At 39.2% G+C, this 72,089-nt stretch overlaps 1 protein-coding gene across 2 annotated transcripts; it reads right to left on the reverse strand.

Moving 5' to 3' along the window:
• Nucleotides 1-4,603: 4,603 nt before the first annotated feature.
• On the reverse strand, nucleotides 4,604-25,102 carry LOC148998748 (uncharacterized; the record flags this gene model as incomplete). Of its 2 annotated transcripts, none has more annotated exon segments than XM_089141744.1 (15): nucleotides 4,604-4,645; nucleotides 4,731-4,825; nucleotides 4,980-5,092; nucleotides 16,142-16,310; nucleotides 16,624-16,678; nucleotides 16,757-16,921; nucleotides 17,495-17,563; nucleotides 21,372-21,437; nucleotides 21,546-21,716; nucleotides 21,907-21,941; nucleotides 22,071-22,123; nucleotides 22,238-22,282; nucleotides 22,402-22,526; nucleotides 24,219-24,473; nucleotides 24,659-25,102. In XM_089141744.1, coding segments are annotated over 15 exon segments (1,617 nt in total), but the record flags the coding sequence as incomplete, so codon positions are not given.
• Nucleotides 25,103-72,089: the final 46,987 nt, after the last annotated feature.

Raw genomic sequence — 72,089 nt, forward strand, 5'->3', positions numbered from 1 at the left:
GATATCCAGATGACCATGAGCTTTCCATTGTTTGGTAAGAGAAGTTTTAAGAATGTCCAAAGGGGGGTGGGGGACCAAGAAATTGACCAAGAACTGCAGAGGTCCATCGCTAGATACCTCCAGCAGTGGAGATAGAAGGGCAATGAGCTAAAGGTATGGGTTCATTTGAGATGGATGGAATGAAAGTGAGGTCGAGGTTTGAATTGGTAGGATGATGGTGGTGAGAGAAGAGAGAGTTCCAAGGTTTGTCTGAGGTAGAGGAGGTGGGAGGGTTAGGGGGAGAGGGTGGCTGAGGGGGGTTAACAGCAGAAGAGTCATCAGAGAGTGCAGGGGAGGCCATAGGAGATTACTGGAAAGGGTTAACGGAGAGAGGGGAGGGTCATCGAGAGAGGGGAGGGTCATCTCATCTGCTATAATACAAGGGGGTGATGTTAGGCTTTGATTTCCTATAGGGTGTGGACTAATTCAATTGTATCATGGGAGAACAATTGTATCTCTTAAGTCGCACATAATTATGACTTGAAACTTTATAGAGTTATGACTTATGGATGAATCTCTCCAACAAATCTGGGATTGACATAATCTCACTTGATAGGGTAACAAAATGCTGCAAGTTGGATTGGAATGGCAATCTCAATAATCTAAACCCTGATTTTGGAGAAATCATAACTGGGGCTTTTAAACGTGATTCTAGCATGAAAATCTCAAAATATGGTCTACTATGTCACTAAATTTTAGAGAATCTTAAAATTGAAAATCTTAGTGAGCCGAAGCTCTGGAACACTAGCTTTAGTTTTTAAAGCTAATTACATTGACTCTTGAATTGGATTAGGCTTTGGGAAACAAACTTCAGAATTTGAATTAGCTGAGAACCTAGTCGCTTCTACTGTGCCAAGTAAGTAAACCTACTATACTCATATGGACTATATAGTAGATACTATGATTGACGTGGCTCAACAATACATGATTGAGCCTCAATGACTTATGGTGAGAATGTTCCAATAGATTGGATGAAATGCTTTATGCTTGAAAGCAGTAACTTGTGGACCTATAATGTGATGATACACAAATACACAATCTAAAATAAGAGTTTGATTGCTATACATGAGTTCCAAGATTGTGGATGTGTTGTATTTGACTTTCGTGAGCTGAATTGCATTATATAGCATTGCATGCCAACACTTGGAACTGATTCGATTCCAATGAGTTGACTGGACTAGATGGCAGTTGGATTGAATAAGCTTAGCTTATGAGATCCATCAAATGATGATATGAGATCTGAAATGTGGATACATTCCACTGAATATAATGTTGGAATCTGAATGAGATGATTTATGTATCTCTCTTATGACGTTGGACCATTGTACAAAATTCAATCGAAACATGCGAAATTTCAACCTCAAAACGAAACTTTGGGTGACTGAAAAAAATCCCAAGTTCTGGTCGAAACTGTCGGAATTTCGTCGAAACCTAGTTCAACCCATTTGGACCAATTGGTTCATGAGAAAAATAATTCCCAAATTTCATGAAAAGTTGGGAAATTTTGTGGAAACTTCGGACTTTTTCCTACAAGATTCCTATTTCTCCCAAATTTTTAATTTATTTGTTTCTTTCATGTTTCCCCAAATACCACGACAAATACCCCCTCCATCAAAACTTCCCCATCCAAATTGTGTATTCCCTCAAACTGGTTATCTTAGGCATGTTGATGACCAAACTTATAAAGCTGCAATTGTCGATTAGTTTGACAACCATAGGCATAAAATGTCAATGGATGTCTATGTTCGTTGGTTGGAGGAGAGGATGTTATGAACACAGTACTACTCAGCTCACGGGATGGATCCACCGAAGCACTCCTCTGGCACTGAGTTGTACTTTCCTTTTATTGTCAATTACTTTGTATTTGATGTTTTGAACTTAGAAGTTATATATTGAATGTTGTGTACTTAAGTAGTTAAGTTTATAGTGTACTTCTCGGACAACCCTACATTGATGTTATATACATTGAATAACATATTTATATTGATTTTTTTTAGCAAAATGCATAAGGCAATGTATTCTTTATACTCTAATTAGCTTAAATGTAGAGTCCCACCCTAAAATGCTCCCAAAAACTTGTCAAAACTTGCACAAAAAAGTCCTAAGTTTCCTCAAAATTTTCTAGTATCCCACCTAGGTTTCCCATTTTCACCTAGTCGAAACTTGAGTTTCCCTTAAATTTTTTTCTATGCCTTGGACATACTTACATGATGAGGAATGTGAAATGGTTATGTCAAAGGGCTATATTGAAGCCAAGTGCTGGTGGTTGATTAAACAGTCTTGAGGACAGAATGTCAGGATAATAGCCTAGAGTTGAAATGGACACTAATGAGTAAATGTCAGTGAAAATTTTACAAGGATGTTTGGTCACTGAGGATGATATCTTGATGATGCTAATTGATAATTAATTATAAAAGAATTTAATTATATAACTGCACATGATAGAATGCACTAGGCTAGGTTGCATTACTCTGTACTACCATCCCTTACTAGTAGCGGTTTAAGTACTAGAACAGCTCTATAAACAGATGTTGTTCAATGGGTGACTTTCAGAGCATTTTCTGGTGTACAAGGAGGAATAGATGACTGATGTGTTATATCTGGGACTATATCCTACTTGTGATCGAGTGGGTGACTGATGTGTGATTTTGGGGACCACATTTATAGGTTCCGGCCAATGCTCGAGGATGAATATCGGGGTTATGTTGGAACCAGCAGGGTATACTGTTTGGGGTGTGGTAGTACTCACCCAGACTTCATGTCATTGCATCACATTCATAGTTGTCAAGGCGAGGCGAGGCGAGGCAATAGAGGGCAAAGAAAAACAAGGCGACAAGGTGACACCAAGTCCCCAAGGTGACATCATATTACATTATATTGCACATTATATGTTGCATCTAGCTCCAGGCTAAGTTAGAGGGGGTGTGGCAAACATGGTATCGTTATGTACTTATGTATTAATTATCATGCATCTTTGGCAATATGCTTTGATGATTTACTTTATCACTAGTTTAAATTGCTTATTATATATGTCCTCTTGTACATTCAGATTCAACTATATATTATTAATCAAGGGTGCAAAGCCATAAACCATTTTAAGCAACCCCTTTTTAGTTCAAATGTGCTTTTGCTTAAATTAGGGGCTCCATAAAGCTTCGGGCTGTGATCTGGCTTAAATCCTACTAAAATGTAGCAGAATACCAAATTTCAACAAAATTTTAGTGTTTCAATTTTTTCAATAGACCAAAACACCAAAGTGAAATGAGTTCTGGAACCTTGCAACCTAGATTCCACCAGTTTTAACCTTCAAAAAACTAAAAACCGTAACTCTAAATTGTTGAAACTTCAAATCCAACAACATTTCACTATTAGAGAAACAATAAGCCTTCACTAATGGACTCCCCAACGGTCACTTGACATAACCTTACCATCAAATCCAATGTCTTATCACACAAAAGTCAATCTTCAACCAGGCAAATCAGTGGGAGATCATTGAAAGTTGAAACTAGGATCAATACAACAATGAAGACAAAATATTATAATTATAACTTTTCTTTTATTTTTATATGAAAGAAGAACATGGAAGGAGAGGCAGACGAAAGATAGTAGGGGAATGGGCTATCTCAGCCCTAGGTCTCTCAACCACAGGTATCTCAGCTATGGAACATGGATTACTCCATAAGCAATGACTATATGACCTACAATTTCAGTTTTTCTAGAAGTCTTCTTCTATTTCAATTAAAGAGTTGTTTATAACTTGGTTAAGCTTTACATGAATAAAAACTATTAACCTAGAAACTAGTGGCAATACAATCTTATAGAAAATTGAAACTAACTATACTTACAAACTATTAGGCTTTAAAATTCAGCCACAAACATGAATAACTAAAGTAACTACTAAGATAGAAACAAAACTAAGCTTTTATATCTCCAAGAATAAATTTCCATGTAATCTAATCTTAGGCCCCAGAAATCCTCTAAGATTATTTCCACTTAGTGTCAATTAGGGGGCTGTTACACTGTTTATGTGAACAATAACATGAGCAATGTTTTGGCCATTTTTCTGACCATTCTAAATTACCAACTAGATTGATTGGGCTGTCTTGAGTTAGCGTGGTCCAATGCTGGTCCATTTGGTTCTAATTGACTGGTGTCCTTCTGTCTAGCCTTTGATTCTAAATCATCTGATTAATGAAAACCCTAGATTTGACCTAAAAGGCTGAAACCTGTCTTGACCTAAACGAACTTATCAGTTCATAGTAGATACTGGTTATACCACCAATTCAGTACTGTCACCAAAGAACTTAACATATACAAGTCAATCAACCAGATTCTTTTTCTTTTTTTGAGTGGGGGGTTGGCAACCTTGGAGTCAGTCAGCCATCATAAAGAAAATGCAATAAGAAATGATCTTCAAACTAATAACTACTAGTAATTCGGGTATAGAATACCTAGTAGTCTTCTCCTAAAAGCACTAACACGAAAACAAGTACACTACTTACCCAATGCTATTCATCCACCCCCCCCCCTGCCAAACACCAAAAAAAAAAAAAAAGACACTAACCTGGATGCTGTGACTTTTTTGTAGCATAGGGGATGGAGTCACCTGATGAACTAGTAACCATTAAAACATAGTCCAAATTTCGGAAAAATATAGTGATAAGTACCATGTCAGAAATTAGTCAACTCACCTTTTCTAAGTCCAAATTTTCAGATGTCACCTTGAAACGTCCCCTTTGTTGCACTACTGGTGCCCTTGTTTTTTCATCAAAGTCATCACCCATTCCTACGATAAGAAACTCTGTTAAGAGATACAATCTGGGAGTACCTTTTGTAATAACTGGCAACCCAAGTGTGGTAAGATCACAAAGATACCAAAAGCTGGAAAATAATTTTATCATGACAATCAGTTTTAAGGGAATAAATGACCCGTTACATACCTGATGCTTTGGATGCTATAGAAAGAGTATCAGATAGTGCATCACCCACTACGTGCTGACCTGTTGTTCCATCAGAATTGACCATATTCTGATGATGAATTTGCTGCTTCTCACTGAGGAATGAAAAAGAAAAATGAGGGACTTTGATGAAAGAAATGTAAAGTGCTAAATGCATAGAGGTATAAAACAATAGTAGAATCAGCAACAAATCAACAATGGCAAGCATGAGATAGTAGACATGCATTACAAAAAAGCAAAAGGAATTTAAAATATAAGGCATCTCATTCAACATACACAGTGCTGCCAAGTTCTTCGGATGCATAGACTTATCACTGCCAAAAATTACATAAAGGAAAAAGACACTAATGGACAGAAAATAAGAAAATATGGCCATCAAATTAAAAAAAGAAAGAAAGAAAAAGAAAACTAAATGACTCCTAGTTAACTGTTAGTCTGTTACATAATAATAGCAACAAGTGGACAACTGAAGAAAAATAGTTGTCAGTCTTTCATGATTGCAAAAGTTTCCTAAAGGACCAAGTCATAAGTTAAGGTTGTTTACATTACTTGACATGGCTAATTGAAATGAAATGGCTATTGTGCAACCGCATTGTAGAATCTTAGTGAAACAGGAAGTTTTTTGCAATAAGTCTAGAGTTGAAGAACAATAAGAAAACTCTAATTGTAATAACATATGAATGAGATTAAAATTAACAAAAAATTTATTTTATTTATTTAGCAGGTCAGGCACCTGATTACAGAGACGGAAAACAAATATTGATGGAAATTTGTGCAGAGGGACAAAACAAGGTAGAGTACATGCAGTAGTTGGGAAATGTGATGTTATGAAAGTTTGGATTATGAAGATGGAGATGCCATGAGGTTATGGAACACGGTTGGCTCAGAAGCCTAAGGTTGAAGGAATAATAAAAAAACAATGGAACATGGTCTTCATGGTGGGTCGTGGGAGGTGGTTTAATAATATAGGAAATTGAAATGCAAAAGTTGATCACAAAGCAAGAGAAAGAAAATCATGGAATTACATCTGATGTGGCAGTTAGCATTGTCATGTCTTACTCTTGAAGAAGATCTACTTGGATTTAGATCCAAATAAGTAATTGGTATCTGAAACGAGATTAAACATCCAAACCATCTGCAAGTTTGTATCCATATTTATGCCAGATCATTAGTTGGACACTTGGATACTCGACCCAGGTATCCAATTATGGAAGAAAAAATGAGAATTTCTACTTCCTCAATATAACTATATTTACTAATCTTGATTATAGTTGATAAATAAGCACATGTATATATATTTACCTTCAAGAAAATTTGCATATACTAATCTTACAATGGGACCATCTACAATCCAACTATGCCCTGGGCCACACTTGGAAGGGATCTTGGTTAAGTTTTAGCATGTCAAAAGCCCTAGTTTTAAGTCAAAATGAACAATCATAACAGAAATAAGTCCAGTAACTATGCTTTAGTCTCACAATTGCTAATTCTCTCTCTAATTTTGTACACTATTTACAGAAAAAAAAACCTTCTTGGTTCACACAGCATAATCTTCCAAAACAATTTTAGACAAAAAAAAAAGAGAAAAGAAAGGGGAGAGTCACCTGAAATATTGAGAGTAGTATGAAATAGATTGCTGCTATAACCAACATCCAAAACCTAAAACTATAATAATATATCATAAGCATGTATCACAGGGCATGTCCTGAAGCAACCCTTTACCATAATAAGATACTAGCATAAGCTGCATAACTCTAGGTTTCTAGCATGTCAACTATAAGAAACTATTACCTAGAAGATGTGTCTTTGCATGTGTGGTCGCCATCCGCTAAAAAAGCTAGAAATGAGATATTGCAACCCAGGGTCTAGGGTTGGATATCCAGGACCCTCTTTAATAAGAACCAGCACTGGTTAGGGTTTCTAGGCGTTTAGGATTATAGGTTCTAACACTGCCCAGGTATGCTGAATTTGAAGTCCCAGATCTGAATTTATATAGGAGTTAAAATTCAGACTTGAAAAATCAAATCCTAGATCAGGTAATACTAGAATGGGCTACAACTCTTAAATTACTGACTTAAAGATAGATCCTTGACCCTTGGATTGAGGGGAATCTATCAAGACCCATATTCAGCCCCAAAAGGGCCGGGGGGAGGGGGTTAGAAATAACAAAAATACCCCTGGGGCATTTGGCCAGCTTGGAATGCCTTGTTGGGTCTAGTTATTGCGTTCAATTTTTGGGAAGCCCAACCCAGGATACATCATGAGACCTATACCAACTGATGCCGAATTAGCCTTTAAAACAAACTAGCACTAGCTATGGTTGTAGGCTTTCAAATCCCTGATCCTCACTAATACATAAGATAACGTATCCTGGAGTGTACCCATCAGGCCATTACTGAACCATTCATGTATCAAACAATTCAAACAAGTTTTAAAAAAATAGCCTTTGTGCAAACAAAAGGGGCAGGCCTTGGCGCAATGGTTGGTGGATCACAGTTGTTGCTTGAGGTCAAGGTATCGGAACAGCCTATCAGCAAAAATTACCGGGGTAAGGCTGCATATGAAAAGTGCCCCGGTCTCTGCTTGTGGACCTTTGGCACTGGATTCAATCTTTCTGAAAACAAACTCCCAGACATACTGCCAAAAGGATATGTTTCTGGCTATATGAGCATTGCATCACAATAAATTTTTGCACAAAATGAATGAGCTTGATCATGATGTCTATTAACGGATAAAGGAGACTGGTAATATCCTCTAGGGCTGAGTCAATAAACAGTGTAGCTTAACCAGAATTAAGAAAACCCCTAATAAAACAAAGCTGACTTCAGCTTAACCTCTATTTGTTTAATAAAAATATTTCCAGGAATCAAGGAATTTATTATCTTGCCTATAAACTAGGGCTGGATACAAGATCTCTTAACATAACCAGCTCGAACTGAGCTGGTAATTCTAGATTGACAAATGATCAACTAGGAGCCAGTTCTTCCATGATCTTCATCAGAAATAACTTGTTGGACAAAATAGGTTAAGTTTAGAGGTTGGGAGATAGTGTATGATTTCTAATGCGCTCACACATAGTTTGAGGCCTCACAAGATGTCTTTTTTTTGAGACCTCGAGATGAGGTCTCATGCGAGTTGAGACAATACCATAAGGATACCACATCTCAGATGAGATCTCAGTTGACTTGAGATTTTGGTTCTAGATCTCAGTAGAGTCTCATTCTTGAGCTGGTAATTCGGGAATTCCTGGAAGCCCTTCAGCACAGCCTGAATTACCTTTTTATAGTGGCTCGACGACTGTGCCTCCTCATCTAACCCCTCACTTCCATGCCACAGCGGCAGAGTGCTGCTGAAAAGGAAGAAGTTGTATGTCACTGACCAGTTGTCTTGAGAGTGCGTCCACAGCCTTGTTCTCAGTGCCAGCTTGATAAATGATCTCAAAGTTAACTCCCAACAGCTTCAAGACCCACTTTTGCTGAATCTTGGCGATGATATGCTGGTCCAGTAGATATTTCAGACTTTCCTGGTCGGTTTGCACCTTAAAGTGCCTCCCAATCAAATAATGGTGCTATTTTTGGATAGCCAGCACCAACACTATCAATTCCTTCTCATTTACCGACTTCACTGAGCTCGAGGAGATAGCAGTTGGCACTAATAAGCATTGGGGGTGCTCCTCTTGCATAGGGACAGCACCTAGTCCTAGCCCTAAAGCATCATTTTCCACCACAAATTCCTTGCTAAAGTCGGGTATTGCTATCAAAAGGACTCTGGTCATGGCTGTCTTCAATGCTTCAAATGCCTTTTTTGCTGCCTCATTCTAATGGAATACATATTCTTTTAACAGATTAGTGAGAGGTGCAGCTATTTTCCCGCTGTCGTTGAGAAAACTTCGGAAATATACCCAGTCTGTCGCAAAAATAGTTGTAAAGCATTGAGGTTGCAAGTCAGGGCTGCTTAACCATGTATCTAATCTTCGGTGGGTCTAAGAAAACAAGTGTGTATATGACTTCCAACTTGAACCTAACTTTGAAACTGGTATGCTAAAGAAGTTAACTTGCAGACTTATAAAACATGAAATACACAACCATTACTTGATATCAAGGTCCGAAATTTCAGTTTTGAAACCGAGTTGGGATCAAAATATCACCACCGGGGCGGGTTCGCCCCCGGGGGGGGCCCCTGGGGGGGTTTTTTCCCCCCCAAACACACCCCCCCCCCCCCCCCCCCCCCCCCCCCCCCCCCCCCCCCCCCCCCCCCCCCCCCCCCCCCCCCCCCCCCCCCCCCCCCCCCCCCCCCCCCCCCCCCCCCCCCCCCCCCCCCCCCCACCATCTTGGTTTTGCCCACCACTGAAACAGCCGAAACTCAACGAATTTCAGCAAAATATTGCACCATGCTATTAACCAAAGACATCATTTTTACACTTTTACCCTCACCTGAGAAAACTATTTTAAAATCATGTGTGAAATGACTGATATATCCTAATGCTAACTACAAAGGGAAACCCAAAGAAACAATCAACTTTCAAAGTCTAAGCCCAACACAAACAAAACAACAACCTAATGCTTACTATTTTTCTTTTTCTTAGAAGGGCAAAGCTCCACAACAAAGTCCTGATCCAAATTGTGAGGACCTCTAGTGTACAGGCTACTGCACTTGCACTCCCAAAGAGGTTTCTGAGGCGGAAGAGTCATTAAGCTTGGACAGAGATGAAGAGAGCTGGTCTATTAGAGGTCATCATAATGTTATTCCATCTCTTCTCTCTTCTCCCTTCGACATGATCACCACTAGTTTTGATTTTCCTTCCAACTCCATCTCTAGTAATAATGATGGTGACCATCCACATTCATTTTGTCTATCCACGAAATAAATGACTTGGTGGTATTTCTGAAACCTAAGAAACCATGCTCTTAACTTTGTCTAACAAACCTGATGCTTCTTCCACACCATGAAGGAGCCAAACCCTTCTCTTTAAGCATCTGGAATCGCCAAATGCTTCCAAGATATCCCATAGAGGGATGACTAAGAAAACATTTGGTTTTGAGTGTGCTCTCCAATCTCGCCTTGACTTACTGAATGATCCTGAGCTCGGCAACCTTGGGGAAGACAAGAACTAGTAGATGCAATGACAACAACACTAGTACTCCAAGACTATGATAAGAAGAAATTGAAATTCAAGAAAAAAGAGGTGTCAAAAAAGCGTTAATTTGAAGGTGAGAGGAGGAGAGAAATTGCTTGGATACAGAAATCTAGAAGAGGAGTGATTTAGTGGGTTTGCTAAAGCAACAAGGAAACAACAGGTATAACAACATAGAAAAAGCAATTTTTAAGCACTCAGAAGCTTTGGAGCTTTGCCCATTATAAATGAGGAAGGAAAAATCATTATTTACAGCAACAGAGCACAATGTCACCTGCTACTAAGAGACCTAGAGTCAGCCATTAGGGATTCCACTTGATCTCTCTGCTCGTCAAGTCCTGCAAATTCTCATGGTAAGAGTCTATGGCGAAGGTCTCAGGCTAAGACATTAAAGGATTGGGAAAGGAAGCTTGACGAAATTCATTGTCTTTAAGATGGAGGTGGATGGTCAAGTTTGTCTTGCCAGAGATGGAGGAAATATCGAGACCAATATTGGTGGTTGCAGGGATGAAGGGAATAACATCAAGATATATTAGTCATTGCATACATAGTTTTAAAATGGTATTTCCAAGTGAGGGTAAAAAAAAAAAAAAGAGAGAGAGAGGGAGAGAAACTATTCAAACTAATAGGGTAAACTAACAGTGTTAAAAATAAAGGGGGTCTTTGTAAGGTTTTGATTTTGGGGGAGGTGTGCTTTGTTTCCAATGAAAACGAAGGGAGCTCTTGTAAAAAGTTCTTTAAAGTATATAGCAGAAATAATTGGTATTTTTCTATCATTTTTAAATGATTACAACAAATATTTAATAAATTTTAAATAATTAACGACAGAAAAATAAATATGACACCATCATAACCTAGATCGAGCGATGGTGTCTCACATATATTAGATTCAATGTCATATATAATCTATAAATACTAATTTTTGCTAAATACATTATATGGAAATTAATTTTTGAAACCCAAAAAAAAAAAAAAATACTAGCACTCCACCCCCCAAAAAAAAAAGAAGGTTAAACAACGTAGTTGCATAGATCATGCTCCTAAACTAAACATATATTGATTTGAAAATAAATAAACATTTTTGGATGCATGAACTATCAAGAAATTAAAATTTTGGGATGAATGTACATACCTAACTTCAAGGTGTGCTTAGTCCCAACAATCCAACAAAGTGGGCGTTTGTCAACAAAGTACTAAAGGAGTGTAGGGATTTAAGGGAGAAATAGGGATTTAAAGCCAAAAATTGGATCTTAGGTCGAAATTGCGAAACTAGAGGGGCGCTACTAAGATGAGATCTACGATATATGCAGATTTCAATGAAACTAGGTAATTTAAAGAAAGAAGATGGACCAAAAAGGTTCGAAGTGGTTAAAACAATCGAGAGGTCAAGATTTGGTTGAAATTTTGACCGAGATGGGTAGAAGCCTGAGAAGAATACTTCACTCCCCAGGTTTTGTCTCAATTGGCAAAAAAGTGGTCTTGACTTTTGACCGCAATTTCAATCGACAGAAATTTCAAGTATGCATGATATAAATGAAGAACATAAAGGTTTAAAGTCTAGTAGTACATCAAACATGTTCAGTTGTTCACAAATTCACATTACAACATCGGTGTACTTATAAGTTACACCACGAGAGTACAAGAGTGAAATCAATGACTAAGCAGCTCCTTCAACTTCTACTCCAACACCCAGTACCATGACCAGCTCCACCAGTGTAGAACATAGATTTATTTATTTAATTTTTAATAAATGAAGTTTGTGAAGGACACTCACCTTGCTTCAAGATTGGCTTCAAAATCAATAAATCTATGTTGTGGATGAGCTAAACAACTTGTTGATACAGCCTAGGTAGAGATCCAACTTTCAAATGAAAAATCCAGCCAAAGTACCAAAACCAAGGAGTATCGGGACATGTCAACCTCAAGTCGAGATTGAGATATCTCGACTCGTCTAGACCAAGATGGGGTATTTATGGAGACATTTAGTGAGGTCATGGCACTATAGCACCTCTTATTTTCTATGTTGGTGATATTGTGGTAACTGGAAATAATGAAGCTAATATATCTAGGCCAAAGACCTGCATGTCTAAAAATTTTGAAATCAAAGACTTGGCTCACTTGAAAATTTTCTTACAAATTAAATTACCCAAGTCTAAGGAGAGAACAAATATATGCCAAAGGAAATTTGTTCTTGACTTGTTGAAAGAGAGAGGCATTTTGGGATGCAAACCAATCAACTCTCTTTCTAGGTAGAGCCACAGGCGGGAGAAGATTGTGGTACCACCCTTATTGATGCAGAAAATACCAGATCTATCCATCTATTACTTGCCCTAATATTTCTAACGCAGTGGGAGTGGTGAGTCACTTTATGGATGCCCCTTAAAAGTGGACATTGAGATGTTGTGCATCGCATTCTCAAATCTCAAACACCTAAAGTCCTCTTCAAGTAAATGGCTATTTTATGCTAGGCACAACCACAAAGGATTGTAGGCTTCACAGATGCAGCTTGGGCTAGATCTATTACATATGAACACACCTACCTTTGGTCATTGCACATTTATAGGAGATACCTTTCATGTGGAGACGCAATAATCAACCAGTAGTGGTAGCTAGATCAAGTGCAATGGCAGAATCTAGGGCAATGGTAATGGAATATGTGAGCTCCTGTGGTTCAACAGGCTAGTTCAAGAGATAGGATTTGATATTTAAGCATCTTTGAGACTGCGGGGGCGCCCCCCCCCCCCCCCCCCCCCCCCCCCCCCCCCCCCCCCCCCCCCCCCCCCCCCCCCATTATGACAACAATGCTGCCATCAGATAACCGACAACCTAGTGCAACATGATAGAACAAAGCATATTGAAGTGGATAGGCACTTCAACAAAGAGATTGATAATAGTCAAATATGCACTTCCTTTATCTAGTGGTCAGTTGGCAGACATTCTCCAAGTGACTTTCTTCTATCTGTGTAAGGTAAACCCCTGATAAAGTCCAAGCTAATATCTTTTCAAAAGCCGCTCCAGTATCGGGAATGGTTAGAGGAGACCTGCTGGTTTCATGGACTGATATTTGCTATATCTATTTTCCTAGTTACCACGAATTCAAAATCTATCTGATTCCATACCCCATTTTCCTACTTTAATTTTAATTTTGGACCTGCTGATGCAGATCTGAGGGTCTACTACTACTGCAGGAGATCTAAACCTAGCATGTTTCTTTGTACTTTTTTGAATATGTTCTTAACTTGGTTCCTACAGGCTACAGTATTATGAGTTAGCTCTCCTTTTTTAAATGTCAAAGTTGATGTAAATTAGCTAATTTAGTAGTAAGAAGACATGGGTAGTCTAATATATGTATTGCCCTTTTATCCTGTGGCTTTTTTCATGGGCCTAAAATATGGTATAGGCTAGGCATACTAGATTACTTAAGTTGGTTGATTTGTTTGTTATATCATTTTCCCAGTAGCTTAATGCCTATATTCATTTGTTAGTTCATTTTCCATGTTTGGGTCTAAAAAACGAGATCATACCCAGTGCACAAGGCTACTGCGTTCGGCTGGGTCTGAGAAGGGTAAAATGTATGCAACCATACCCTGTTTGTTGGACTTGATCCCATGATAATGTTAAAAAAGAAAAAAGTTGGATTTGAAGATATTTCTATTTTTACCCCCAAAAAAAAACCCATGAGTGTACAAGAGGATTGTAGATGCACTGGTCACAGATTTAATAAATAAAGCTGCTGCTCTTCTTCTTCATTGACGAAATTCAATTGTGACTCCTACTAGGATTTGAAGATATTTTCCCCCCTCCTATTCTGCCTCTACATTATACCTATAATTTAGACCTTCGCTAAGCCCTATTTATTGTGTTTTCTGAACCAAACTAAGCTACCGAATTCAAACTACATCATCCAAAAATCTCCAAATTAACATGGTGCCCCTTTCCTTCTAGGAGAGTAAGATTTGTTCATAACTTCAAAATTGCCCATCCAAACTGGCTGAAACTTTCAGTAAACTTTCCTTCCACTGCATACTACATGCTCAACTTCACTGACATTCTTATAAAACCACTAATGTGATACCCTAAATCTTGCTACTCAAACTATTCTGTTGAATATCGATGTTGGTTTTGATTTCTTGATCCTTGCATGAACCAAATATACAAGGCATTATAAGCATTAGATTAGAATGCATATAAGGGCTTAAAAATACTAAAAAGCACCCAAGTTTTATCTTATAAATGAAGTCTTCTGTAGCATTACTAATAAATTGCTACTTTTGGATGATGTCCAGCACATTACCAAACACCAAAATCCATAATAATAATAATAATAAAAAAGAGTGGGTATAGATTCAGGGTCCAGAATTGATGTGAACCAGACCCAAGGCCTTTCTAATAGAGAACTAAGGACCGAAACAGGGCATAGGGTTGCTGCCCAGCACCCTATTTCCCTGAAGGAAAATCACACTAAGCAAGGGGAATTTTGGTAACTTGGGCTGTTCTTACCAAGTCCAATTAGAGTTAGTTGGATTCAGCATGTTAGTAGGAGTCCAACTCTATTTTTATTTCGGTATTTGATTTAGTTTTGGTCAAGTTATGAAAGAGTCATAGTCTAGTTAGGGGTCGTACTTTGAAGTATTCCTTTAGTTGTAGTCCAAATTCTACTAGGAGACTAGTCCTACTCTTGTTTTGTAATTTGGATCGTCCTAAGTTGAGATAAGTGAGCGTCCTTAGTAGAATAGAAGTTATAAGCGAAGTAGAAGTCCTAGTTTGATTTGCTTTCTAATTATGCTTCCTAGTCTGAATCCTTCAATGTAAGGCTATAAATGTAGCCCCACACTTGTAGAGGTAGCTTATGAATTATTGAATAAACATTGTTTTGAGAGTTTATTGGGGTCACAGGGTTTCCAAGGAGGAAGCCTGCAGCTGCTTGGTGCTCTCTGTTTTTTGAATTGTTCAACCTCCCGTCCCCTATAACAAGTACACACCCCCACCCCTGCCCCTATCCTTCCCCTTCTCTCTTCTCCACCACACCCTTCCTTTCCCCTCTCCCCTAGCCTGTGGCAGCCCTTCCTTTGCCCTTCCCCTAGCCCTACCCCAAAAAACCGTATCACCCATCTGAGCCTTAAATCAAATACCCCCTTTCTTCTCCAACACTACCCCATTGCAGCCTCCCCTTTTCTCCTCTTTTTCCTATCTCGTGGCAGCCATAGTTTCTTCACCAATTCTAAACCCTAGGCCTCTCAGTCTCCTCACCCTAATCCCAACTCCCTTTGGCACAATCACGGAATCACCCCCACCCCTTCCCTAATTTTGGATCCCCATCCCCAATTTCTTCTCAAAACCCTAAAATTTGTGCAATTCATCTTCTTCCCCAAAACCCTCGAAACCATCGCCTCTTATCACCTAGATATCTCAAACCCTTCACCTAAATCCAGTTTCCTTTTGGATTCATCATCCCCTATGCCTCATCTACCTTTGATCCTAACCGTAACCCTAGCCAACCCCTAGAATTAGAAAATCCTAGTTTTTAAAATCCCAAAATCCCTGAAACTTGAATCAGAATTTAAAAACAAAACAAATCAGATTTAGATTTCAATAAACCCTAGCTTCTAAGCCATAACCAAACCTTGCTTACCCTATTCCCAAAGCCTAGATTGTTTAAAACAGCCCCTACACCTAATTCACTACTGAATTGATCCTGAAGACTGGCGTCACATCGAGAATGTTCCATATACATCCCAGACAAGAATAGTCAAATGAGGAGTACATATCGTACACTCTCCAAGGAACAATAACATTTAATATGTAGGAACAATCTCTAATCAAATGCTATCCATAGATGTAGAAAATCACTGCAAAGAAAAGGAGAAAGGTCAAAAGTGAGAATATACGTAATATAAACTGCTAGCTAAGTCATCATTGATATTGGATCAGACAAAACTTATGAATCACAACAAACTAATTGAATATGGCTGGTCGTGTTATAAAAGATTTTGTAGTTCTAGAACCGAACCTCTCTTCTTTGGCAAAGACAGGATCAAGTACATTGGATCCTGATGAATCTCCAAACTGGAGAGCAGGATGACTAATCATACCCTCTGACAACCTGTCATTGATCTCCATTTCATGCTTTTCGATCACAACATTTTCAATGTGGTCATGATGATGCTGCAAACTATTCTGCGACATATTTAGTTCACAACTTGAACCAGCAATACAGCAAATACTGAATTCATCATCTGATGCATCACACCTACCTCTGGACAATTGAAAGACAATAATTATGTGATTTAGAAGAATGCTAATAATTATTGGTGAAAGCAATGGACAGGACAGCATTAGTTAGAGATTGAAAAATAGGAAACACAAAAAGAAAAAGCTTCATTGCATAGTATAGTTTCTTTCATATGAATTGATCTCAAAATGGGTCCAGAAAATTATGATGACTGCAAAAGCATAATTATAACAGAACATGCATGTCACAGTAATACATACTTGGATTTCCAAATGAAGGATGTGCAGGCCGGTTCTGTATCACATCATCATCTTCCTGCAAATACCATTGTCATTGGGAAACTTTCAAGACCAATCTTGTCCAAACCAATCTACAAAAAGGCATCAGACTTACAATATCTTCAACATCCTTCAAATTTTGGCTGATAGCAGAAGGTTGACATTGTGATTCTGATTGTGTATCCTGCATGTCAACACTAACAGAAGAATACAAGCTCCCTTGACCTAAAGAGGAACATGAACTCTCACCTTGTTCGGTCAGAGTTTCCTCGTCTTGACACTAATGAGATTAGATGAAAACAAAGTAACATAAGTAAATTAGTAACTCGTAGAAATCTAATCAACGACAAATAACAATTAAAAGGCTAAGGGCTCTTTTGGTATCAATTATCATTCTCTATTTTACCTATTTAAAAAAAATGAATATAAGAATCCATTTTTGGTCAAACATGAAAACGGGTTTTGTAACTTTTGTCCAGAATAAATTATGGAATGAAAAATAAGTTTGGCAAGTCAGATAAAATTCTAAGAAATGACAATGAAAATTGAGAAAATGGAGAAACAATAGGGTATTCATAAAAAAGAATGTGTGCTTACTTTTATACCCTCATTTTGCATTTGGATTGTAAGTGGCTTGTGCAAAAATGAATAGAATGAGTTTTTGACCCAGAATCCATAATAGACAAAAGTCTATTACGACTTCAGGAGTTTTTCTTTTCTTTTAGACAAAAATAGGATTTAAAATGGAAACCAAACACATCAAAAAAATAAAAAAATATTAGGAAATGAGAATGAGAATTGATACCAAAAAGGCCCTGAAGTAACAACGTTACAAGAATGATCACAGTCATACCAGGGAAGCTTGTGCCTTCAAATAGTCAACATCAAACTCCCAACCACTAAGTGATTGTTTGTAATTATTCTACAGAAGAAGTATTAAAGAAAGGAATCAATAGCCATAACCAATTACATGTTCTTGACCCCCCTCCCAACCAAAAAAAAAAAAACCAATTACATGTTCAAAATATAGTTAGGTAGAAAAGAAAACTCTACTAATGCTGTCATATACTCTATGCAGATGAAAGGAAGCATAGCTGTCATAAAAAAGGAATCAAGAGTCAAAATGAAAATCCATAACATATTCCAAACCATTGGGAAGAGTTTGCGAACGTTGATGTAAAACCAAATCCAGGGCTGAAACAGGGCCTAGGGTTGCTTCCCCAAACCCCATGCCCCTCTAGTACCACTGAACCAGCAGGGGTATTTTGGTAATTTTAATTTTTTTCAGTTGAGTCCAATTAGGGTCTAGTTAGGTCCAATATGTTTGTGGACTAGTTAGGTCCAATATGTTTGTGGACCCTAGGTCTACTTTTGTTTTTGAATTTGAGTCCATATTTGTAAATTTATTACAGAGTCCTCGTCAAGAGTAGGATTCCTAAGCTATGGAGTCCTCTAGTTTTGTCCTACTTCTTGCAAAGATTCCATGTCTACTCTTATAATTCAATTTGGACTCTTCTACAGTGTGGACTCTTCTAAAGTGAGATATGAAGGTTCTTTATGTGAATAAGAGTCTTTAGTCAAGTAGAAGTTTTAGTTTGAGTTGTCTTGCAAGTTAGGGTCCTAGTGTGATTTTCTTCTAAAGGCTATAAATAAGCCTCATAATATTGTAACCAGCAGCTTTGGATCATTAATAAATTTATTGAGAGTTGAAGGCAGCCAATGGAGTTGTGCGTTCCCTAAACTAGGTCTGCAGCAGCTGTAAGAAGAGAAGTTCTGCAGAAAATTCACAATACCAACTTCCAAATTCAGTCCAGACCTCCCCCCCCCCCCCCAAAAAAAAAAAAAAAAAAAAAAAAAATCCCAGCCCCATTCCCTCTTCTTCTCTCCTGTCCGCAAGCCGTTACCCTTGTTTCCAAGAGGCTGGTACAGGACTTGAACTTGTGACCAAGCACTCACAAGAAAGCACTTGCATGCGCCAAGCACAACTTTCTGATAAAAAAATCATTAATAAGGAGAAAAAGAATACAACAGCCACTAAAGAGGGGACGATAACAAAAAGGAACCCAAAATAAGGACCATATCCTCATGAACCAGAGGAGGATTCTGAAGTAAAGAACAGGAATAAGACAGAAACAACAATATGCTGGTTTTCCGGGGTGTCACTGCAAGTGGAAGAAGTTGCAGAAAACTTGGCTTTAATGTCGAAGGAGATTTGAGTCCCAAATTCGGAGGATCAGAGATGGAGGTCTATTTCTGATAGTTCATTTCATCTAAATTTCATTGATGGGCGCAGGAAGGCAAGCTTCTCCATTACATCATCACACATAAAAGAGCCAGCAAAAGATTTATGCACCCAAATTTATTCTGTGGGGGGAAGATTCTTTAAAGATTCTTGGCCGACATTTTGCTAGATGCCCTCTCCAAAAAGAGTAGAGAAAGAACAAAAAAAGAGGTGATTTATATGTTCCATCATGTTGCAACACATGCAGCAAGAGGACAAGACTGAAGATCTGATGAAGGATGAGAGATGACTGCGTAGAAGCAGGCATGCCAAACAGTGAAGCAGCTGAGGCACAAAAGCTGCGCAAAAGAAACAGGGGTCCTTTGGGACACGAAGACGTCCTAAGCTGCCTTAGAGCAGAAAGGGTCTAAAGAGTTAAGCATCCAAATGGTATTTATCCACTCTTCACTGGGGATGGCTGGGAATGGAAGGCAAAGCATTCCACACATAGATACACATAAAAGAGTTAGCAGAGGAGCTCAGACACCCAGCAGAAGAAAGATTATGCACTAACAGGAGGGGCCAGAACACTCCATGAGGTGCTAGATAGCACGCCAAAGGAAGTGGAGGAACCATCGTTATTCTGAACGAAAACGGACAAAATGCCAACAGCCAGATTAGATAGGATTTACACCAGACACAGAAGCATCAGTTGAAGCAGGAACTATCCATGTCAAAATCGAATGAAGGCCTGAGTAGGCCCAATCAACCTATATACTATGCTTCTTGGAAACAAGCTCTCAATTACCTGGATAATTCAAGGAGCTAACTTCTCTGATTCATATAAAGCTGAGACCTCCCTCTTCCTGAAGATAAAAGAAGTGGCATCGAGGTTTATTCCTACTTCAGAGTAAACAGGGAAAGCACATTGTACTTCATTGTAGAATGGACGGTATTGTGCTTCATTTTGAAGCCCTTTCTGGTTGTTAAATGAGAAGAACCAACAGTAAGAGAGCAGCAACACAGAAAGAGTTCAGTAATGTAGTTAAAGGTGTGATCATTTGAGAAGCTGCAAACAAATCCAAAGTGGGAGACTACTGGGTATATATGGCAAATGTTTTTGCATACATCCAAGCAAAGTGTCTTAATTAAGCATATCGTAAGTGTCATCATGTGTATAAGAACCTGCTAGTTTTTAAATTTAGCATGCGGCTGTCATCATAAGCTCTAACAATTTCATCATACAGTCTGTAGACACTAGTGAATGCAACATGTATGTTTTCAGGGTCTGATACATTTTCATGTGATTTTCCCTCTATCTGGCACATAACAAAGATTTGCTAAATCCGGGAGAAGCTTGTCCAACATCATCCTATAGTCAGCCTGCTAATCTATTATATCGATCTTCCAGATGGTGCTGGTATTTGTGTGAGCTTATAGGTTTTGTTTTGAGCAGGTATTGGAAGACTCAAAAGAAGGGAAGTTTTGTAGTACTTTGAGTAGTAGTTGCCATTGTCATTGTTTAAGAACTTGCTGAGATTTCTGAAATTATTTGTTTTTTTTTGCAAAACCAACACAATATGGGACATGAGTTTTTTTTTGTTTAAATAATAAAAAAATAAAAACACTGACACGAGACTGGTAGCTTAGACTAGTTCTATGGAATGATGTATAAGCGGAGGACTCAAGTGAGAATGAAAGAGGAGTTGATGAGGACCATGAGGGCTATGTTAAGCTTGATGTATTTCACATTTATTTGTAACACTTATTTTAGTTGTTTTACATCAAACACATACAAATTTTGAATGGAGAAGCAAATTTTAGGACTCAACATTCACCAACTTGCCAAGATCTTAGCCCAACTTGGGTTTTTGGCTGACTGAGTTGGATTCTGAGACCAAGTTGTTGAACCTTGATTGTTGTTGTTGTTGGGATCAATGTATATCACAATCATAGCTTTAGAGAATCAGATATCTTGTTTTTCTGATTGTAGATATATTGAAGTGATGCAAGAAAAAGAAATGTTAATATTCAAATACAATAAGTGAAAAGGGAAAAGAAAAAGATGATGGAGACGTCGAGGTACTTGCAGAAAAATTAAAAATATTTTATACATGTAGAAAACTACTATATAAAGAAGTCCTCAACAACGTCAATATATTTATATTTTGCATTGCTTCAATCATGCAATAGTATCCTAAATCTTAATACTTTTTCCTTTTTGTTTCTCCCTTAACTACTCATGCTAGCAAGGCCACAATCGGAAATAAAAAGTACAATATGGAACATTCACATGTATTGTAACCATGATACTTGAGAAGCTAGTGCACATTAAATTCTGAAACAAGAATAACAAATATATTGCAAAGTAAAGCCATAATAAAGGACTGGAAACTAATATGAACCAAGTTAACAACAATATGCATCAAAAAATAAAAAAAACACTAATTTATTCCAATTGAAGAAAGAATGACCACTTAATTATTTTTGCTCAAGGGAAACCAAAAACCTGCGATAGTTCCTCCTTTTGCCCATCCGATATTTTTTTTTGTTTAACCATATCTTCTTCTTTCATCTGTTTAATATAAAAGATGACTCAGCTTGTAATCATATGGTGTTAGTCAGAATCAATGAAGATATCATAATATCATGGAATCACATCATAGAGTGGTGATTTCCTAACCTTCAATTTTTTGAGCCGCTCTCCAAGACTTGGCAACCCCTCTAAAATATTTCGGACAATATATTCATTGGACCTAGCCTTCTTAAAGAATGAATGCTTCAACAGCTTTTTTACAGTAGGCCGTTTCGATGGATCTTTAACCAAGCAACTAGCAATCATCTGCTTAAATGACTAAGGGAAGGAAGAAGGGGGGGGGGGGAAGGGGAGGAGTCCATAAGGATGCACAACTATAACTGAAGAGTAAATTTGAAATGTACTATATAAAAAGGGAAGGAAGAAGGGGGGAAGGGGGGGACAGTCCATAAGGATGCAAAACTATAACTGAAGAGTAAATTTGAAATGTACTATATAAAAAGGATACCTTTGAAAACTTCTTGTCCCTCTCATAATCAAGGCCTGGTGGTGCATTTTGCAAGGTCATGAGAAAAATCTACCAAAAGTTAATCAAGCTAAAATTACTACCATCTGATGGAATTTGAATACTTTACATTATAAAGATATAGGAAAAAGAGATGACATATGTACCTTCATTGGAGGGTATTTTGAGAAAGGAGCATGACCATGGGCCAACTCCAGTGCTGTTATACCAAAAGACCAAATATCTGCCCTGAAGATCAGTAGTCCAACATGCAATGTCATCAAGAAATTTATTAATGATTTAGGAAAAATATATGATAGAGGAGATTCCTAACTTGAAGTCATAACCCTGTAATTGCTGCATAACCTCAGGTGCCATCCTACAAAAAGTAATAAGGAACCTCGGATATTAAAACAAATGTCATAAAAAATGTTACTTGACTCATATTTTAACTTAACTCATATAAAATAAGTAGAAGCTAGGAGATCAAAACTATACCAGCAAGGTGTCCCCACAAAAGTATTTCTAGTGCGTTGTCTATCACCAGAATCAAAAATGCAAGCAGCAACACCAAAATCTCCTAGCTTGATTGCACCTTGGGCATCTACTAGAATATTTCCAGCCTACAGAAATGAAATAGCAAAACAAAGAGGAAGAAAAAAAAATGCAGCAAAGAATTAAACACAGAAAATATGCACACAAGAAACATAGTCTACGATGAGACAAGATAGAAACAAAAATTGTCTATTATAGGCACATCATAGAGTTACAATTAACAAAAGGAATTACCAAAAATTTGCACACACAAATATAGAAATGTTTCTCATCGTTTAGTTCAGGAGGAAATGACTTCAACTGCAGTCAGTTTGGTATGCTGAACACCAAACTAGAGAGGGTTATACCTCTATCTCTTGGTTGAAAATTAATATGCTAGGTTGAGACTGATTATAGAAGAGTGAATTAACATCCACCCACCAATACGTGGTTAGATTGTCTACCAAATGAAATATAGGATGGATGATAAGCCAGATGAAATTGAAAAAAAAAATGATAATGATGATGAACACTTGGTCCAAATGAAATTACAAGAAAATGGTACAAGAGCTTAGGAAACCTGTGGTTTATCTTGGCTAACAAAGCTGTTTAATAAGATAAGATAATGAGAACAAGAAGAACACTAGAGAAAGTATCTTGGTCTCATTTAGAAAAATAAAGATCATGTTTAGAGCTGCAATAACTATAGACACATAGAACTGGTAAGTCATACTAAGGAATTTTGGGAGAATGTAATGAACTCCATTTGGAACAAAAAAAGCTACAATAACATAATGTAATGAAACCCATTCGAGACCCAAAAAATGTAAAAGAGCTACTATCACAGAGAACCACTTTGGTATTATGCCAACAAGATTTACCATGAAAGCTATTCATCAAATTAGGAGACTTGCGGAAAGGTGATCATAAGAACAACCCATCTGGTGCCCATATTAAGCTTATTAATCCATTTTCAGTCCAATATGATGGCCTGAATTGCTGCTGGCCGTCTTGTTCTTTTGAACTTCTCAGAAATATAGGCATGGCATACAAGGTTGTATGTTGTATTAACATGAGCTAAATTTCTCTTTACCTTAGCAATTTTTGTCTTTTGCATGTATCTAGTGGATTCAAGTTCACCATTGCAAGCTATTTCTTTGCTTGGAAATTTTCTTCTAAAAGAGATCCTAAAGAGGTCAATAGCAACTGTACCATAACTTTTGCCTCACATTAAATTAAAGTACTTCTAGAAGGCCTATGTGAAAGTGCCTTGAGATGGTTGGAGGATCAAATACTCTTTCATGCCATATCGCGTTATGCTAACTAAAATAGAAATAAAACAGGATCTTTCACTTATCATGCTATATTTATTTCAACACGAGCTTATTCTCCAAGAAATTGAAATTTTATTCCTCATTTCTTTGCCTTTCTGTTTTGTGGGCCAGGAGAGAAATCCAGCCATATTGATGGGACTGCACCCTCCACTGGTGGCAGTTTTACAACGAGACTAACATATTACCAAAATGTTGCCCTATTTGCTTTTTATAGAGTCCAAAGTTTTACTATTGTTTTCCCAAAATTATCGTATTCTGTTTCAGTAAAATTCTCAATATTCTTTTCCTATGCAATGTCCTCTTTATTGCAAAGAAATCCTGGAAAATAATTAAGCCTTGAGAATTATATAATTCAACAGAAATCTCACTTGTTAACAGACACCTGGAATCACCAAGGCAAAGTAGTTAGCAAATAGACTTGGGATAATCCCCAGAATGATGACTCACCTTAACATCTCGGTGTATATGTCCATGTTGATGAAGGTATTCTAGACCCTTCAATGCTTCACGTAAAATAGTTGCTATAACCACTTCCTCAAACCCATCCTCATAAGAAACTTTCAATATATGAAGGAAAGAACCCCCCGCCATGAATGGCATTACAACCCATAAATCGTGATCGGCAACAAAGGTACAATAGGCTTTCAGAATATTAGGGTGGTCAACCAGGATCATAGTCTGAGCTTCCCGTGAGAGATTACTCTACAGATAAAAAGACCCAATTCGTACATCAGCAAATCAATATTAAGTTATGTCTCGGCATAAGAACATGCAGAGGTTCTAACACAATTTTTTCGGTGAATGTACAACCAGACTCTATATTAAAACGAAATTTCATCAAGACCAGAACGAATTCCTTGAGAAGGAGAGAGAATAATTTGACTTACCAGATCAGTACCATGTCTCTCGAAATCAAGTATTTTGATGGCGACAGTCTCGTTCAATGGAATACAGGTTGCACGATAAACAGAAGCACTTGCACCATGACCAACTACTTCATACAGAACGTAATTTTCAGAACCAATCGGATATTTCTTTTTCTCCATGACTCAAAGTTCCTTCTTACGAATTACATCCCTCGAAAACCCTAAAACTAATCATGACTCTGTTTTATTTCAACGAGAAACGTCAGAATCATCATTGCAGTAAATGAGAAATCGAGAACGACCCAACAGAAAAGTTCTGAAGAGATGGATTCAATCCAAACACAATGAGTGTAAGACTGAGAACCAGACAAGGGTGCGCGAAGGGATCGGATCGGTGTTAGGTGAATATTTGTCAGCAAAACCTCGCCACTTGTTTAGCTGAGGCCATGAGCTTAGTTTGGTTTCAATCGGTTTTAGATGTTTTTGGTTTGAGACTCCAGAATCGACAAATTTCAAACTAACTAACACGTGACATTCGCACGAGTGCTTCAGTTATACGCTACAGCGCTATCAAGATAATCTCACGTGTTTTAGATGTTTTTTTGTTTGACACTCGAGAATCGACAAATTTGAAACTAACACACGCGTGAGATTGCTTTTATTATTATTATTATTATTATTATTATTATTATTATTATTATTATTATTATTATTATTATTATTATTGGGTAGAAAACACGTGTTTTTTTTTAAAGATAATCTGACGTGTTTTTCTTTTCTTTTTAAGAAATCTAACGTGTTTTTCAGTTAATAGTTTTATAAAGATTCCAAGAACTGCTAATTTTGCCGCATGCTTTCAGTTTCAGCTCTTCCTAAATTTTATTGAAAAATAAATAAATAAAATAAGAAGCTCTTAAAAAATTTTCCCTTCAGCTCTTTTGATCAATAAATCTGTTTTTTCACTAAAAACTTGATAAAAATTCGCAATCAAGCTTAGAAATACATGCTTATGTGTTGTTGTATTGGTATTTCCTATTTGAGTTTAGATTCATCAATCTAACATTTTGTCGTTCATTGGAGATTCCAATGACTTTTTGTTTGTTGCCAAAAGGTATCTTGCAGTTCTTAGATTGCAATATATGACATTTTCAAGATTTAATAGTTATAGTCTCACACATTGTTATAACTACGGTCGTTAGATCTCAAAAATGTCATATGTAGTGATCTGAAACCTCGCAAGAGATAATCGTGCGATAGCAAACAAAACAATGACTTGGATTTCGGTTTTAACAGTTGGAATTAATAGAAGGTGGCTGAGCAGCGGAAGTGGGATCCAAAATTTGGACCAAGTTCCTAACTGTGGAATTGAATATCCTATTTGATCCGGTCTCTTGGTTTACATTTTAGGATAATTGCAGTAATTCAATCACATTAGTGAAAATGTTAAAAACAATTAAATACTTTGCAAAGATAGATTCTAAACTAAATTAAAGACACTAAAAAATTCATAAAAAAGCTTTGGTGCTATCGATAGCAATTCAACACTATTCGTGCAATCCTTGTTAGGAGCTAATGAGGTGGAATCATTCGATTGGCCATTAGAGATATTGTCCTGTAGGGTATAGTTTGTTTGCAGAAGTAAGGAGAACAAAAAAAAAAAAAAAAAAGGAGAAAAAAATAAACATGTAAGACCCCATATTGAATGGGATGGGAAAATAAGAAAAGAAAATAAAGGATTTTATAAAAAAAAAAAAAAATTACAAATGTGGGTCTCACTTTTGTTGTTTCTGTCACTTTTTCATGAAGTCCCACTAAATATATGCGACTTTGAAAAAGATGGGATAGAAAGTAGCATGTCACATCGGTAAACAAGCTTCCTTAGTTTAAGGAAGCTTGTCTGCCTACATTTTCACTCTATTGAATCAAATAAGTCATGTTTTGAGATTTCATATAGAATTTTACTTTTCCCACCCCATTTTAGTTTCAGCAAACAAGTTATGCCTTGGGTAGATCCCAAAAAATCCCTATATTAAGATCATAAAGTTACACCGGAGTTTGGGATTCAAAATGGGCAAAGACGACTCCAAAACAGCCTCTAGAACCCAGCCGGTTGCTTGAGCTGGTTGCTCTAAGTAACTGCCTCAAGTGACCATCCAAGTCTCGAGCAGAATTCCAAGTCTGAAATTCAGACTTTGGACCACCCATCATCGATCTGTATTTGGGTAAATCCAAGTCTAAATCACATCCCTAGAACACCAAAGAAGCCACTCAATACTACTGATCTCAGCAAGAAAATCTAAATTTACATCATCTTCTTCAATAAGATCTGCCATTGAATCGGATGTAAAATCCATTCCTCTTGGCACGATCTAACTGAGATCATCAATGAGAAATAAATATATTAATCCAAACCACCTCAACAGGACTAGATGAAGAATAATTATTCTAATGGGATGAAATTTAATAGATTAAGAGAGTGGTTAAACTTACCTTCATTTAGGGTTCGAAAGTCAAAGAAAACTCGAAAGATTCTCTGCGAAAAGAGGCTCTCTTCCACCAATATCGTGTTCTTTGGCTCTTCTCAGTCCACAGCAGCCTTCAGGAATAAAATAATATGAAATTAGGTTGTGGAAGGCTTTAAACAGGGTGTGGGGGAAAACAGGGTTTTTCTATGAAAATTTTCAGTCAATTGCTAGGGGTGGCGTTTGCTTGGCCAATTGGCCACCTTAAGCAACCACTCCTAGTACTTTTCAATAATTGGGCGTTTTGCACTTTCGGTTGATCCCTAGCTCGGTTATGACCTTAACCAATATGTGAAGGGCTCTTACCTCACTCGTGGACATCTTCCAATTCAACCTTTCTTGTGTTAGACATCCATCTACCCAAACCATTTGGGTTCCGACTGGATCTTCTTCCAATTCTCAATAAGGCAGCTTCTTCACCAACACTATCTAAATCTATGGCCTTTGGGGCCGAAACATGGGCTTCAATTCGGATGGCCCACAACTTCTTCCAACTAGAGCCTCGAGTACTTACTCGAACTTGCCATTTGGGTTCGGGTTAGGAATATAGGGGTTATTACGAGACCAGTAACCAACCTATGAGGGGACACAACCGCACTATGAGAGCCATTTATTGGCAAGGTTGCATATGGTAGGGTTGGGCTCATGGGTGCTTAAGACTAGTAACCAACCCGTGGAAGACATGAGAGCTCCCCCCGCCCTATCATATGTGGATGACCAATAAGGTTAAGAGGAGGCATAGTTTGAGTTGGTCGGCTCCATAGGATATGTTGACTCTAGATAGGGAAGGATACTGAATCGAATTGGTTGGTGTCATAGGGGAGGTATCTGAACCTAGAATGATGTGATTAAGTAGATGACTTGCATTGGGCTAAGTATTATCCTGACACGCGTCGGTGCTCATGCCAATGGTCGTGGTGAGAGAGTGTGGCCCTAATCCCCAACCATGGTCAATGAGAGGATTTTTATTCCTATACCTTTATCGTGATGCCCAATTCAATTGGAGCCATTAGGGTCTATGTGAGACTATGTCACACCCCACCCAGCTGGATCCTAACCCAACCTGAATACCCGTGGGGGTGATAACACTACAAGATCTAGGTTCATAGTCAATCCATAGTAATCATACAACATAGCATAATCCAAAAGCAAGAAAAGGAAATGAAGTATAAATTATTAATGTATCAAGAGTTATTATAGTTATCCTCAATTCTTATTTCAAAGTTAGTTTAAACAGAATTAGAGTTTAAAAGAAGTAATTGTTCAACAGCAAAACTCTAAATGTTATCAAGGAAAAGTAAAGAATGTAAGTAGTGCCCTTGCCTAACAAATAAGTAAATAAGATAGCTAATGGCAACTAAGGTTGCTACTTTCGCTCATGGTATCTCTGCAACCTCGAAAGGGGTCGACTCTATAGGCACAGTCTGCCTAGGAACACGACTCTCCATGTATCTCCGTGTGCTCTCCAACTGATCCCTCAAAGGACTCTGTTAGGGCAGACCCTCCATGTGATAACCCCCATAATCCTAACCCAAAATCCATATTGTAGGTTCGAGATGGAAGAACTTGTGGGCTATTCAGATTAAGACCCATGTGTTGGCCCCAGAGCCCATAGATCTGGATATTGTTGGTGAAGAACCTGTCTTACTCGAAACCAGAAAAAATCATGCCGAAACCCGGGTGGACTAGACAAGTGGATTCCCATCACAAGAAAGGTCGAGCGAGAAGATGTCCATAAACAAGGTAAGAACCCTCCACATGTTGGTTAAGGTTACAACAGTGTTAGGGATCAACCGGATAAGCAAAACACTCAGGTACTGAAGGCGTTGTTGCTTAAGGTGGTTAATTGACCAACCAACCGCCTCAAGCGATTAGCTGGTTAGCGTTCGAGAATAAAACCCTGATTTGCCCCCCGCATTCTATTTAAAGCCATCCATGACCTAATTACGCATTATTTTATTCGTGGAGGTTGTTGTCAACTAAGTAGAGGCAAAGCGTACGTGGTTGGTGGAGAAGAAACCTCGGATTCTACTTTGACTTTCAGATCCAATTGAAGTTAGTTGATCACTCTCCTATTCTATTAAAACGTGACATTATTGAAGAGTAGTTTTCCTCCTCTAAAATTCTATTGATGAATTTGTGTAGTTTAAACCTTTTCCATTGATGATCTTGATTGGATCATGCCAGAAGATGGATTCCTACATCCGAATCAAGGGCTAATCTTGTCAAGGAAGATGATGTGGATTTAGATTATTCTTCCTCTATGATTGGTAGTCTAGTAACCTCTCTAGAGTTCTAAGAATGAAGTTCGGACTTGAATTAATCCTAAATCAGATCGAGGATGAGTGATCAAAAATCTGGCTTTCGGACTTGGAATTTTGCTAGAGAGAGAGGGGCGGTTGATGGATCCAACCAACCGCCTTAACCGAATAGCTGGGTCACAAAGGCTGTTTTGATGTTGATTTTGCTCAGTTTGACTCTCAAACCCTAATATATTTTATAATTTTAACCTAGGGGTATTCTGGAACTTGTTAGTGTGACTTGGTGAGATCTAGCACAATTACCAATACTTTTCGGTTGATACAGGTAAGGTTACAATTGCATGTATATCTGAACTGATGCTATAATGAACCGCTTGCTTCGTTATACTTGTCATTAGTCTTCTATCTTGTTGTATTTACTGTTATACATGTTTATATGATGGTGATGTGTCATGACTCATGAGTGATGATAGATGCCTTTTAATTCTTTGCATGGTGTGGAATGTTGTGCTTGATGCAACTATGATTGGGGAAACCTACCTTGGGATATCAAGGCTGTGGTATGTGACAGTGTCCTCTAATGTCCGTAGCACCTTCATGGTTGATGTCCTACATGACTAGGAGGTCTAAATTGCATGGTTAGGAACCCTTACATGCTACTACCCTTTCGGGCAGGGGGTATCGAAGTCGAGCAACCTGTGATGGCAATGACATGACTTTGTATCATCCAACAACGGTAGCTAGTCTGTGAGGAGACTTAGTGGTCCATTGTCTATCATACAATGGTAGGGTTGCATATGTTAGAGTTGGGCTCATGGGCGCCCAATAGGAGGCTTGGGTGTCATGAGGGGACATGAAAGCATCTGCCCCAAAAATATGTAGATGACCATAGGGTTAAGGAATGGGATCCAACATAATTAATCAGTTTGTGAGGGTCTATATTTCTAGGTGGAAAAGGATACTGGACTAACAGTGCACTAGGTTTGAGGGAAGGTATCTGGACCACATGTAGTGTGTTACCATAGGACCTTGCATTGAGTTTAAAATCCCCGACATGCGCCAATGCTTAGACCAATGGTTGTGGTGAGAGAGTGTGGACCAAAATCCCAGCCATGGTTGATGATGATGACCGTACCTCTTGCCTGGGATCTCAACTGAGGTAGCCAGTCAGTGAGGGACCAGAGTGATGAGACCTACCCAGAGAAGGGCTGGTGTGACATCTTAAAACATGTCCGCTTGAATAGAGACTAGCATAGTTAGATTACTATATGGATTTCATAACTCTGCATTTATTATTTCATTATTTCATCAGTGCTTCCCTATGTGATTGAGGTGTATATATATGGAATTGTTGTCTTACTAAGTTCGTTCTCATCTATGTGGATTATCTTATTTTCTTTAGATGACTTTACGAAAACAGGAGAAGTTCCCCATGTGTGGGAGAACACCCCTCAAGAGATATTGGAGGTGTCAATGGGATCTAGTCTTGCATAACACGAAGCTTCCTGCCAGTGTATGGAATGCTCTTATGGCACCTATTGACAAAAAGAGAGCCCAGGTCGTTCATCATTTGGATAGGTTTTTAAGGACTTATGACCCCGTGGATTGAGAAACACGAGATGGAGTACTCTAAGAAAGTGAAGGAAAATAATGAAACATGATAAAGCGTTCCATTGGATTAGTTTTGCTTTCACTATCACGAACTTGGTTACCTCATTTGGGTACACTCTTTTGAGACATACTTTGATATCTTTCAACATTGTTTTCTTGGGATATTGGATTCATTTATTCCCTTAATCAATTATTGAATTGTTCTTGCTCATTAATTATGGCATTTTGTGTATTATTTATTACTGATGATGTAACTGTGGATCTTGTGGCTATGGATCACTCCCACGGGTTGTCGGTTGGGTCTGATACCGGTGGTTGGAGTGTGACACTCCAGGTAAAAGGAGCCCTCATAACCTACAATAGAATCTAAAAGAAAATACATATAAAGGGTTGAGTTCTAAAAAACTCAGTGAGGTCAACATAATCACACATCGTGCAATAATCACACACATTTATATACAATATAGTTGAAATGAAAAATGAGTGATGATGATGATGCAAATATGATCCTAAACTCTAATGAATGTAGTCTTTATGGTAGACACGCATTAGTTTACAACACCAGCTTCCTCTGTGCACTCTAGTCACTCTCCCGTATGGCACTCAAGCATGTCTTTTGGGTTCTCCGTGGCAATTGGGTCAAGTCACATCATACTGTGGCTGGGGTTTAGGTCACCACTCTCTCACCAACCATTGGTCTAAGAACTAGCATGTGTCAGAGATAAGTCTAGCCCAATGTATAGCCAACTACGTTGCATGCTACATGTGTTCTAGATACATTCCCTCATGCCTAGTGCCCCTTTGGTTCGTGTATCCTTCCCACCTAGGAATGTTATTCCTCATGCCACTCAAGCCATCTTTTGGAATATCATTCCTTAACCCTATGATCATCCACTTATGTTGGGGCGGATACCTCTCTTACAGCACTCAAGTCATCTTTTAGATGCCCCAAGAGCCCATCTCTAACATATGCAACTTGACCACTATATGATAACAATGGGCTTGCATGATGTTCAAAGGACCCAACCATTGCCATTAATGGTCCCTTGGCTTTAATACCCCTGCCGAAAGGGTAGTAACACTCTATCGGGTTTACTAGCCAAATGTGTCTAGATACTTAAACACCATGCACTTAGTGAATCTATATAGACACATAAGCATCAGGACTAATGGGTGGACCCACAACCCCGAGTTGATATAAGTACCTATATAGGTATAATTCTACCACCAAACTTCCAACACAATCACACACACACATCCATCATTTGAATGAAATGAATAACAACATAGACTTATATATTAATAAATGGTGGCATAAACATAAATGCCAATTTATCTTTCATCCGTGCAAAGTCTCACGCAATTCATAATAGAATATTGACATTTGAATTAATGGAAAGAAAATCAAATTAACTACATGACATGTGAAAATGCATCCCTCACTTGTCAATGACAAAAACAACTTCCAGTTGCCTAAGAAATCCACCAATTCAATAGTGTAAACAAACTACAAATACCCTAGAAAACATTAGGATTATATTAGGCATAAATTGGGAACCGACCGGGCATTGAACAAACCAAAATCCACACCCGGACAAGGGGGCAGCAAGATAAGCCTACCAAGGCCAGTCGACCGCTTCTAGTTGACTGCCCCTTAGGGCTGCGACCAAGCATTCTTGATTTCAAACTCCTCTCGAAATCCAATCACTTGGGAGTTTTTAGGACTTCAATGGGATACTAGTATTGTCCCAAAAACATCTTCAATCATCCCAATTAGTTCTAAATCAAAAAGCCCCAAATTGGCTCTTAGAGAGTCGCTCACAGACATTTTAGAGAGGTTTGATCGGTCTCATATGGGTGAAATAGGACCAACAAACACCCAAAGAAGTTGGGAAATACAAAGGGGGACTTAAACAAGCATTCAAATCGAACCAATTACTTCAACCACTAACATTATCGCAACTCCTCAACATAAATGCTTTAAAGAAAGGTTGCGAAGAGGGTTTTATAGGTCTTGTTACCTCAACACATGATTATGTTCATATTTTGAGCTTCGGCACAGCCAAATGAGCGAGAGTCCTTCGAATCTTCAACATTTCCTTCTTTCCCACGTTCTTGGCCTCCCTCTAGTCTAAACAATTTGTTTATGAGGTGAGAAAACCATAAAATAGGGTTGTAAAGGCAAAATTACTGAAAATACCCCTCTTCTAGGTAGGGGGTGGTTGATCAAACTGTGCAACCGGCCCTCTAATGTCTTCGTAAGAAGGCCAATTTTGAGGGACTTCGGAGGGTAGAAACTTCTAAACATTTATTTATCAATGGTATAATTTATCTTAACATTTGAGTCCTCTAGCATTGATTTTCATGCATGCAAAAATCTCTTTTTTATGCCTTTCGGGCTGACTTTCTCTCTCCTCTTTACCTCAATTAGGGTGGATGGGTCTTCTTCTCGTCCATCCAACTCCATAGGTTTGATTTTCGAACCTCCAGGTTCAACTTGAATGGTCTAGAGTTGCCTTCTACTTAAACTTTGGGTTTGTGGACCTGAAACAATGGGTTATCAGGTTAGGATTTTAGAGGATTTCACAAACTAACCAAAGGAGGTTGGTGGTGTACCTTATGCATGTCCACCTACATAGAGACTTGCATTGGTTAGAGTATAGGAGCTTTACTTCATATTTTTGCACTTACATACCATATCATCATACTTTACTTTATAACACTACTAATATGGGGATATGTATATTGTTGAATTACTCATTGAGTTCTTTGGAAGCCATCTCTCGTGGAAATGTTGTTTTAGGCTTTGTTGCAGACCACAATGCCTCGCCGTATCAAGATCACAAGACATTGGTGATTGATACGTATGACATACCGAATTACTGTAGTGATGACATGCACAGTGACTCGTGTACATGTTTGGATTGTTCATACGGAGCTTAGTTCCACGGTTAGGAAGACGAAGACTATTCGAGAAACTGAGACTTTTGTATATCACATTTACCATTTAATTAAGAATACATACAAGATGTAAACCGCCGAGTATTGAACTCCCTTTTCTTTCGTAGTTTGACTTTCCATTTCTTTTTGGATAGATATTTCTATTAGTCTTGTTTAACTTTTGCATCTTAGAGATTCTTTTGAATATTCTCTACTTTTATTACAAATTAATTATTGGACTATGTTTTTTCTTGCTCATGATTATGTTGTTATGTGGATTGGTATATGATAGCGTGTGAACCTGATCTTGTGACAGTGTATTACTCCCTCAGGTATTTGGGTGGTCGGATACCAGCTGGGTGAATGTGACAATGTATTAAAGAGACGACCTCCTATATTAATGCAGAACATAAGTTGCATAATTACATTTAAATTTGGTTTATTATTAGCCATGGAATTAGAAGAGTATCTTCTCCTTCATCTTGGTATTTTTCTTTAGTGTTTCTTAATATAAGATACCTAATCATCTTTACTTGAGTCTTTCATTTACTTGTTAATTAATTGATTTTTTTGGTTGTTGGGCCCTGAAGGTTTGCAAGATGCTTGAGGAAATGGAAGTCTGAAAATTGAAGAAAGTGGAAGAACCAAAGGTTTCACTGTAATCCATTTCTGGTTTTTATATCTTGGGAAGATGTACATGATTATATTGGACTTCCCACTTGAGGGTAAGATGTTGTATCTTGCCCTTGTATTTGATTCCCCCCCCCCCCCCCCAAACCCCCTTCTTTTTCCTCTTGTATTTTCTTGTATATGTGATTCTTTTGTACACATAATGCTGGTCAGCACATTCTTTTTTCTTCATGCAATGAACTTGTTATTCATTATCATAAGAGATTTCAAATGTAGACCTCAATGTTGCTTCATTCATGTGGTACATAATAAACGAATCATGTTGCCACTTGGCATCAATCTTTTTATTATTTCAAATAGCAAATGAATAGATCAAATGGGATAGCAAATTGTTTTATTTTCACTCGGGGCGGAACCAGGATTTAACGTAGGAGGGAGCGGAACAACGAGAGTCCGAATCATCGTTTTGTTGAGGAACACTGACGTGACCCATGTGGGGCCCACTAAGGGTCCCTCATTTGAATTATTTTATCATATTCGAACGTGGATCCACATATATTAAAAATACAAGTAAATTATTGATAATGACATTTTTACCCCGACAAAATATAGGTAATTAAAGCATGATGATCATTAACCCAAAAAAAAAACAAAAAGAGTACATGATTTTCAACAACAAAGGCTGAATGCAAGCCAAACGAATGTGAGATATTCCATTCCCAATATAGAATTAAAGAATTTATTTTTGACCAAGATTAAGACTTTACGTGTAGCAAAGATTTTGGCCTCTACACGTAGTAACCATTTTTGAAGATGTTGCAACAACACAAAACTCTACCTATTGAATGTTTCCTTTCCTAAGCTCCAACAATGGTTTGTTAAACTATAACTAGAAGCGTCTATTAACCCCAATAGGCTCTTTATATCATAGACAGACCCATGTCACTGTGTTAATTAGCTTAATGGATCTATTCTTTTCACTTAAAAAAAAAAAAAAAAAGGAGAGAGAAGAAAAAAAAGTAACAAAGATTGTAGAGCCATTGAGGTCTCATGTCTAAACAATTGAACAAATTAACAGATCAAGTACATAAATTCTTGTGGTAAAAAAATAAAAAAAAATGGAAGGAGCAAGGTTAGATCTAGGATTTGGGCCCTTTGGAATTGATATCAAAACTGATTTTTTAGGTACCTTAATTATATAAACCAAATATCTTTAGAAAATTGTTTCACTACCATGATTCCCTCAGCTGTTTTTCCTGAAAAACTGTTTGATTATGTTAGTGTTTGAAATATTACACTCTTAGATGGTTCACGACACCATGAAAAAAAAAAAGCACACACATTGTACTTGTATAATATTGTTTTTGGAGCAAAACAATCAAAATTCATTATTCAAAACATAAATGAAACTAATACAACTTTCATCATATATTTGAAGTCTACCAAGGAAAAAAATATTACGCCTTACATATCCTTTAAAGATATATGTTGTTATGATGATCAACCATACCATAGAGATGTCAAGAGAACTTACGCTTCACTTCCACTTGTGATCCATCTAACCAAGAGAAATAAATTGAGAGGGGGGGGGGGGGGGGGGGGGGAGAAAACAAAGAATATCGATCAAAACACAAATTAAAAAAAAAAAGAAAAAAAAAAAGGGGGGGTGTTGTTGGGCTTTATCTTTTAAGTATATGTTATATTTTTTTATTTATTTAGAAAAAAAAAAAAAAAAAAATACAAGTTCTCTAAAATTTTCGATTTGGTGCCCCAGCAGCAAAATGAAGAGAGAGACCCATTTTCAACAAAACAAGTGGGTGTCAATTGTTTGGGTTGGGCCGGTTTCGGGCTGAAACACTCAGCCCAAACATAGCTCATTAAGAAAATAACGGCTTCGGGCCGGTTTAGGACTGGTACGATTTGGGTTTGGGCTGATTAACAGTTTGGGGTAACGGTTTAGAATTGGGTTTACTAGCGGCATGTTTTGGGTTTTGTTGATGTGTGAAATTTATTAAGAGCATGTGAACACATATACGCACTAAGTTCTTTCTAAGTCTCTTGTGCTGGGTGTTTAAAACCAAATTTTTTTTTCTACAAAGAAATAAAAATTACAGAACAAAAGAAAGTTGGCATTTTGATGAATTTTAGTAGGTTGTCTCTGCTTATTCTTCTCCCTCTTCCAGACACTTGTAAAAATTGACCAAAATAAGCATTAAAAGATTTTCAAATGATAGTCACACTTGCTAATATATTTATTAAGCCCATCTTCCAAATGGTGACAGGCTTGTTATTTGCATATTCCAAAGCAAAGCAATTAAGGGAAACAAATGGATACTTGAGAGTTTTCCTGTCTTTTACATTTAAATTTATTTTATTTATAACGGGTTTGACTGGCTGGTTTCAGGCCAAACGGTTCGGGCTAACGGGCCACAAACGGGCTGGCCTAGACCAGTCAAAACCAGTGCGGGCTGAGGTTGTTCAGCCCAAACACAATCCATTAAGCTTCGGTTTGGGCCTGTTCAGTCCGGTTTTAACAGTTTGAGTTATGTTTTGACACCCTTAAAAACAACCAATGTTTATGAGATCATTTATATAAGCTTTAGAAGGCCATAAGGGTAGTTGTGGTTCCCTCACACCTTTCCATCACACATTTAAGAAGGGGATCCACTTTTGGACACCGACAAGATAGATTAAAGTGGAATGATGGGCACACACATGCCCCAAAAATAATTAATGAATGCCGAAATTAATGATAGGTAAATTACCCCTAACAAGAGGATATCTGGCTTTATATATATATATATATTGATCTGCGTCATACTAATCTTGCAATTCCAATCACTTGGTTCCTCCCATACACAACCACATCCATGTGACTAACCAACCTCCTTATCTGCAGAGCAGCATCAATCTGAACCCCCACCCATCATCTCCTATCAATCCGGCCTCATTTACACGCCCATATGGCCCAATGGAGCCATGCAACGAGAGCTAGGTCTTGCTAGCTATAAATGTAGTCTGGGTGAAGGAAAAACGATAACCAGTTTGGTTGTGAGCTTTGTTCCTGCAGAAGGGATGGAAGTTGTTGTCGTTGAAGAACTCAACAAGACCAAGAAGAGACAAGAGTATACACAGACGACAAAATAATAGTCTAAGCTTTTCAGCGAGCTTGCCTGATGACGTTCATGGAGCGTTTGCAAATAGTACTGTGTGCTCAGTGAAACAGTACTTATCTTTTCAATCCTGTTATCGGATATTAGTCTTTCAGTGTAACACAAAGACTAATAGTCCCACTCATTGTAAAGTTCCTTTACTTGTAGAACTCTACTCATTGTAAAATACCACATCATGTACACTGCCATCTCTATTTAAAGATAATAAAAACTCTCCCCAGAACACAATTGATTGGGGATTTCACCGTGGACGTAGACCTTCTCATTGAAGATCGAACCACGTTAAAATCGTGTATTCATTCTGAACATGGTATCAGAGCACACCTGGATTTGTTTGGTGTGCGCTCGTTCTTGAAGCGAAAACTTTAGTTCGTTTTCACATTTGTTCGTTGGATCCCTACTGCAAATCCACCTCTCCCGCTTACCTGAAGAAACCTGCAAATTTTCAAAGATTCTTTGCCGTGGTCTTCCATATCCATCGCTGCTTCACGAGACGAATTTGAGTTTCATCGCACCGCCATTAGGGCGATTCACGGCTTCTTCTACGGCAAGATAAGTACTACCCCTTTTTGTTTTGTTTTTAATTTTTTTCTTTCAGTTTTTGAAAAAAAAAAATCCAAAAAGAACTTTGGGTTTCACGTGGGGTTCTATTGGAGCTTTGTTTACCAAAAAAACAAAAGCTTGAAAAGTGGGAAACCAAACAGAGGACTTTGAGTTTCACGTGTTGGGTTTCACGTGCTTTTAAGCTCTTTTGTTTTCTTTTGCTTTAGTTGTTGATTACAAAAAAAAAAAAAAAAAAAAAAAAAAAAAAAGAGAGAGGGGAAGAAGAAAGAAAGGGTGAGAGTGTTCATCATGACTGATTCAAAGGTGTCATACAAACCCACTGGTCGACTTACCTCCACCTTACTTAATGAAAGAATTTTTTTGATCTGGTCTCGTGCAATAACTGTTGCCTTAGGAGGACGTTCTAAGATTGGGGATGTTAATGGACAGACCAAAACTCCTGAGATTGCTGATCCCAAATATGGTGAATGGCTTGCTACTGATAACCAAGTTATGACTTGGCTTTTTAATTCCATGGAACCTCAGATATATGAGATTTTTGCTTACTCTGAAACGACAAAATCTTTGTGGGATGCATTGGGACTCATGTATGGACAAGCTGATAATTCCTCTAGAATCTATGAACTGCAACAAGAGATTGCCCATGTTGAGCAAGGCTCTTCTCGGTTCTTTTTCGATCATCTTGGAAACCTTAAAAAAAAATGGGACGAACTTCGTCAAGATCGTCCTCCAGCCCAAACTATAGATGAATATATGAAGAGAGATGAGCATGATCGTGTCTTTCAACTGTTAGCCAGTATTCGTCTTGAATATGAAGACTTAAAAAGACAGATACTTATGAATTCAGATATTCCCACATTCACTACTGTTTGTGCAATTATTCAGAGAGAAGAAACTAGAAGATGAGTTATGCAATCTGAATCTAAAACAGGGACTGGTCAAAGTGAGACTATTGCCCATGTTGCAAAAACAAATATTTTTCCTAATTCTGGCTCTGGAAATCAAGTCTCTTACGGTCGTCATTGTGGGAAAGGTCGTGAAACTTGACCTACTTATCATTGTGATCATTGTGATCATTGTAATCGTGATGGTCATTCTAAAGAACGATGCTGGCAGTTGCACCCTCACTTGCGTCCTTCTAAAGATCAGACCACCACTAAAACATCAGATCCAAAAATTGTTGCGCAAGCAGGCTCTTCAGATTTTTAGGGTTCTCTTGAACAGATTGCATCTCAACTACAACAGTTCCTTCAGTCAAATAGTTCTATTCGCTCAGTAGCTGAATCAAGCAATGTTGCTCACACCATTGGTACTCCCCTTGCCCTTTCCACTTTATCTCGGGAATTATTTTATAGTGGATTCTCGGTGCAACCGACAATATGTGTCGTTCTTTATATTATTTATCTGATTTGAGTTACGATTTGGCGATAAAGTGGACTCCTTCCCTCCTATTACGGTTGCTAATGGCACCACTGTTCCTATTCAAGGACATGGGAAATTGAATTTATTTTCAACTGAAGCAGATGCATTGTTTGTGCCATCTTTGTCTATGAATTTACTATCGTTAGCAAGATCACTAAAAGTTTGAATTGTCATGTGATATTTTCCAAGGACAAAGTAATATTTCGGGACAAGAGAACCGGAATGACGATTGGTGAAGGTCGCTCTGCAAGATGGTCTCTATGTGTTGGACTCTCCAAACAATGCTTTGGTTTCTTTGAGAAAACCCGAGAAATCCCAACTTTGGCATTGGCGTATGGGCCATCCTTCCGATAGAATTCTAAATTTTTTGAATTCATCTTTCTTTTTTGATTCAGTTGTTGTGATGCTTGTCATTTTGCTAAACAACATAGGTTGCCTTTTTCGAACAGTACTCATGTTTCCAGTACGTTTTTTGAGATTGTGCATTCTGATGTTTGGCACTCTCCTATGGATTCTAGAGATGGTTTTAAATATTTCATTAGTTTTATTGATGATAAATCACGAGCCACGTGGTTATATTTATTGCGATCCAAGAATGAAGTTTTGCGAGATATTTCAAGATTTTTGCAAAATGGTTCACACTCAATTTTAGACGAGTATTAAAATCTTGCGAACAGATAATGGCACAGAGTATACAAATACTCCTTTCCAGTCCTATCTTAGAAATATGGGAATTTTGCATCAAACATCCTGTGTTGGCACACCTTAACAAAATGGAGTTGCTGAACGTAAGAATAGGCATTTGTTGGAGGTGACCCGTTCTTTACTTTTTCATGGAAATCTTCCAAAAATTTATTGGTCTGATGCGGTTCTTACAAGTTGTTATTTGATTAATCGTCTTCCAAGTAGTGTGTTACAATTCAAGATTCCATTGGAAGTTCTCTATAATCGTCCAATTACAATGACTCATCTTAGAGTCTTTGGTTGTGTTGCTTATGTTCACTCGCAGCATGGTAGCAAACTTGATCCTCGCTCTCAGAAGTGTGTATTTTTGGGGTATTCGACATCACAAAAGGGCTATAAATGTTATAATCCTTCCACCAAGAAAGTTTTTATTTCTCGTGATGTTTCCTTTAATGAAACTCACATGTTTTATCTGGCAGGAGTCAAATTCGGGGGGAGAATATGGATAATTATAATGAACTTGTTGTGCAGGAATTTGCTCCTACCCCATTACCAAGTATGCCAGATAGCTCATCAATCGACATTAAGCAACAAAATCTTGATACTCAAGAAGAACCACAAATATTGGTTCCACCTGAGAATGAGCAGACATCATCTATACAAGTTTGAAGGTCAACTCGAGTCTCTAAACCTTCCATTAGATTGTATGACTTTTCAACATATCATGCAGTAAAATATCCCATTCAATCTCATATTTGTTATGATCGTATTTCTCCTCAATTTCTTACATTTTTAACTGCCATTGATGATCATAAGGAACCAATTAATTACCTTGAAGCCAAGAATTCATCAGTATGGATAAAGGCTATGGAAGACGAACTAAAGGCCCTTGATAAGAATCATACTTGGGATATTGTTCCACTTCCAAATGGTGTACACCCCAGTTGGTTGTCGATGGGTCTATAAAACCAAATACAACGGTGATGGTACAATTGAAAGATACAAGGCTAGGCTTGTTGCCAAAGGATATACCCAAACATATGGGGTTGACTATAAGGAAACTTTTGCACCAGTAGTGAAGATGAACACTGTAAGAGTGTTAATGTCAATAGCCGTCAATTGTGAATGGCCTCTCTTTCAAATGGATGTTAAGAATGCATTCTTACAAGGAGATTTGCTAGAAGAAGTATACATGGAAGTTCCTCCAGGTCATCCATTAAAAAATCAAGATGGTATTGCTTGTAGATTGAAAAAGGCAATATACGGTCTTAAGCAATCACCACGAGCGTGGTATGAGAAGTTAAGTACAGCCCTTATAGTTTTTGGATTCAAAAGAAGTGGATCAGACTCTTCAATGTTTGTCAAGAAAACTACTGGCGATATAGTTGTCGTCTTAGTCTACGTTGATGACATAGTTATCACTGGAGATAATCATCAGGAAATTACTACTCTCAAGCAATATTTGGATAAAACTTTTGACATCAAGGATTTGGGAAAACTTCAATATTTTCTTGGTATTGAAGTTGCAAGCTCTAGTAAGGGATTGTTCATTTGTTAAAGGAAGTATACTCTTGACCTTCTAAAAGAAACTGGAAAAATGGGTGTGAAACCAGCTAATTCTCCCATGGACTATAATAGCAAAGTGGTCAATGATTCTACTCCTCTACAAGATATTGGTTGTTTCCAACGATTAGTAGGACGGCTAATTTATCTTACTATTACTAGACCTGATATTGCTTATTCGAGTGAGTTATGTGAGCCAATTCAGGCATGCTCCTACCAAAGGACATATGGAGTTGGTAGACCGTATTCTATGTTACTTGAAGTCATCTCCAGGACGAAGTATATGGATGAAGAAAAATGGGAACACTATTATTGAAGGATTCTCTGATGCTGATTGGGTGGGTAATCCTATTGATCGAAAATCAACTACTGGCTTCTGCGTATTTGTTGGAGGAAATCTAGTCACTTGGAAAAGTAAAAAACAAAGTGTGGTTGCACGTTCCAGTGCTGAAGTTGAGTATAGAGCAATGGCATCTGCAACTAGTGAATTGGTATGGATCAGATCTCTTCTTCAAGAATTATGATTTGACAGTTTTAGTAAACCTATGAAGCTCTTCTGTGATAATCAAGCAGCTACTCACATTGCTTCCAACCCAGTATTTCATGAAAGAACCAAACACATTGAGATTGATTGCCATTTTATTCGTGAGAAAGTCCAAGATGGAAATATTGAAACTCCATTCATAAGAAGTGAAGAGCAACTTGCAGATATTTTCACAAAAGCTTTATCCAAGGGAACATTCCAAAAACTATTATCCAAGTTGACCTCAGATGTTATCTTCGATCCAACTTGAGGGGGAGTGTTATCGGATATTAGTCTTTTAGTGTAACACAAAGACTAATAGTCCCACTCATTGTAAAGTTCCTTTACTTGTAGAACTCTACTCATTGTAAAATACCACATCATGTACACTGCCATCTCTATTTAAAGATAATAAAAACTCTCCCCAGAACACAGTTGATTGGGGATTTCACCGTGGACGTAGACCTTCTCACTGAAGATCGAACCACGTTAAAATCGTGTATTCATTCTGAACAAATCCATTTGCGGATGGGAGGGAGCCCTGGGCAAAAAGGGGGGGGGGGGGGGGGGGGGGGGGGGAGGGGGGGGGGGGGGGGGGGTGGTGTTTATACGGTGCCCGCCCCCCCCCCCGGGGGCGGGGGGCCAACGCCGGCGGGTGGGTTTGTGTTTGAGTGCGCGCGCGCTTAAAAAAGGGAAGGAGTAAAACAAAGAAGAAAAATAGTTAGAGGTGGGGATGCTCCCCCCCCCCCCGGTTAAAAATTTAACCCCGCCCCACCCCCTCCCGCGGCCACCGACAGAGGAAAAAAAAAGAAAAAAAAAAAAAAAAAAATATTAAGAATCACCACCACCACCACCACCTTCATTTATATTTTTTTTTTTTTATTCAACATGTTAGTCAAACTCTGAATTAATTTACCATCAAAGGGTTGGTTTAGTTGACAATGACCAACACCTTTTAGTGAAGAGGTCAAGTTTGACACTCCCTAGTAGTTTGTATGTTATAGCTGCACCCCCAATAAATACAATATTGCCAGTTCCAAAACTCTGAGATTGGGAAAGAAAAACTGACAAAAATTCTTAATTCCAGTCTCAGCAGCACTTCCATTTAGTATCCAACAACACATTAAAAGAGTCTTATCAATGGCAATTATATTCAACAAAAGTAGAACACAACCTTTTTTTTTCTTCATAGGATCAACTAGAAACTCAGACTGGATCGACACAAAACCCAACAGTCTGGTCATAAGTCTGTATTATAGTAGAAAACTGAAGCATGTGTTCTTTGATCAAGACATGACTGAGCAATGAGTCTGATCGAACAGGATAGAAAGCTTCTTGTTCATGCGAAAGATCAAAGGTGAATTCCTCTTATGCATGGGAGTGGTAGGACAATTTTCTGTGTGAAGGTCGAGAATCAATTTTCTCAGGCCGGCCCAGAACATGTCAAAATTGGCTACTGGTAAAACCCAATACCATTCAAACCAGAAAGCAAATTTTAATTCAAGAGAATGCATGCACACGGTCATGGAAGAGCCAAGTAACTAGGTATTGAACAACTCAGGACTGCTTTTCAAGGATGGCTAGCTAACTTCCAACGAAGAATGTACATAGTCAAGGTTTTCACGAGTTCCAACCACTTTGAAGGTGCCAGTGAGGGATCCAAAACTTAAAAACAAAATCACTTCAGCTCTACATGTCGGTCCAAATTAGATACACCTAGCTTCTAAGCAATTGAGCTTCCCATATACATGGAGATGCACCATCCGGATTTAAAACACATCTAATTAAGGCCCCTTGACTTCAGAACGAATTAACAATGACAATTAATGATGTATGCCAATAAGAAAATAAAACCAGCAGGATATATAAAGTTGTGTATACAAGAGCTAGTGGTTTTTCCTTCTTGATAGATACTATCTCAGAAGCCCAAGCTTTGCCGACGTCAGTCTGGAACTTCCGTGCAACATTTGTCAAAAGGTACAAGTAGTGATTAGAATACAACAACAACAATAAGCCTTGTCCCAACTAAATGGGGTCGGCTACATGGATTCTTGCCCTCCAATCAGTTCTGTTCGAGGCCATGCTAGATACAAGGTCTAAGCTATACATATCCTTTCTCACCACTTCTCCTAAGGTTATCTTAGGTCTACCCCTAGCTCTTCTAGTTCCTTCAATATGGATTATATCACTTCTCCGTACAGGAGCATTTATAGGTCTCCGTTGAACGTGGCCGTGCCACCTCAAACGACTTTCTCTAAGCTTATCACTTATGGGAGCAACTCCCAAACCAACTCTAATATGATCGTTTCTTATCTTATCCATCCTAGTTTTGCCACTCTCCATCTTAGCATCCTCACTTCTGCTACACTAAGTTTATCTATATGATTCTTTTTAACAGCCTAACACTCTGCACCGTATATCATAGCTGGTCAAACAACGGTCCTATAAAATTTTCCTTTAAGCTTTAATGGAATACGCCGATCACATAAGACTCCGAACGCACATCTCCACTTCATCCACCCTATTTTAATTCTTTGGGAAACCTCATCTTCCAAATCACCTCTTTTACTTATGATTGAACCTAGGTACCTAAAACAATCACTCTGAGGAATCTCTTTATCGTCAAGTATCACCACCTCATCATCTGCCCGATCATGACTAAAGTTACAAACTAAATATTCTGTCTTCGATCTACTAAGTTTAAAGCCTTTTGATTCCAAAGCTAATCTCCATGATTCTAATTTGGTATTAATCCCCACTTGGGTCTCATCAATCAACACAATATCATCCGCAAAAAGCATACACCAGGGGACCTCATCTTGAATGTCTTTGGTTAATTCATCCATTACCAGTGCAAATAGGTATGGGCTTAAAGTTGACCCTTGATGTAGCCCAACTGTTATCGGGAATTCATTACTTTGTCCCCCCACTGTTCTAACACTAGTCACCAAACCATCATACATATCCTTAACTAAATCTATATATTTACTTGCAACACTTCTTTTCTCTAGTACTTGCCAAATTAACGCTCTAGGGACTCTATCATAAGCTTTTTCTAGGTCAATAAATACCATATGAAGATCTTTCCTACATTCTCTATACCTTTCCATAAGTCTCCTAATTAAGTAAATAGCCTCCGTTGTAGATCTTCCCGGCATAAACCCAAATTGGTTCTCCGTAACTGTAGTTAAGTGTCTCAAACGGGTTTTAATTATTCTCTCCCATAATTTCATCGTATGGCTCATCAATTTAATGCCCCTATAGTTATTACAACTTTGAATATCTCCTTTATTTTTGTAAATTGGAACCACAACACTTCTCCTCCAATCATCTGGCATTTTCCCTGTGCTCATAATCTTATTAAACAACTTAGTCAACCAAACTAGTCCATGGGTTCCTAAGCTCTTCCATACTTCAATTGGGATTTCATCAGGACCTTGTGTCTTGCCGAGTTTCATCCTCCTTAAAGCTTCTTTTACTTCGGACATCGAAATCCTACGTATATAAGTTCGGACATTGGTGCCTTGGTGAAAAGTGTAATCGTCCGAAACATAGTGTTTGAAGAATGCTCATGTAGTAAACTAGAGAAATAGGTTTCCCATCTTTTCTTAATATCCTCCTCACAAACTAATACTTTACCATCTCCATTTTTAATACATCTAACATGGTCAAGATCTCTACTCTTCCTATCCCTCATCTTAGCTATCTTATAAATAGATTTTTCCCCTTCCTTTGTGCCCAACTTATTATATAACTCTTCATACTTCTTTTCCCTTGCTTTTCCTGCAATTTTCTTAGCTTCATTTCTATCCAACCTATACCTATGAAGATCCTCAACATCCTTAGTTCTTTGCCATGTCTTAAAACTAGCTTTTTTTTATTCCTAATGGCAGCTTAAACCTCACTATCCCACCACCATGTCTCTCTATAAGAATGGATCTTTCCTTTTGATTCACCTAGAACATCTTTAGCCACCTTCTTAATACACATAGCCATCTCATTCCACATTGCATTAGTATCCCCTTTAAAATCCCATTTTCCTTGTTTGACTACTTCATTAACGAAGGATTTAGAGTACTCTCCTTTCAAATTCCACCATCTTATTCTGGGATAGTTTACCTTGGACCTTTTATGTGTTCTTGGGACTAACCACATATCCAAGACCACAAGTCTATGTTGTGCAGTTAAGCTTTCCCCCGGTATCACCTTGCAATCCTTGCACAACAATCTATCAGTCCTTCTAGTTAGGAAGAAATCTATTTGGCTTCTATGGTGTCCACTTTTGAAAGTAATTAATGTTCATCTCTCTTTTTGAAGTAAGTATTTAATATAGATAGATCAAAAGCAGTAGCAAAATCCAAAATTGAAATCCCCTCCTCATTCCTTTCTCCAAAACCATATCCTCCATGAACACTCTCATATCCTCTTTGATCTTTTCCAATATGTCCATTTAAATCACCTCCTATGATAATCTTTTCTCCTTGACGAATTCCTTGCATTAATCCATCCATGTTTTCCCAAAATTCTAGCTTTAGACTTTCATCTAATCCTACTTGAGGTGCATATGCACAAATAATATTTATGCATTCTTTCTCCATTACAAGCTTGATAGCAATAATCCTATCACCCACTCTTTTAACATCCACCACATCGTTTTTTAAATCTTTATCCACTATTATACCCACTCCATTTTTATTTGTTTTATCCCCAGTATACCAAAGTTTAAAGTCATCTAGCTCTTTGTCTTTTTTACCCCTCCATCTAGTCTCTTGGATGCAAGCTACATTAATCCTTCTTCTCCTCATAACATCTATCAATTTTAAGCTCTTACCAGTTAAAGATCTTATGTTCTAAGATGCCAATCTAATCCTACGCTTATGGACTAGCTTCTCTACCCGCACTCGTCCATGGCGCGGGAACCCTTGCCTACTTATCACCGCATCCAGGCGCCGATGCGATGCGTCGCTTACAGGGGACGCCCTAGCTAATCCTTGTCCACTTATCACTACACCCGGGCCATAGTGTAGCGCGTCGCTTCTTTTGTCGGGGAACGCCCTAGCATAGCTTTTATCATATAAGGTCGAATCCATGAAAAAAAGGTTTGGCTAGATTTTTTCCGGTGCTGGCTGCCGACCTGACGCACCAACTGTAAAACCCAGCCCTAACCTTGACCCGGAAACCTTGTTATTTGTAGGTCCAGTGACCCGAAGTAAAGTAAGAAGTCAGCTTTGGGCCATCCCAGTGGAGGACTTGGTGTCTGGCTTTGAATCCATGAAAGTTGTTGATGAAGTTCTATTTATGGAAACTGAATCTTGATGAAGATCGGATTAGTTGATGGACTTGGAGTGCTCTCTATCTTGGTTTGAAGGCATTTCTACCTATTAGGTAAGTCACTTGACTTGTGTGCAAAGCCCCTTTAGGATTGGATTTGATCTGGGCCTTCAATTCCCCTGTTTTGGTCTTGCTGTCAGCATTGGTCGACTAATTGGTCGACTGGGCCAGTCGACCAATCCACTCGACCAATGAGTGCTGTCTTTGGCAATTAGGTTTTTCTTGCTCTATTTAAGTCCAATCTCGAGTCTACTTCGTATTTGCTGCCTCCAAACTCTCTGGAACGAACCAAAGACCTCTGCAAGTCATCTCCCTTGCATCCTTGGTGTTTTCTTGACGGATCTTCGTCGAAACTCTTCCTTTTGCATCAAAAGGTATGTCTACTCTCTCTTCTTCTCCTCCATCTTTGTTTTTCTTTCCTTTTTGAGTTGAGACAGTAGAAGAGATGCTGCATTCTCTGTTGCAAACATCTCTGAACATGTTCTCTTGATCATCCTAAGGATTTGAGGCTAGAACAATGATCTTAACCATGATCATTGCAAGCTTTTGAAGGAATCATGATCAAACCATGATCTAATCTTGTTAAACTTCGGATGTTGAACTTCTGATCTCTTTGGATCTTCGATATTGATCATGTTAGTAGTTAATTACTTGTGTTTTCTTTCCATGATCCATAATCTATCAATTTCTAGTTGTTCTCTTCTACCATACTATGTGTTCTTCATGAAGCATGGTAGTTACATATATGGTAGGTTTTATTTCCTTATTTAGATTTATGCTTCTAAGCTTTTTCCTTGAAGATCTAAGTATGTTTTCATGATACCTTTACCTGAAGCAATGATCCATCCTCCTATTGTTCTTGTCTTTGATTTCTATTTCGAATTCATCAAGATCCATGGTTGATCTAATTATGGTAACTTTTTGTTTCCTAATTTGGATCTTGATGTCTTGATTTGATTGGTGTTTTGAAGTCCCCTATATGTTAGAATACTACTAATGTAGTTTACCCCTTGATTAGTACCCTTTTGAACCACCAAATTCGGATTTCATATCTTAAAACTCTGTTTTTTTTAGGCTATCGCTTCGCATTGGTCGATTGGACCAGTCGACCAATCCACTCGACCAATGAGTACAAGCAACTCAGAATTGGTCCGTGTTGGATGTTTTGGTATCTTTTCTGTTAGGAATCTTTCCTAATATGTTGTATATACTTATTTAGGACCTTCTTCTCAAGTTTGCCAAGATCTTACTTGATTTCTTAGGATTCCTTTGCGAGTTATAAAAGGTAAGGATGGTTATTTCCTTAATTACATAGATAGCATGAATCTAGTTTCTATATTTGAATATCATTGACATGTTTCCTAAATTAGATTCTTACAATGATATACTACTGTTGCATAACTTTGATTACAGTAGCATTACTTATTCATATTAAATTGATTCATTTATGATTTACTTACCAATTATATACAAGTGATTGTAATTATTGATTTCTTTCCATATATGAAGTTACCATACATGTGATGATATGAATTGATGCATGTGTATGCTTAAGTATGGTTTGGAAAGGAGAGGTGTCCTTTTGACACTTCGTCCTTGGACTACTACGGGAATATTATGGGATGTTTCCGGAGATGCCCTCTGGACACCTTCCTAAACTGTTGGATGACATATCTAGGATTGTCTAGTAGTGTTTGGCTAGGATGTCCTGTTATGTCAGACCCTAATCGGAGGGGTATTGAGACCGAACGACCCGTGGTAGCAATGGGGATTCATGGGCGCTCAAGACCGGTAACCAACCCGTGAGAGGACAGGAATCACATTGTGGGGGCCATTTATTGGTAGGGTTGCATATGGTTAGACTTGGGCTCACGGGCGCTTAAGACCGGTAACCAACCCGTGAGAGGACGTGAGAGCTTCCCGTTTACCATATGTGGATAACCAATAGGGTTGATGAGTCCGTAGTCGGGGACTATGAGGACTCTAGTGTGAAGGATACCGGAAAGGATCGTCAGGGACGAGGAATGGACGTATCTGGATCTGACTTGATGTAACTAAGTAGAAGACTTGCATTTGGCTAGGTTTTACCTTGACATGCGCCAGTACTTATACCAAATGGTTGTGAGAGAGTGTGTTGACTTAACCCCTTGCCATGGTTTGTCCTGAAGGATGAAGGACCCATTACCAATCGGCTGCTCAAGACCGGTGAAATGATCCGTGAGAGAATCCAAGATATCTTAAATGGTTGAGGATGTGAGTGGACCTTCCTAAAGAAGTACGGTGCTATGACTTAAAGCATGTCTGCCAATAGAGACCAGCATACATAGAGTTAGATTCATTCATTCATTGCTTGTCTCATATCATATTGCATTTATGATTGTTACGGAATCCTGCCATTTATGTTATTATGGATTTTAATCGCCTTCTTGAGTTTCTTTGTAACTCATTCCTTTATTGTACAATGTTTGTTAGACTATCCTGCAGTGCTTGAGTACTATGACGGTCCCTATGAAGAAGCGCAAGGCGAAGAGGCATATCTCCGGGAAGGTGATTGCGGTTACCACAATTACACTGAAGATCCCGCGAGTGGTTATGCTCCGTACGATGCTTAGTCCGACCATCGAGTGGAAGCGTCCTTGTGCCATTTATGAGATTTACACTTATAAGGATGTTGTCTATAAAGTGGAGAACAATTTAGTTACCCATTGTACTTGCTACTGGGATTAGATTGTGTCTAGTTTATTCTTTTAGAGCTACTTTTCCGCTGGTTGTAGAGTGGGATATTTGCCTCACTTTACTTATCTGTTTGACACTCTGATTATATCTATCATTCTGATTCATTTATGATCCATTCTTTCTTTATTGGATCTATGGTTTATCTTCCGCACTTTTATTATGATTGTTCATGATTATGTTATTGTTTATGTGGGAGGTTGATCACTCGATACCTGATCTTCGGGCTGTGGATCACACTCTCGGGTATGCCAGATAGGGTACCGGCTGGGAGGGCGTGACACCAACCCTCCTCCTTTACCCGGGCTTGGGACCGGCAGCAAAACACTGGCGGAGTTACAAGTAGTGATTAGAATGACAACCAAAAAATTGATTGTGGCAAAACTGTTATTCCCCTTCAACCTAAAAATTAACTTACTTCTCTATAAACCCTCAGACTTTGCAAGCAAAGAGGAGTTCGATCAATTCCCTGGGTCCACTACTGCAGCTGATTCATTATCATATATATATAAGCATTTGTCTGCGTGTTGATGATGTAGACATGTTAACGCCAACTCCGTCTTGATAAATACATGCACCACTTTGACCAAGTACTCAACATTAAAGATATACCAAGGTAATTTCACAATAAGAAACAGATCGATGTCCCTTCACATGTAGCCAACTTTAATTACCAAATAATGGAGGGGTAAGATCTGAATTTAGAGTAAACTAGTCAATGGCTAATTCATAACTCTAGCAGTGTTTTATCAGTTGAACAGGACAGGGAAGAGCCACTATGGGTATGGGTCTTCACACTTAAACAACATGAACACTAGCAACAGAAGAAAATTCAATAAACTGGGAATATATATTATTATTATAGGAATCATAACAATCAGCTGCTGTTTCATTCAAAAGATTTGTCCTATAGTAAATTCCCACAAGAGTTGACAAATGACTCAGAGTAGCATTTTTTTCAAAGTTTTGTTAAGCAAATAATATTATCATTCTAACCCATAGAGCCAAACAGATGGAGGTTTTGCCGAAAAGAAAAATGTGAGTTGTGCCCTGAGTTCTCTTGATTCAGGCAAAGAGTATCTCACTTAAAAGAAGGAAGAGGCCCAGCTCACCAAGCTAGGTCCAGTTGCTGTGCCCCAAGAAAACAAACAATAAGGATTTGAAGGTACTACACCCCCAAATTGATCAATTCTTGCTAGGTTGGGATCCAACATTATAATTAGATTATGATTTAAACTTTTATACATAGCAAAGTTTGTAAGGACTTTGCCCAAGATTTAATAAATAGACAAGTTTAGATTTTGATTTGCTATTTGAGATTCAGTAAAGTGAAGAAACACCTTCAGGGCAGTAAGATTCTGATCCAGCCAATAGTTGTTTATCCTTTGTTTTCTTTTCTTTTCTTTTCCCTCTCTGTTCTAGGCTTCTTGCACAACCTATCTCCTCAATCAAATAATATTGTTGTTCAGTGTTTGGTTCACTGACTTAGATAAAATCACCATCATTATTCTACTGATAGTCTAAGTGATACGGAGAAAATATGATCGAACTTGGTTCATTCTTGGTTCGACCCTCGACTCTGGTCGGGACGAAGGGAATCGACTCGCTTCCGTGCGAGCCGGGTCCATGAGGTAGCTTGCTGAGGAAGAAAACTAAATCAGCCACAAGCACGCCCTAATCCGATACTATTGGAGTAGGTTAATCAACCTAATGACGGCTAGCAATTTCCGGCGGTTGTCACTCATCACTATCATATGGATAACCTTCAGATAACAGTCGGGTTATCCTAGGAATCCTCTACTAGTCCAAACTAGTAGAAGTCTATCACTCAACGGATTTATCTGTTAAGATCCAACGACTACCCGAAGAAGGCTCAAATACATCCAATGAAGAAGATTCGAAGGTACACTCTATATAAGACATTACCTCCCCACAAAGGAGAGGACAGACGAAAACACTCAGATGCTTACTATCTGAATCGTATTCTTGTTATTCATTCCTTAACTCTGTGCTCTAGCAGAGCCGTTTGTGATTAAGTTCATCAACTGACTTAGCCTTTGGAGGTGGACTCCCGACCCCAGTGGTCAGGCCACATCTGACGCTTTGTTTTGCAGGTCATTCTCAGGAGATCTAAGGGTTGAGCAGATTTTGGACGCATCATTTGGCGCCATCTGTGGGAAACGTTTCAGAAAGCTATGGTGACTAGATCAGCGGCAGCAGTAGCAGCAGCTGCGCAGCGAGATGATGTCGTCCAAATTCCTGGAGTAAACAATCCAGATATTCCTCAGGGAAGTCGACCGCTCGAAGTAGATGGTGGACAAGGAGGTAATAATCCTCCAGATTCACTCCAGCATTAACTGAAACTCCAGGATCTGGATGTAAGTCAGGCACTCCTTGCGCTGACCAGACAAGTGGTGGTACCACAAGAGCCCGATCATCATGATGCAGGAAGGTGCGCATCGCAGCGGGATCGGAGACTAATTGATGAACAAAACGTTGGTCAAAACTTCCGAGAAGGTGACCGAGTACCTAGGAGAACTGAAAATCTCCCTAGGCGCGACGATCGGTTCGACGGACCGCAAGGAAGTACTACTGATTCAAATACAAGGTTGGTTACAGGAGTGAGAACTCACTCACCAACTATTAGACGTGTTGTTCGTGATGACGATCGTGCTGTTCGTGATAATGATCGTATTGTTCGTGATGATCATGCTGTTCGTGATGACGATCGTGCTGTTTGTGATAATGATCATGTTGTTCGTGATAATGATCGCGTTGTTCGAGGCCGTGATCGTGTTGCTGAAGATCGATCGACACATATTGGTGAAGAATTGGCTAATATCAATCAGAAGCTCGGGCAATTGGCGAGAGGGAGGATAATTGATGATATCTATTAAGTTATTCGAAAGACTCCATTTGCCGAGCCCATTGCTGGATACCACTTTCCTCAGAATTTCCGTTTGCCAACTTTTTCTACATTCGATGGCTCCGGAGATCCCACAGCCCACATCGGTTATTATTAGCAGACTATGGCAGTTGCAGGTAATTCTGATGAAATTCTTTGCAGGGTCTTTGGTTCATCTTTAACTGGAGCAGCACAGAAATGGTTCTCGAACTTCCCTTCAGGAAGGACTGTGAATTTCGACGAGTTGGCACACAAATTCATAGGGCGATTCCAGAGTGGAATCCAGATCAAGAAGATCGAGGAAATCCTGTTTACTATTAGACAAGGGAAGAGTGAATCGATTCGGGAATACCTGAAAAGATTCAACAGGGTTACAATGGAGATAGAGAATCTAGATGAGCAAGTAGCTAAAACTGCTTTGTTCACTGGACTCATAAATCGAAGACTCTTGGAGTTATTACTTCAAGATATGCCTACAACTTATGCTGAGTTGGTACAGAGATGCCAAAAGCAGGTAGAAGTCACGGAAATCTTAGACGCACGGCAAGGGGATAATAAAGCCTCCACGAGAGAACAGAAGGCTCCTAAGAACAAGTAGAAGCCGAAGCAAAATATTCGAGATCGAGTTGGAAAGTCTCATCTGGCGTGGCGGCAGTGATCTCCCGACAAAAGTGAGTATACTCCATTAAATACTCCTCGAGCTGATATTCTGAATATTATCAAAAATTGGAATATCTTGAAGTGGCCTCCGAAGCTTCCTACAAAACATGGGGAGCAGAATCGAGAAAAATATTGCCGATTCCACAAGGGTTACGGCCATTATACCAATGATTGCAGACATTTAAAGGCGGATATTGAGAGATTGATATCCCAGGGACATTTGTCCAGCTTCATTAGTAGAAGGCGAGAGGAACCACGCGATGCAGTAGTAAAAAGGGACCGTTCGGTTTGCCCAGATCAACCGAAAGAGGTTCCTAAATCTAAGAAGGGTAAGGAAGTGATTGATGCTACTCGATCACCGATCCTTACAATATTTGGAGGTCCCGAGCCTGAATCACTCCAGAGGCTGAAAGCAAAATCCAAATTTGTTGAAATCGGAGAAACGCAGAAGCATAAAAGGCCAAATGGTGAGGGTTCGATCATCTTTGGCGAAGAAGATGAGAGAGGCGTTTGTCTGCCTCATGATGATGCCATAGTCATCAAGGTAGAGACTGCACGCCGTGAAGTACACAGGGTGTTAGTTGACATCGGATCTGCTGCAGACCTTTTATCTTATGCAGCTTATCAAAAACTTAAGGTGGATGAGGACTTGATGGAGCCATCATCCACGCATCTATATGGCTTTGCAGGATCATCTGCAATAGCAGAAGGATCGGTCTAGTTGGACCTGTCGATTGGAAGTTTCCCCAAGGAAGCTACCGTTCGGGTAAATTTCTTGGTAGTTCAGGAGCTCCCAGCTTACAACGTCATCCTCAAGAGACCATCCTTATCAAAATTAGGTGCTATCATTTCTACAAAACACCTCAAAATAAAATTCCCGACTGAGATGGGAGTCGGTCAAGTTTCATCTGACCAGAGAATTTCTCGGCAATGTTATGTTGCATATCTGAAAGACAAGGAGGGCCCGAGAAGGGTGACGGCATTACCAATTGAAGTGCGAGATGACCGGGATGAAGCAGAAATGCAAAGGCCCGAGCCAGTGGAAAAGCTGGAGCAAATCTAGTTGTATCCCAGTGATGATAAAAGAGTTATATCGGGTCTGAGCAACTGGAAGAATTCAAAGGGGAGTTGAAGTCTTTTCTTCAACAAAATAGTGACATGTTCGCGTGGTCTGCAAATGACATGCCAGGAATTGATCGGCATGTTGCAGAGCACAAACTTTGGATAGATCCAAAGGTGAAACTAGTTATCCAAAAAAGGAGAAATTTCTCCATGGAGAAATATGAAGCCGTTCTGGGCGAAGTCGAAAAACTGAAGAGTTCTGGTTTCATCGAACCAATTGAATGCCCAATCTGGTTGGCCAACTTGGTAATGGTCAAAAAGGCAAACGGGAAATGGAGGATGTGTACATATTACACAGACCTCAACAAAGCTTGTCCTAAAGATTGTTACCCATTGCCTAGGATTGATCTACTGATAGATACAACTGCAGGAGATGAAACCTTGAGTTTCATGGATGCCTACTCAGGGTATAATCAGATCCTCATGAACAAGGAGGACGAAAAGTTTACGGCTTTCATGATTGATCGTGAAAGTTTTTACTATAAAGTCATGCCATTCGGCCTGAAGAATGCAGGAGCTACTTATCAGAGGGCCGTCAACAAAATTTTCAAGGACTTGATCGGGAAAAATGTAGAAGCTTATGTTGACGATATGCTGGTAAAGAGCATTGCAAGAATGAAGCATATTGAAGATTTAACTGAAGTATTTTCAGTACTACGAAAATACCAGATGAAGTTGAATCCGGAGAAATGTGCCTTCGGCGTCTCGTTAAGCAAAATTTTGGGCTTCATGGTATTACAAAGGGGTATTGAGGCTAATCCAGCCAAAATACAAGCTTTGATTGACATGGAGGCCCCCAAAACTGTTCGAGATGTGCAGTGCTTGACGGGGAGAGTAGCCGCTTTGAACCGTTTCATCTCACAATCTGGAGAAAAATGTCTACCTTTTTTCAAAGCTCTCAAAGACTTGAGGGGTAGCAAGGAGGCAAAGTGGACTGAGGAATGTCAGAAAGCTTTCGAGGAACTGAAGGAGACACTGGGAAGACCACCGCTATTATCTCGACCCGAGAAGGGAGAAGTCTTGCAGCTATATTTAGTGGCATCCCCTTTGGCGATCAGCGCAGTTCTCGTTCGGGAAAAGGACAAGAAGCAATGGCCAATTTATTATGTCAGCCACGTACTACTGGACGTGGAAACACGGTATTCTCTGATCGAGAAGCAGGCTCTAGCTCTTATGATAGCAGCCAGAAAACTACGGCCATATTTTCAGGCTCATTCCATTGAGGTATTTACTACTTTCCCTCTTAGTAAAGTTCTTCGTAAACCTGATTTGTCTGGAAGAATGGTGGCATGGTCGGTTGAACTTAGTCAGCTCCAAGTAAGCTTTAAGCCTCGAACGACAATTAAAGCTCAAGCACTAGCCGACTTTGTAGTAGAGACTACTGCACCCATGGAAGAAGTTACCGAACCCACTATCCCGACAATTTGGGAGGTATATGTGGATGGTTTGAGTAACAAGGATGGAGCAGGGGCTGGAATTCTCCTGAAGAGTCTGGCAGGATTTATTATTCGGTATGCATTAAGATTTGCATTCGAAGCGAGTAATAACAAGGCAGAGTACGAAGCCCTTATAGCTGGACTTCGATTGTCAAAAGCATTAGCAATAGTAGACGTAACTATTTACAGTGACTCTCAGCTAATTGTCAACCAAGTACAGGGGGAATATGGTGTTAAGGAACCCCGGTTATAGAAATATCAAGAGATTGTGCAAGTATTGCAGAAAGACTTCAGGAATCTGAAAGTATGTCAGATTCCAAGAAAAGAAAATACAATGGCAGATGAGCTATCCTGATTAGCCAATGCCAAAGAAAAGAATTTAGACCCTTCGGTCTACATCGAAGAGATAACATTTCCAAGTTATCACGAGAAGGAAATTTCCTATGTTGAAGCGGAGCGTTGCTGGATGGACCCAATAGTTGAATATCTGAAAGATGATAAACTACCAGTGTCACATCTCCCCAGCCGGTACCCTAACTGGCATACCCGGGAGTGTGATCCACAGTCCCGAAGATCAAGTATTAAGGAAATCATCCTCCCACATATACAATAACATAATCATAAACAGGAAATAATCAAGGTTTAAATATTACAAACAAAAGATTAAAGTCAAGAAATGAATAATCAATATAATCAGAGTGCCGAAAAAGATACCAGATGTGATCACATCAAAAGAAGTAGAGTGAGGCGGAAACTCACTCCACAAAATACAGCGAAACGTAGTATAAGTCTAAAAGGAATAACAACTGAAACAAAAGAAAATAAGAAAGATAACTAAACTAAGAGTCTTATATCCTATAGATGACATCTTCAAAATAGTGGACTTCATCAATCCAACTGAGATGTTCCAATTCCACGTTGCCTCTAATCGTAGTACGAAATATGATCGCCTGAGGGATCATCAGAGTAATCTTGATTGTCTCCAACACCTTGCGTGTAGTACGCTTCATCGGCTTGCGCTTCATTGTATTGTTCTTCATAGTAGTCAGTACCTGTAGAATAGTCTAACAAAACATTGTACAAAAAGGAATGAGTTTCGAAGAAACTCAGTAAGGTAGTTAATCCATTAACAACATAAATAACATGTGGCAGAACATAACAAGATGCAATGCAGTATGAAACAGATAATGTATGTATGCACCTAACTCTATGTATGCTGGTCTCTATTGGCAGACATGCTTTAAGTCATAGCACCATACTTCTTTGGGTAAGTCACGCGTACGGCTCCTGTTGGTAGTGGGTCGGGCATCCCTCGGGACAATCCATGGCTAGGGGTTAAGTCATCTCTCTCTCACATCACCATTTGGTCTAAGTACTGGCGCATGTCAGGGTAAAAGCCTAGTCCAATGCAAGTCATCTACTCAGTTACATCAACTCAGATCCAGATACTTCCATTCCTCCCCCGTCGGGATCCTTTTTGGTATCCTTCACACTAGAGTCAGCGTATCCGACTCTCTCAAATATGGACTCATCAACCCTATTGGTTATCCACATATGGTAAACGGGAAGCTCTCATGTCCTCTCACGGATATAACTCACCTATCTTGAGCGCCCATGAGCCCAAGTCTAGCCATATGCAACCCTCCAATAAATGGCCCCCACAATATGATTCCCATCCTCTCACGGGTTGGTTACCGATCTTAAGGGCCCGTGAATCACATTGCTACCATGGGTCGTTTGGTCTCAATACCCTTCCGATTCGGGTCTGATATAACAGGGACATCCTAGCCAAACATTGCTAGACAGCCCTAGGTATGATAACCAATGATTCGGGAAAGCGTCGATGGGCAACCCCGAAAACATCCCATACTATTTCCGATAATGTCCAAGGACAGAAGTGTCAAAAGGACACTTCCCAATCCCAAACCATACCTAGTCAAACACATTCTCAGATTAGTCATGTCATACATAACCAACAATTCATCATATAAAAGAGAATGTAAAAGCATAAGCTAATCGTTAAACAATATAGTAATAAGCAATTCATATAAGCTTAAATAATAAAAAGAAAACATAAGTGAAGTGCTACTGTAATTACAGTAGTACATCAGAAATATAAACTATAAGAACAGTAAACAACTCATAGTTTCATAAGGTAGAAACCAGAGGGTATGAGATCTATGTATTAAGAAATAACTGTCCTTACCTTATAACTTGTAGAGGAATCTTAGGGAATCAAGTAAGACCTTGACTAAACCTGAGAAGAAAGTCTTAAACAAGTGTATACAACATGTTAGGAAAGATACCTAGAAGGAAAGATATCAAAATAATCAAAATAGACCAAGAATGAGGTTGTTGTACTCATTGGTCGATTGGATTGGTCTACTGCCCCAGTCGACCAATGAGTCGACCAACCGAGACAGTAGCTTACAAGAATCCAAATTTTGGTAAAATAGAACCGAATTTGGTGGTTCAAAAGGGTACAAAATAAGGGGGAAACTATAATGGCAGCATACTAGTATATAGAGGACATCAAGACACTAATTGAATCAAGTTTTCAAGTTACAGATTAGGAACCAAAAAGTTACCCTAATTAGGTAAATCATGGATCATGGAGAAAACATTGGTATGATCAAGGATAAAGAACTAGAGGATGATAGGTTACAAATCTTGTACAGAAAACACATTGATTGGATATTAACATGATCAAAATATGGGTTCTTGATTTGACTCAAGAAATTAGGGTTTCAACCTTTATGGCTCCCATGAAAAGGTTGAGATCACAGGATGAAAGGGAATTAATGATTGGCCAATAACAACAAGAAAAACCATAGAAAGATCAAATTTGGATTAGCATAAATATTGCCCATGAGGTTTCCCTCGCATGGGAGGTTACAAAAGGTTTCCAGAAAGATCATACAAAGGTTAGGGTTTCAAGGGTTAATTAGGCTAGGGTTGAGATCATGACGATGATCATAAATCTCAAGGAATAGAATGAGATCATGGAATAGATGGTTGCAAGAATGCAGCATCTTCTTCCTGATCTCAATCAAGAACAATATTAAAGAAAAGAAATTCAGAGATAGAGAAGAGAAAGAGAGTATAGACATACCTTTGATGCAGGAGGATGAAGATTACTTCAGTTCTTACGAGATATCAACCAAGGATGCAAGAGAATTGATTAGAATGGAGTTCTAACTCGTTCCAGAGGCTTAGGAGGCAGATGAGGCAGAGAAATCCCGAGATTAGATTTAAATAGAGTAGCCACGACCTAATTAGCAAAAACAGAACCAATTGGTCAACTGGATTGGTCGACTAGTCCAGTCGACCAATGAGTCAACCAATCAGGACAGCAAGTCCAAAACATGGAATTGAAGGCTTAGATCAAGTCCAAACATAACGGGGTTTTGCACACACCTAAAGTGACTTACCTAGTAGGTAGAAATGCCTTTCGAACCAACACAGAGAGCACTCCAAGTCCTTCAACTAATCCGATCTTCAACAGGGTGCAGTTTCCATAAATGGAACACTGACATCAACACTCATGGAATTCAATCCAGCCACCAAGTCTTCTATAGAAATGGCCCAAAGTTGACTTCTTGCCTTACTTCGGGTTGTTGGACCTATAGAAAACAGGGTTTCCGAGTCAAGGTTAGGGCTGGGTTTCACATTCTCCCCCCTTAAAGAAATTTCGTCCTCGAAATTTAAAGCGTACCTGTGCTTCCAAAGAGGTGAGGAAACTTCTCCTTCATATCTTCTTCCTTCTCCCAAGAAGCTTCTTCAGGGGTATGGTTCTTCCAACGAATCTTTACCAAAGGGATGGTGCGATTCCGTAGCTGCTTGTCCTTCTGATCCAAGATTTCGGCTAGTTCTTCATCATAGGTAAGATCAGCACTAAGTCCTTCAGGTGCTTGCTGTAGAATGTGTTCCAGATTCTCTATGTATTTCCGGAGCATCAAAACATGAAACACATTGTGCACAACAGCAATAGACGAAGATAATGCCAATCGATAAGCAACAGGGCCAACCTTTTCCAAAATCTCTAAAGGTCCAATGTACCGAGGGCTAAGCTTTCCCTTAACATTGAATCTCATCACACCCTTCATTGGTGAAACCTTCAAGAAAACTTTCTCTCCAACTTGAAATTCCAAATCGGTCCTTCTCTTATCAGCATAAGATTTCTGTCTTGACTGAGCAGACTTAATCCTTTCTCTTATCATATCAACCATCGCACTCGTAGCTTCAATCATTTCGGGACCTAAGACTTTTCTTTCACCCGTCTCAGTCCAGTACAATGGTGTCCTACAAGTATTACCATACAAAGCCTTAAATGGAGCCATGCCTATTGTTGCTTGATAACTGTTGTTATAGGCAAACTCAACCAAAGCTAAGTGTTCATCCCAATTTCCACCCATATCCACCACACAAGATTTGAGCATATCTTCCAAAGTTTGAATCATTCGCTCAGATTGTCCATCCGACTGTGGGTGGTGAGCTGTACTCAAATTCAATTGGGTTCCCAAGGCTTTCGCCAAACTGTTCCAAAACCTTGAGGTAAACCTAGGATCACGATTAGAAACAATACTCATTGGCACTCCGTGTTGACGAACCACATTGTCCACATAAAGCCTAGCTAGCTTATCTAGAGTATGAGTGATCTTCATAGGAATGAAGTGGGCTGATTTGGTCAGCCTATTAACAACCACCCACACAGTGTCATTGCCTTTACTTGTTCGAGGCAAGCTAGCCACGAAGTCCATAGAGATATCTTCCCACTTCCAACTAGGAACAGGAAGGGGCTGAAGTAATCCAGATGGAGGTTGATGAACGGCCTTCACGCGCTGGCAAGTCTCACACTTGGCAACAAAATCATCAACATCGGCCTTCAAACATGCTGCATCAGTACACAACCCAAACCAATCTTCGACGCATCAGTATAGACTGTCAAACCACCGGAACTATCAGGTATAGTCAATACTGGGGCACTTGTCAATCTATCCTTTAACTCTTGGAAATTCTTCTCACAAGCGTCAGACCAAACAAACTTCTCTTCTTTCTTGGTTAACTTAGTCATAGGAGCAGCCAACCGAGAAAAATTCTCAATAAATCTTCTGTAGTAACCCGCCAATCCAAGAAAACTTCTTATTTCCGTAGCTGTTTTCGGTCTTTCCCAATCAGCCACTGCTTGGACTTTCTCAGGATCAACACGAATACTTCAGCTGAAACCACATAGCCGAGGAATACTACACTCTTGAGCCAGAAATCACACTTGCTAAACTTGGCGTACAACTTCTTTTCTCGCAGTCTTCGCAAGGTGAGATCTAGATGCCTTGCATGCTCTTCTTCACTTTTCGAATAAATCAGGATATTGTCAATGAAGACAATCACAAACTTATCGAGCACATCGTGAAAGACTCGGTTCATGAGGTCCGTGAACACAGCAGGAGCATTAGTCAATCCGAAAGGCATAACTCTGAACTCATAATGGCCGTACCTTGTTCAGAAAGCTGTCTTGAAGATATCACTAGGTTTCACTTTCAACTGGTGATATCCAGATCTTAAGTCAATTTTCGAGAACACGGCTGCACCTTTCAATTGATCAAACAGATCATCAATTCTGGGCAGCGGGTATCTATTCTTGATGGTCAGCTTATTCAACTCTCGGTAGTCGATACACAGACGCATACTACCATCTTTCTTCTTGACAAACAAAATCGGAGCTCCCCAAGGTGACACATTAGGTTGTACGAAACCTCTATCAATGAGCTCATTCAATTGGTTTTGCAATTCCTTCAGCTCAGTAGGAGCCATCCTATATGGAGCCTTAGATACCGGAGTGGCACCAAGGATGAGATCAATAGAAAACTCAACATCCCTATCCGGAGGCACTCCCAATAGATCATTAGGGAAGACATCAACAAAGTCACAGACAATCTTGACTTCGTCAACACTTTTCTCCACTCTACTCTTGCCTTCAGATGGAGCATCATATACTAGGGCATAGATTTGCATCAGTGCAGACAGTATCTTCCTACAAACCCTTCTTTTCTCACCTTGAAATTCAAAAACCGGACTTCCACAAACATGGAACTGAATCTTCCTTGAGGAACAAAGAAACACAGCTTTGTGGGCTGTCAACTAGTCAATTCCCAAAATGACATCAAAGTCCTTCATCTCAAGAAGTACTAAATTGGCTTCCAAGTTCTTCTCACCAATCAAAACAGGACATTTAACTAACCCTTTATCTAGTTTTACAACAGGACCAGTAGGTGTACTAATCAATAAACAACTAGACAATTTCTCAGGGATTAGGTCAGTCTTCTTGATGAATGCAGATGATATGAACGAATGAGATGCACCCGTATCAAATAAAACAAATGCAGGAATAGAAGCGACTAACAATGTACCTGTAATCACATCATGGCTCCCATCTTGCTCAGTACTGGAGATACTGAACACTCTACTAGAGGGAGGAGCAGGAGCATTCTTCACCATAGGGGCAGGCCGATGAGCCGGCTTCTTCGGACATTCACGCGCAAAATGACCAGTTTGTTTACAGTAGAAGCAAACAGGGTTGCTAGGTCCTACTGAAGTAGCTGCAACAAGGGCTTTTGAACAAAAGTGTAATATCTAGCCCTATTCTAACCTTGACCCTGACCCGGATCCACTGTTGTATTCAGGTCCGAAGACCCGAAGCGGTGGAAGAAGAGATTTATGGACCATTCTGATTGATGATCATGATTCGGAGATCGAGCCCATGGACATTGACAATGATACCCCTTGCTTAAATGCATTGTCAGTGTTTAAGGAAAGTCTGTGCATCGGAGAAGATTAATATAGTTGATGTACCAAATGACCTCCTGTGCACAATCCGAAGGTATTCCCCGAAACTAGACTTCTTGATTGAATTGTAGAAGAAAACCTCACTCAAATTGACCTTGTGTAGCCTTTCAAATCCCTACTTGAAGTTGCTGTTCTAAACCTTAGTCTTCTGCTGGAAATATTTTGGTCGATCCTTTTGGTCGATACCATCGACCAAGGACTATCGACCAAAATATCCCAGTCTGCCAAGTTAATGATTCCATGGAATATTCCTTTTCTATTTATTATAACCTCGAGCCTTGAGCCTTATTGCAATCATTTTCTAACCTGAAAACGTGGGGAGAGCTTCCCAAAGTAGCTCATTGGCTAATGTGAAGGGCACCTCATCAAAAACTCTTTGTTTATCATTGATTCTTGTCTTCATCTTCCACACTAAGGTATGAATCATCATTCCACTCTCTACCCTACCATTTTCTACTCTTTTCTATTGCCACCTTGCTGATGAGACATTGGGAATGGTGCTGCAACCTTGCAACCACCACTCCAAGTGTCTACTCATGTTCAATCCATGATTTCCTTAACTATTCATTGATGCTATGCTTCTATCTCATGCCTAGCATATGTATTCTATGATTTATCTATTAACATCATGCCCTTTGGTACCAGACTGAGTTATAGGATGTATTATGTTCATGTTTAACATTGCCATATGATTCCAATCGAATTTCTATTAGTTCCTCTAACTATTACATGCCATTCCTCATCAATGCAATCAATTCCAACTCATGCCATGATGTTTATCACTTTAACTTGATAGCTCAAATTGGGGCTTTTTGTTTAGACCATTGGATTGGGTAAATTTCTTGATTTATAGTGTCCTACTACTACTGTTAAGTATGCCTCCAAGTTTCAGATTGATCCGAACACTGGAAAACTCATTTCGGATGAAAACCCCCAAGATCCACATTTCTGTCTCGAAGGAAATTTTGGTCGATCCATTTGGTCGATACCATCGACCAAAGACCATCGACCAAAATGTTGGTAGACAGCAACCTTGACCAATTTTGATCCAATTAACATCCGATCTTCCTGACTTCTTTTCTAACTTATTATTGATGTTTGTTTAGGGCCTTAACAATTCTATTGGACTATTCTTGGTATTCTCAATTCATCATCAATTCATCCAAGGTAAGGATGGTTATCTCCATAAACATATAAGTCATCAAATATTGAATTGTGTTTTATTTAAAGAATGAAATCTCTTGATTTTCTTTCAATCATTATAAGACTATTACATATGTGTTAGAACAGTAGCATTTAAATCTTTATACTCTTATTGTGTTACTTTATCATTTTAATTTGCTTATATTTATAATGATTCGTTTCAATATCATGATTTGATTACTATTATGGATATGCATTGGATGCATGAGAAATGATGAGATTGAATATGTGATTGCTTACATATGACTTGGGATTAGGGTTGATGAGTCCGAAATCCGGGATTTCGCTGACTCTAGTGTGAAGGATACCGGAAAGGATCGCCGGGGGCGAGGAATGGACGTATCTGAATCTGACTTGACCGACTGAGTAGATGACTTGCATTGGGCTAGGCTTTACTGTGACATGTGCCAGTACTTGACCAAATGGTGATGTGAGAGAGCGGTGACCGATCCCCTTACCACGGTTTTTTGATGACTTTACCGATCTTCCCCGGGCATTCCCAAGATATGGAAATGGGAGAGTGACTGACGACCCAGAGAAGTACGGTGCTATGACTTAAAGCATGTCTACCCTAGAGACTAGCATTCATAGAGTTAGACTCATATTTGCATCATATGTTCCATATCGCATTGCATTATAATATGTTCTGAATGTGTATGATTTCTAATTATGGAATAACTTCCTTGCTGAGTTCTTCGAACTCATTCCTTTTATGCAAATGTTTTTAGAATCTTACAGGTACCGAGGACTACGATGGCACCTCCCTTAAGGCGGACTATGATTCCACATATTACCCTCCGGGTAGTGGCGTCGGCGAGGATCCGTATAGTGGAGCCGAGGAGGATTACCATCCGCACCAGGGTTAGCCCCACAGTTGTGTGGGAGCGGCAGCGTTGGGTTTACTTCATCCGTACTGTTGAGGAGATTACTATTAGTATTGTCACATCCACCCAGCCGGTACCCCATTTGGAATACCCGGGATGTGATCCACAGTCCAAGGATCAATGATCTGAGGTCCATGCCTCCCACATACACGATAACACAATCATGAACAATAATAATCAATGGTAAAAACAGCTAATACCAAGTATCATGAATAAGATAAGAGTAACTAAATCAGAGTGCGGAATATAGATAATAATAAAGTGTGATCAAAATCATAAAGGGTGAGAAGGTGTGGTAGTCACCCTCTCAGAGCAGCGGAAAAGAAGTAAATCAAGTTAGTTACATATCCGAATATCACCAGAATAATTCAAAGACAAGTTAATTACAATATCCAAGGTTCCACAAATACACCAGGGGAATGGGGCACTAAGCTAGGGTTTCTTCTAAACTAATGGTAGTCTCCTCAACAGTACGGATGAAGTAAACCCAGCGCTGCCGCTCCCGCACAACTGTGGGGCTAACCCTGGTGCGGATAGTAATCCTCCTCGGCTCCAATATACGAATTCTCACCGACGCCACTACCCGGAGGGTAGTATGTGGAATCATAGTCCGCCTCATAGGAGGTGCCATCGTAATCTTCGGTACCTGGAATGTAATCTAAAACATTTGCACAAAAGGAATGAGTTCGAAGAACTCAGCAAGGAAGTTATTCCATAATTAGAAATCATACACATTCAGAACATATAACAATGCAATGTGATATGGAACATATGATGCAGATATGAGCCTAACTCTATGAATGCTGGTCTCTAAGGTAGACATGCTTTAAGTTATAGCACCATACTTCTTTGGGTCGTCAGTCACTCTCCCATTTCCATATCTTGGGAATGCCCGGGGAAGATCGGTAAAGTCATCAAAAACCATGGTAAGGGGATCGGTCACCGCTCTCTCACATCACCATTTGGTCAAGTACTGGCGCATGTCACAGTAAAGCCTAGCCCAATGCAAGTCATCTACTCAGTCGGTCAAGTCAGATTCAGATATGTCCATTCCTCGCCCCCGGCGATCCTTTCCGGTATCTTTCACACTAGAGTTAGCGAAATCCCGGATTTCGGACTCATCAACCCTATTAGTCATCCACATATAGTAAACGGGAAGCTCTCACGTCCTCTCACGGATTGGTTACCGGTCTTGAGCGCCCGTGAGCCCAAGTCTATCCATATGCAACTCTACCAATAAATGGCCCCTTTCAGGTATCCGTAGCATGGTTTATGTCCCCTACCGGATTGGCTACCGGCCTAGAGCGCCCATCCAACCATACACTACCACGGGTTGTTCGGTATCAATGCCCTTCCGATTCGGGTCTGACACGACAAGGATGAACCTAGCCACACAACTAGACAATCCTATGTATGTCATCCAATAACTCGGGAGAGTGTCGATAGGCACCATCGGAGAACATCCCATACTATTCACTCCGATGCCCAAGGACAGAAGTGTCAGTATGACACCCTCCAATCCCAAGTCATACGTAAGCAATCACATATCAAATCTCATCATTTCTCATGCATCCAATGCATATTCATAATAGTAATCAAATCATGATATTGAAACGAATCATTATAAACATAAGCAAATCAAAATGATAAAGTAACACAACAAATGTATAAAGATTTAAATATTACTGTTCTAACACATATGTAACAGTATCATAATGATTGAAAGAAATTTAGGGATTTCATTCTTTGAATAAAGCACAGTTCAATATTTGATGACTTATATGTTTATGGATATAACCATCCTTACCTTGCATGAGTTGATGATGAATTGAGAATACCAAGAATAGTCCAATAGAATTGTTAAGGCCCTAAACAAACATCAATAATAAGTTAGAAAAGAAGTCGGGAAGATAGGATGTCATTTGCGTCAAAATTGACCAAGGTTGCTGTCAGCAACAACTTTGGTCGATGGTCTTGGTCGATGGTATCGACCAAAAGTATCGACCAAAATTGTCCTCGGGCAAAATAGTGGATTTTGGGGATTTTGGTCCGAAATGAGTCTTCCGGTGTTCGGATCAATCTGAAACTTGGAGGCATACTTAACAACAGTAGTAGGACACTATAAATCAAGGAATTAACCCAATCCAATGGTCTAATTAAAAAGCCCCAATTTGAGCTATCAAGTTCAAGTGATAGACATAATGGCATGAGTTGGAATTGAATGCATTGATGAGGAATAGCATGCAATAGCTAGAGAAACTAATAGAAATTCGATTGGAATCATATGGCAATGTTAAACATGAACATAATACACTCTATAGCTCAGTTTGATATCAAATGGTATGATGTTAATAGGTAAATCATGGAATACATATGCTAGGCATGAGATATAAGCATTAGCATCAATGAATGGTTAAGGGAATCATGGATTGAGCATGAGTAGGCACTTGGAGTGGTGGTTGCAAGGTTGCAACACCATTCGAAATGTCCCATCAGCAAGATGACAATAGAAAATAGTAGAAAATGGTAGGGTAGAGAGTGGAATGAAGAGTCATACCTTAGTGTGGAAGATGAAGAAAATAATCAATGATAAACTAAGTGTCTTTGATGAGATACCCATCACATTAACCAAGGAGCTGCTTTGGGAAGCTCTCCCCACGTTCCCAGGTGAGAAAAATGATTGCAAAAGGCTCAAGGCTCCAGGTCATATTAAATAGAAAAGGAATATTCCATGGAATCATTAACTTGGTAGACTGGGACATTTTGGTCGATGGTCCTTGGTCGATGGTATCGACCAAAATGATCGACCAAAATGTTTTCAGCAGAAAACTCAGGTTTAGAATAGCAACTTCAAGTAGGGATTTGAAAGGCTATACAAGGTCAAATTGAGTGAGGTTTTCTTCCACAATTCAATCAAGAAGTCTAGTTTCGGTGAATACCTTCGGATTGTGCATAGGAGGTCATTTGGTACATCAACCATATTAATCTTCTCCGATGCGCAGACTTTCCTTAAACACTGACAATGCATTTAAGCAAGGGGTATCGTTGTCAATGTCCATGGGCTCGGTCTCCGAATCATGATCATCAATCTGGATGGTCCATAAATCTCTTCTTCCATCGCTTCGGGTCCTCGGACCTGAATACAACAGTGGATCCGGGTCAGGGTCAAGGTTAGAATAGGGCTGGATATTACATTCTCCCCCCCTTAAAAGAATTTCGTCCTCGAAATTGAAAGCGTACCTGTGCTTCCAAAAAGATGAGGAAACTTCTCCTTCATGTCTTCTTCTTTCTCCCATGAAGCTTCTTCAGGGGTATGGTTTTTCCATCGGATCTTCACCAGAGGGATGGTGCGATTCCGCAACTGCTTGTCCTTTCTATCTAGGATCTCGGCTGGTCCTTCATCGTAAGAAAGATAGGCACTAAGTCCTTCGGGTGCTTGCTGTAGTATGTGTTCCGGGTTTTCTAGGTATTTCCGAAGCATTGAAACATGGAACACATTGTGAACTCCAGCAAGTGACGGAGGCAAGGCCAAGCGGTATGCTACAGGTCGAACCCTTTCCAAAATCTCAAAAGGTCCAATGAAGCGGGGACTAAGCTTTCCTTTCACATTGAATCTTGTCACCCCTTTCATAGGTGATACTTTAAGGAAGTCTTTCTCTCCAATTGGAAATTCTAAGTCGGTTCTTCTCTTGTCGGCATACGACTTCTGTCTAGATTGAGCAGACTTGATCCTTTCCCGAATCATGTCAACCATATCACTGGTAGCTTCAATCATCTTTGGACATAAGACTTTTCTTTCAACAGTCTCAGTCCAATACAAGGGCGTTCTACAAGTGTTACCATACAAAGCCTTAAACGGAGCCATGCCTATTGTTGCTTGATAACTGTTGTTATAGGCAAACTCGACTAAGGCTAGGTGTTCATCCCAATTTCCACCCATGTCAACCACACAAGACCTAAGCATGTCTTCAAGAATATGAATTGTCCGCTCAGATTTTCCATCAGACTGTGGGTGATGAGCTGTACTCAGATTCAATTGGGTTCCCAAGGCTTTCTGCAATCCATTCCAAAACCTTGAGGTGAACCTAGGATCACGGTCCGAAACGATACTCACTGGTACTTCGTGTAGACGAACTACATTGTCCACATAAAGTCTAGCTAGCTTATCCAAAGAGTAGGTGATCTTCATAGGAATGAAATGGGCTGATTTAGTCAACCTATCAACAATCACCCACACAGTGTCATTTCTCTTACTCGTCCGCAGCAAGCTAGTCACAAAGTCCATTGAGATATCTTCCCACTTCCAACTAGGAATAGGAAGGGGTTGAAGTAATCCAGATGGGGGTTGGCGAATAGCTTTCACACGTTGGCAAGTTCCACACCTGGCAACAAAGTCTTCAACATCTGCTTTCAAACCATTCCACCAAAAAAGTTCCCTTAAGTCCTTGTATATTTTGGTACTTCCAGGGTGTACTGTAAAGATGGACTGGTGTGCTTCTTGCAATATTTCTTTCTTGATTTCATCAACAGCGGGCACACAAAGTCTACCTCTAAACAATAAGGTACCATCCATAGATGTACTAAAAGCAGGGTCCATTTCTGAATTCGAGGCAATCCTATCAATCTTCTCTTTCAACTCTTGATCAGAACTTTGCAAGGCAACAATTCTATCTCTAAGGGAGGATCTTGCAGTCATGGCATAGAGAATACAATCCGAACCCTTAGGGACCACTTCCAAACCAAATCTTTCCATCGAGGACAACAAAGGCCGACTCAAAGCATTTAAATCCAACTCTTTTCTTTGACTCTTTCTACTAAGAGCATCCGCCACTACATTTGCTTTACCCGGGTGGTACTGGATGTCACAATCATAGTCAGAGACCAACTCCAACCATCTTCTCTGTCTCATATTCAACTCCTTCTGGGTGAAGAAGTATTTCAAACTTTTATGATCCGTGAAGATGGCAATCTTCTCACCGTATAGATAGTGTCTCCAAATTTTCAAAGCAAATACAACAGCTGCAAGCTCTAAGTCATGAGTGGGGTAGTTCCGCTCATAATCCTTTAGTTGTCGAGAGGCATAAGGCACTACCTTTCCGTGTTGCATCAACACACAGCCCAAACCGATTTTAGAAGCATCAGTGTAGACCGTCAATCCACCGGAACTATCAGGTATAGTCAGAACCGGCGCGCTTGTCAATCTAACTTTCAGCTCTTCGAAGTTCTTCTCACAAGAATCAGTCCAGACAAACTTCTCTTCTTTTCTAGTTAGCTTAGTCATAGGGGCAGCCAACCTAGAAAAGTTTTCAATGAATCTCCGGTAGTATCCTGCTAATCCAAGAAAACTTCTTATCTCGGTCACGGTCTTCGTTCTTTCCCAATCAGTAACAGTTTGGACTTTCTCCGGGTCAACACGAATACCCTCGGCTGAAACAACATGGCCAAGAAACACTACACTTGAGAGCCAGAAGTCACACTTGCTAAATTTAGCATAGAGTTTCTTTTCTCTCAACCTTTGCAATGAGCAGTAGAGGTGCTCCGCATGCTCTTCCTCATTCTTTGAGTAAATCAAGATGTCATCAATGAAAACGATTACAAATTTATTGAGTACATCGTGAAATACTCGGTTCATGAGGTCCATGAACACGGCAGGGGCATTAGTCAAGCCGAAAGGCATCACTTTAAATTCATAATGTTCGTACCTTGTTCTGAACGCTGTCTTAAGGATGTCACTTGACTTCACCTTCAACTGGTGATATCCCGATCTCAAATCAATCTTTGAAAAGACAGCAGCACCCTTCAACTGATCAAAAAGGTCATCAATCCGAGGCAAAGGATATCTGTTCTTGATTGTCAGCTTGTTCAATTCCCGGTAGTCAATGCATAAACGCAAACTACCATCTTTCTTCTTTACAAACAAGACCGGAGCTCCCCAAGGCGACACACTTGGCTGCACGAAACCTCTTTCTAAGAGTTCATTTAATTGAGTTTGCAACTCTTCGAGTTCGGTAGGTGCCATTCTGTAAGGGGCCTTGGATACAGGAGCCGCTCCAGGAATTAAGTCTATAGAAAACTCAACTTCCCTATCAGGAGGCAAACCTGACAAGTCATCCGGAAAAACATCAAGGAATTCACTAACAACTCTGACTTCTTCAAGTCTCTTCTTCTCTCTGACCTTGCTTCCAGATGAAGCATCTCCCAAATAGGCATGAACTTGCATTAGAGTGGACAAGGTCTTCTTGCTAAATCTTCCCTTCTCTCCTTGAAATTCGAAAACTGAATTCTCTTCTACACGGAACTGAATCTTCTTTGAGGAGCATAAGATCACGGCATTGTAGAAAGTCAAATAGTTGATTCCCAAGATTACATCAAAATCTCTCATGTCAAACAATACAAGGTGTGCCTTCAAATTTCTCCCACAAATCAAAATGGGACAATCTTC

This window comes from Hakea prostrata, unplaced genomic scaffold (genome assembly GCF_041222555.1).
Source record: "Hakea prostrata isolate BN-2017 unplaced genomic scaffold, UWA_Hpros_2 contig_158, whole genome shotgun sequence".
NCBI lineage: Eukaryota > Viridiplantae > Streptophyta > Magnoliopsida > Proteales > Proteaceae > Hakea > Hakea prostrata.